Raw genomic sequence first — 72,089 nt, 5'->3', positions numbered from 1 at the left:
CTAGAATATACCTTTTTGCTTCTCTTCATCATATGAATTGAAATGCATTACTTTAAATTTTAAAATTGTTAACCTACTTGTGCCAAAACTTTTGTCAATTTTCTGCATTAGATTGTATTTTTACGACTCCTTCCACAATGACCGTAATGTTTGCCTTATGTGACAGTTCTGTTTCAAACATTTGTAATGTAAAATGAATTGTGTAGCTTATACTTTTAAAAGTTGTTCTGACTTTTCTGGAATTTACCTTTTTGCATCTCTTCATCATATGAATTGAAATGCATTACTTTAAATTTTAAAATTGTTAACCTTCTTGTGCCAAAACTTCTGTCAATTTTCTGCACATCCAGGGCTGGCTCCAAATAATTGAGCAGGGGTTCCAATTTTCACTTATAATTTTGTAACTTGGCATTAGATTTCATTTCTAGGAAAAATAAAATTATAAAGAATAGATAGATGAACTTTGAGATCCGAATCCCATGTCTAAGTGGCTTTTCATTGTGTGAAGAATAAGGGTGGGCACGGGAGGGTCAATCCGAACCTGACCCCGAAAAAGACCTGAAACCTCAAATTTGAGGGGTTTTCTATTCAGGTCGAGTTGGGTTCTCTATAAAACCCAACTCGTTGCCCACCCCTAGTGAAGAAATATTATTGTAAGACCTAAGGAAAAAAATGGGTTGTGTATTTGTAACAATTTGATTGTAGAAAAAAGAATTAAAAGAGAACAAGGAACAAAAAGCATTGTACACAAAGAGAAAAGAGAGAGAGAGAGAGAGAGAAGGAAGTTTTTTGGAAAAAAAAAGTTTTTGAACGTATTTCCTTAAATCGATAAAAGCTGTTTGTAGTCACACTTTGACACTACTCTTGAGCATGTTCCTCTCATGACTTATATCACGCACAATCAGTCTCCCTTGAGCTAAGCTTCATGCACTAAGTTTACCATGCCTATCATATAATCTTAAACTTGAAGGAAAAGTCATTCTTCAATGACTTCAGGAAAATGTCAACAACTTGCACTTATGTCTTGCAAAATTCAAACACAATTTCTTCATCATTCACTAGATCTTTGATATAATGATGTTTACTATCAACATGTTTACTTCTCCCATGAAAATGGCTGATTCTTTTGTCTCACCTCATTGGACTCGATCTGATTTGCTTGTGTTTAATTGCTATGAGCATTTGGTGCAACCACACAGCCTCTGTGGCACACTATAGGGCAACAATCTACTCGGTCTTTGAAGAAGGCAAAACAACTACCTGTTCCTACTTAGATGACCAAGGAAAAAAACCCTAAGTCACCAGCCCAATCACTATTAGTGTACCCCAACAATTGAGACACATCTCAGGAAGACTAGAAAATATCACCCCCTACTGTGCTTGTGACATACTGAAGTATATCCTCTTGGTTGCCTACAAGTTGGATTGACGTGGCTTCTCCATAAAATTACTCACCATCCCAATCCTATAGACAAACTCCCAACTATCTACTTATAGTACATGGGCTTTACCTCTGCACCACTCCCTTCTTGAGGCAACTTCAGCCTCTCCTCCATGGGTGTGCAAATAGGGTTTACATGTGGACATCTTAAAGCGAGCAAACATGCATAATATGTTGTGAAACAAAAATCCCTTCATCTGGAAGCTTCACCTCAAGTCCCCAAAAAATATGACATGAGACCCATATATGTCATAGCAAACTCATGCACCATCGCCTCCTTGAATCTATTGATCAACACTTACCTTGTAAAACCCACTTATTTCTATCTTCACATAAAGTTGTGCTCATGAGAACACCTCATAAAGCCACTCTACAAAAAAATGTGTCAATCCTGGTGTACCTCACCTTGGATGCATGATTCAACCCCTAGAGAGCCTTATTCGATTTGTAAACAAGGTACTTTTGACCAGCTTTGACATAACTATCAGATTGATCTTCCTATACTTCATCTCTAAGCGCACTTTGACCTTGTCAACATAGACATCTGGCTTATACTTTTAACTTGTACACCCACTTGACACTAATGAGTTCTTCCCGACAAGAAGAGTAGTTAGCTCACAAGTAGCACTTTTCTCTATTATAGCAATCTCTTTTTCTTCATTGCTGATATAATCCCCCATGTTACCCTGCTCTGATACCAAGTTGTTATGGTCCCGGGTCATGGATCGAGTAACACGGTGTGGGATTTGTGAATCCAGCACTGGTACTGAGTTGCTGGACTCGATAAGGAAGGTTAACGATCCCTTCTTTGGCTAATCTTCCACCAGTGATCAGTCTCCCTTTTTATGAACTCACTCTAGTGCTAAAGTTATAGCTAGAATGGAATTAATTCAGGTGGAGAGATAAAGGAAGAAATAACTGTTCTTGCTCATGTAAATTAGGGTTTCAACTCTGATTTGGTGCAGCTCGTGCTAGGATTGAAGGCCTAGCTTAGGGGGCAGCCTTGGCTCATGTTGATGGCTGTTCTTGCTATGTTTTCGTGATGATTCTCCAACAAGAGGAGTTGTTCTAGTTGTTCACGTGGAAGAACCAACAACTCTTCCGTTTTTGCTGCTCATCAAGAGGGGTTGCGCCCCTACTTGTTGTTGACGCTGAGGAGGAGGGAAGACCCTCTCTTTGGGCTCGGAAAAGGGGTAGGAAGCTCCTCTTCCAACTAAGGATGATGGTGGATGAAGTTGGGTGAAGATGGATGGCAATGGAGGGTGAAGGATAAGTTGGATTTTTGGAGTAAACCCTAAACTCGGGATCAAGAGGTGATCTCAGCCTGTTTACACTAGGTTATTCTAAAATCTCAAATCTTACCTATTTCATTCATTCCTTTCCCTTAAATAGATCACGTCATGGAGTTTTAGGGCTAGGGTTACAATAATTCTCCATAATGCCCCAACATATAAAAGTAATTAGAAATAACTCCTACTTAAAACAATATAAGAAATAAATCCTACTCAAAGTAATATAAGAAATAAATCCTATTGAGTGAGTTGTTGTTGCCTCCTTCGTTGTGTGACTCGGTGTGCTATTGAGTCCAACATCTGCCTCCCCATGGAGAAAGAACTTGTCCTCAAGCTCAAAAGCTGGGTAGACCTGTTGGAAGATGTCGACACGTTCCCATGTGGCAACGTCGGGGGTCAGTGTCCGTCCACTGAACGAGAATCTCCCAATGGTCATTGGTCAGCCGCGCGCGTAAGACCACAGCTGGGTTAAGAATAACCTCGCCATTATCAACCGGTGGTAGGAATGGAGCGGATGTAGGCTGTGCCCTGGAATGTGGCTTCAAAAGAGAGACATGAAAGACATCATGAATTTTGGCCGTGTTCGGTAATTTGAGTTGATAGGCTACTGGTCCCACGCATTGAAGAATGGGAAACGGCTCAAAAAATCAGGGAGAGAGCTTATGACATGGAGGTCCAGCAAGAGACTGCTAACGGTAGGGCTGAAGCCATAGCCACACATACTCCTCAACCTCAAAAGAGACCTCACGATGGCATTTGTCGTAGAGATCCTTCATCCGAGCTTGGGCGCGTCGTATCTGTTATGTGATATTCTTTAGCAACAGACCCCGGTCCATGAGTGCCTGATCAATCGTGTCCACGCGGGTGGACCCTGCGTTGTACGAGAGAAGGCGAGGTGGATCCCGACCATATATAACCCGGAAAGGAGTGGATTGCAACGCAGAGTGGAACGAAGTGCTGTAACAGTATTCGGCGCACAGAAGCCATTGAACCCATTGCCGCGGACGATCAACCAACAAGCACCTTAGATACATCTCGATGGTGTGGTTCACCACCTCTGTCTGTGAATGATAGGCGGAGGAGAACTTCAATTTAGTCCCGCTCAAGCAAAAAAGTTCCCGCCAAAAAGTGCTCGTGAAAACTGCATCTCTATCACTCACAATGGATTATGGAATGCCATGTAAGCGGACTATCTGCTCCAGGAAAGTCTGAGCAACCCATGTTGCTGTATAAGGATGAGCCAGCGGTATAAAATGTCCGTACTTGGAGAATCTATCAACCACCATGAAAAGTACGGATTTGCCAGAGGACAGGGGTAGACCTTCCACAAAATCCATCGAAATATCGGCCCAAACCTGCGTAGGAAGGGCCAGAGGCTGGAGAAGACCAGCTGGACTCAAGTGCTCAGCTTTGTTAGGTTGGCAGACCTGACAGTCGCCCACATAAGTCGCAATAGAGGGTTTCATGGCTTGCAAGTAAAAATCAGCTCGAATTCTATGCAACGTGTTCTGTATCCCCTCGTGTGTGCTGTCTTGGTAGGCCGAGAGAATAACTGGAATCAACTCAGACTCAGGTGGAAGGAAAAGCCGCTGCTTGTAATAAATAAGTGAATCCTAGATGGACCACTTCGAATTCATTGTCCCTTCCGAAATCTTCTGATGCAGTTCCTGCAGTGCAGGGTCAGTGGCATGTGCGTCTCTCACCAAGTCCAGAATGAGAAATCTCGGCTGGCTGATCAAATAGACCGACTGCTGATCCTCAAAACACCGTGACCAGGCATTTGCTACCTTATTTAATCTCCCTGCGCGATATTCCATCGAGAAGTCAAACCCCAACAATTTACTGATCTAGTGCTGCTGTGGCGACGTCGTCAAACACTGTTCTAGTAGGAATTTAGGGCTGTAGTAATCCGTCGTCAAATCCCAGCCCTAGAGATAAGGCCTTCAATGTTGGACCGCCTTGCCCAACCCAATCAATTCGCGCTCATAGGCTGTTAGCTTGTGATGACGGATTGCCAACTGTCTGCTAAAATACGCAATAGGATGGCCCAACTGCTGTAAAACGGCCCCAATGCCCACGCCCGAATCGTCACACTCTACCATGAACAATTCATCAAAGTTGGGAAGTTGTAATACTGGCGTGGATGCGAGGGCAGCTTTGAGTGCCACAAACAATTTGGTTATCTCCTCATTCCAAATAAAGGAATTTTCTTGAGTAGACTGGTCAATGGTGCTGCCACTGGCCCATAGTTCTGAATAAATTTGAGGTAGTAGCCCGCAAGACCCAAAAAACCCGTAATGCAGAACATGACTGTGACTACGGCCACTCGTGAATAGTTTGGATCTTCTCGGGATCCACCGTAACCCCCTCATGTGAGATAATGTGTCCCAGATACCCCACATGTGAAGCCGCAAAAGAACACTTAGAATGTTTCAAATAGAGCGATGTGCTCTTAACAAGTCGAAAACAATCCTCAAGTGTGCCAAGTGCTCCTCAACGACTTGCTATATATAAAAATATCATCGAAAAATACAAGAACAAATTTTCGAAGATAGGGGCTAAATACCTCGTTCATCAAAGCTTGAAAAGTGGATGGTGCATTGGATAACCCGAACGGCATGACGACGAACTCAAAGTGGCCATGGTGCGTGCGGAACGCCGTCTTTCGATATTAGAGGGGTGCATCCGGACCTGATGGTATCCCGAACGGAGGTCGAGTTTAGTGAATAACCACGACCCATGCAACTCATCCAGGAGCTCATCCACTACCGGAATCAGAAACTTGTCTTTTACTGTCTGCACGTTGAACTCCTGATAATCCACGCAGAACCTCCATGTCCCATCACGTTTCTTCACAAGTAAGACGGGTGAAGAGAACGGGGAGCGACTGGGATGAATAAGACCCTATTTCAAAATCTCCTGGCACTAACGCTCTATCTCATCCTTTTGAAGGTGTGGGTAATAGTACGGTCGCACGACCACTAGATCCTGGTTACAGACAGATCCTGTGGTCACAATGTCTCAAGGGAGGCAAACCCGAAGGCTCCTAGAAGAGGTCAGAGAACTCCTCAACCAGACCCTCACTAGTACTGTCAAGCTATTCCTATGTCTGCAAAGTGTGCATGCGGTGGGCCCTGTCCACCTGACAACCCTGTAAGAGCACCCGACTCCTGGCCAAATCAAAGCTCATGGTTAAAGCCGAAAAGTCCCACAGAATGGGCCCCAATGTTTGTAACCATTTAATGCCTAATACCATATCAAATCCCGCCAATGGAATAACAAAAAATTCAGCATTAAATGAAGTAGAGCCAATGGAAAAAGTTACCGCCTTACTAATCCCATAGCTAGGGACCTTCTCGCCATTGGCCACTGAGACGATGGCTGTCGGATGAGTGTGTATCTGGAGCCGGAGATGCTGTACGATTGTCAAACTCAAAAAATTGTGTGTACTCCCCGAGTGGACTAGTCCCACCAGTTCTCAGTCGATGACATGAGCTCGGACTTGCATTGTATTAGGCGATTTCTGCCCAGTAATAGCATACAAGGATATCTCCAGTGGTTCCTCCTCGATAATATCATCTGGCTCCTCTGGATCCTCTGAATCCTCCACCTCGAGCCAAAACAATCGTTTACATTGGTGTCCTACCCGATACTGCTCATCGTATTTATAACATAAATTTTTGGACCGCCTTTCTGCCATCTCCGCACTCGTTAATTTTTTTATAAAGCTCGGTAGGGGATTACTAGGGCGGGGATCAGCTACCCGAGTCGGAGTCGGAGTGTGTCTGGATAGGGCTACTGGAGATGCTCCCTGAGATGAAGTATAGTGGCACCTTGCCACGTGGAGGAAGTGTTCCTCTCACCCGACCAAACCGGCTTATGTTGCTGCAACTGTTGTAGTTGTTCCATTGCTTAGGCCATATTCATTGCATGAGCTAAATCTGTAGGCATAAGGAGGTCTACCTCTAGTCGTAAATACTCATTGAGACCCGCTTTGAATAGGGAGACTTGCTGGTCAACCAATACCCTCTCACCAGCACGAGCCCACTTTTCCTGGAACAGTTTTTGATATTGTTCCACCAAACCAGTTTGTCGCAATAGGACTAACTCTCCCAGGGGGTTGCTGTTGGCGGGAGGGCCAAATCTAACTGTGCATAGATTTTTAAATTCTCCCCAAGTCATCCCTGGTCTCTCTTTCTCTACTTGAGTAACCCATAACATGGCTTCATCTGTCATATGGAAAGAGCCTAGTTGCACCTTATCCCATTCAGTAGTCCCTTGGTTAAAAAAAAAAATCTCACATCTTTGCCACCAAATTAAGGGATCAACTGAACCATTGAAAGAGAGAAACTCTAACTTGGTGTACCTTGGAACTGTGCCTCCATGCTGGGGTCCTTGGACAGCAGTGCGCCCAGGCCACTGCTCCCCTCTTCTGTGATATGGTTGAACAACCTCTCTCACCTCTGGACTCTGATGTCTCTCTGCCCTCAACTTCGTTAGCATGCTGATGACTCGGCTCATCTCTTCTTCCAAACCACAAACCTTCCCCAACACTGGTTGTGCTATTTCAAGGCTATCTTCTATCTTTTGTATCCTGATTTGGATTTCTTCATTGCTGATATAATCCCCCATGTTACCCTGCTCTGATACCAAGTTGTTATGGTCCCGGGTCATGGATCGAGTAACACGGTGTGGGATTTGTGAATCCAGCACTGGTACTGAGTTGCTGGACTCGGTAATGAGGGTTAAAGATCCCTTCTTTGGCTAATCTTCCACCAGTGATCAGTCTCCCTTTTTATGAACTCACTTTAGTGCTAAAATTATAGCTAGAATGGAATTAATTCAGGTGGAAAGATAATGGAAGAAATAGCTGTTCTTGCTCACGTCAATCAGGGTTTCAACTCTGATTTGGTGCAGCTCGTGCTAGGATTGAAGGCCTAGCTTAGGGGGCAGCCTTGGCTCACGTTGATGGCTGTTCTTGCTCTGTTTCCATGATGATTCTCCAACAAGAGGAGTTGCTCTAGTCCTTCACGTGGAAGAACCAACAACTCTTCCTTTTTGCTGCTCGTCAAGAGGGATTGAACCCCTACTTGTTGTTGACGCTGAGGAGGAGGGAAGACCCTCTCTTTGGGCTTGGAAAAGGGACAGGAAACTCCTCTTCCAACTAGGGATGATGATGGATGAAGTTGGGTGAAGATGGATGGCAATGGAGGTGAAGGATAGGTTGGATTTTTGGAGTAAACCCAAAACTCGGGATCAAGAGGTGATCTCAGCCTGTTTACACTAGGTTATTCTAAAATCTCAAAGCTTACCTATTTCATTCATTCCTTTCCCTTAAATAGATTACATCATGGAGTTTTAGGGTTAGGGTTACAATAATTCCCCATAATGCCCCTACATATAAAAGTAATTAGAAATAACTCCTACTTAAAACAATATAAGAAATAAATCCTACTCAAAGTAATATAAGAAATAAATCCTATTGAGTGAGTTGTTGTTGCCTCCTTCATTGTGTGACTCGGTGTGCTATTGAGTCCACAACAAACCACCCATCATCTTTAATAGCATCTAGGAAGGTACATTGATCACACAAAATGCAAATCTGTAAATTGATGATTTACTTATCTAACTGGAAGACTTGTCTTCAAAATTGGACATCCAAATGCAAAAAATGGAAATGAACTTATGTAGGCAACTTATAGGTAAAAATTTGATTGAATGTGCGAAGTAGATGACTAATCAAGTTATATGACTGAAGATATAAGAGAAGAAGGTGCTTGAATAGATGAGCTAGGTGACTGGTCAAAGAGAAGTACTCATCCCAGACTTATACACTTTCTTTATTGGAAGTCACATCTCTGCCAGTAATCACCTTCTTTAACACATAGTTATACAACCTATAACCCTTAGTCACGACATTGTATCCCACAAAAATACACTTCTCACTTTTGTCATTTAATTTATTTCGATGCACTTTAGGAACATGTGCATATGCTATACTCCCATAAAGCCTAGGAGAGCAAATGGTAGGTAAACCATACACCATACATGTCCTAGGTAATTGTTCTAGGTTATCAAAATTTACATGTCCAAATCGCTAATGCCACAATCGTGTATCATCTCTAGTAAAACTACACAAGCATGCAAAATAGATAACATGCGAGTCTATTAGATCACATAGCTTACCTATGCGATAAGTCACTTCTAACCTTCTTTAATTGTGCAAAATCCTGTTATAGTCGCAATATATCCCTTTTTTGACAATTGTCCCATGTGGAGTAATTTTTTATGTACCCTAGGCACATAGTAAATGTCTGTGATGTCTTAGAGAGACCCATCATTGGCTGCCCATGACATGAATTCGGCTGTTGTTGCCAAATTTCACCTTAGTTTGAATTCTACTATCCAGTGATGCAAAGGATTCTTTCTGGCCACACTTGTGATTGCTGCATCTTGTATCTAAGAACCAAATGGTTTTTTGGTCCTCCATTGCGACATTGCAGATAAGTAGCAATGCCTTCTCTAAGTAAGAGTCGTCTATCACCGCCCTTGCCATCTTGGCCTATTGGTTTGAACCCTCACTCTTTTTGCTTGAACACTGAGAGTTTTATAGTGTTTGTATAATGCACTCAATGCGTGACTTGTGATTTACTTTCCCTTCTCTTTGTATGTGCATCTCATTCCCTTATTCTGGGCACCCTTTTTCTAGAGTTATTGGGTGACTTGACTTTGTTACCCTTTATAGTCAACTAACTCTACAAGGCCTATGAAAACTCATCTTCCTCGGCATCTTTCAATCGAATCTCATATGCTTGTAAGGACCAAGTAAAGAGTTTAGGGTCATCTCACTCATCTTCTTGAATTCTTCGATAACACTAATTTTAAGCTAAAACTTCTTGTTGACTAATCTGAGAGCTCTCTCCACTAACTTTTCATAGTAAATGGCCTCTCCATTGTCCTCCATTTGATTGACTAGAACGTTGAGCCACTCAAAATACTTTGACACACTCTCTATATTAGTCATCTCCATAATCTCAACTGAAGATGTAAAGGTTGCTATTATACTTTTTAATGGTTGTCTCTCCTCTATAAGTTGTATCAAGCATGTCCTAGGCCTCATTTTATGTTTTTACCCTGTGCACCTTGTACAAGATGGATTTCTTTACTGCCTTCGTGATGCAATAGAGAGCCTTCATATTTATTTTTTGTCACTTTCAAATTCTTTTGATCCTCTAAAGTGTGAGGTTTATCTCCACCACATCTAACCAACTCTTAGACATAAATAGAACTATTATCTATGTTGAAGAGCAGGTATGGAAGAGTCTTACATGACTCTCACAACAAGAAGTCTCATAGAACCATAATTAATCTGGTGGAGTCTTACAGAAGTCTCATAGGAAGAGGTCTCATAGAAGATTTTTAGTTAAAGGTGTTCTATTTATGTTAATCTTCTACTTATGTTTAGTTGTTCAATTATTTTAGGAATTATCTTTTAGTGTTTGAGTGTAATTGGGACAAAGGTAGTTTAATTGTAATTGGAGTCTACTTGGATCATTTATTATAAATAGAGGTTTTTTGTTCTCAAATTACAATAAGTCAATAACGTATTTAATTTTTCAAAAAATCCAACATGGTATCAAAGTGGGTTATGTAAGTTGCTTTATCAACCCACTAAGATATTGTGATCCTTTTCTGGTTTATTATCTCCAGTAGTTTTAAGTTTGTATTCTACTTTTTTTCTTTCTTTCGAGATAGTACTTGTTGTTTCCTGGTGTCATCACCTCCATGTTGAACTTTTTATATTAAAATTTATATATTTATGGAAATATATTTGAGTCTACTTTCCAATGCAAAAGTAATTTTGGCAACCAAAGTTTTTTAAAAATATAAATTGATATTTAAAGTAGAAAAGGTCAGACAACAAGATAGGTTCGAGCATTTGGAGAAAACTTCAATTTTTGTGCCATTTTATGGCATCAAGAACGATATTTTATATGGACAATTATATGTTCAAATAAATAACTCCCAATCTGATTTTTCTAGAGGGAGATATAGATATCAAAAGAGTCAATGGTCATGTTGGCCAAAGAAAAAAGAGTACTCATTTGGCAAGAGTATAGAGTCTGAAATCTATCAGATTCTTTATCTTAAAACAAATATATTTTGTGAAAAATATTATACTTGAATGAAATATATTGAAGCCTAGTTTCATATTCATGTCAATTTAATCTATATGGAAGGAGATATTCTCATTGAAGTCGGCAAGGGTCATACAATATAACGAAGAAAATCAAGTGGTCATAAAAATTCAAGAATGAAGTTTTTTTTATGTCAAATTAGATATCAAATTAAATCTCTTTGAGTCTAGTTTCTTGAATAGTAAACTATTTATGCTTTTGAGCTACATTTTGAGTGATATCAATATAAGCTCTCCTTTTTATTTTTTCTCTCCTATTATATCTCTCAATGCATTGACGAGAATTGAGTTTCCTTTTCTCTTATAATCCTAGTTTTTTTAATCTAAATTTCTTTTCTTATCAGAGATTTTTGTTAGACTTAAGCACTCCATGATGTGATCGTCCAAGGTATGCAATATCCTATGTCGATATTGTTTTCAAGTTTTGCATTTTGTTACTTGGTTGTGTATCTTCTACATTGTCAACTCCAAAAAACATGTGGTCACCCATAAAGAGTTATACTTGGTCAAATTTATTAAGTTCTGCCATTATCGTCTCCTCTAATTTTTCAAAAAAGGATGCACTTTAGATTCTTTTGGAAGTAAGAGTGTTGCATAGTCGTCTCTTTCTAGTTAAAGTTGTTTTTCTCTAGCTAGTATTTCTTCAGTTTATCTTCTTGTGTTTTCATCACTTTAGAGCAATCACTAGACCTACTACCTAAAAAGTATAAAAGCGTGCCCAACATCTAGCTCGATTCAAGTCTTTTGTTCTTCACCTAAGAGATGATTTATGTTTGAGCAACCCTTAAAAAATAAGCAAACTCTTTATTATGCCCTAAAGTTGGGCTATTATCTTTGAATATTTTGTCAGGCGTATGGGTTTTGTCATACGGCTAGGAGTGATTTTCTTCTCCCATATTGTGTTTTTTCCAAGTTGGGTCTCTATGTCCTTTTGTTGAGGGAGAGAAGTAGAAGAAGAAGTACAAGAAAAAGGTATTTTATTCCACAAGTTGTTGTAATTTTTATGTGACCAAAATATTCAAAAAAGAGGGAGAACATAAGATGAAGAATTAACATCTATGAAAAAAAATTAGCTAATGAAGATTGAAGATCAATTTTTTTTTATTATAAGCTGAAGTTAAAAACTCCAGCTTGAGGGGGGAGTGTTGAAGAACAGGTATGGAAGAGTCTTACAAGACTCCGACAACAAGAAGTCTCACAGAGCCATAATTAATATGGTGGAGTCTTATTGGAGTCTCACATGAGGAAGTCTCATGGAAGAGTCTCAGTTAAAGTTTTTCTACTTATGTTAGTCTTCTATTTATGTTCATTTGTTTAATTTTTCTAGAACTTATCTTTTAGTGTTTAACTTTGGGTGTAACTAGGACAAGGTATGATTGGACTCTACTTGTTTTCTCTATTATAAATAGGGACACACTGCACTCAAATTACAATAAGTCAGTAAAGTATTTTTCTATTGAGGAGCAAGTATGAGAGAGTCTCACATGACTCTCACAACAAGAAGTCTCATAGAGCCAAAATTAATATGGTGGAGTCTTATAGGAGTCCCACAGGAGGAGGTCTCACAGCAGAGTCTCAGTTAAAAGAGTTTTAATTATGTTAGTTTTCTATTTATGTTCAGTTGTTCAATTGTTCTAGGACTTATCTTTTAATGTTTAATTTTGGGTATAACTGAGACAAGGGTAGTTTAATTGTATTTTGGAATCTACTTATTGACTCTGTTATAAATAGACGTTTATGTGCTCAAATTAGAACAAGTTAGTGAAGTTTTTCCTTTTTTAAAAATTCAACATGGTATTAGAGCGGGTTTTGTGAATTGACTCAATCAACCCACTGAGATAATGTGATTTTTTTCTATCATCTCTAGTAGTTTAGGTTTGTATTCTATTTTATTCTTTCTTTCCTATCCTTGTACCTGTTGGTTTCTTAGCGTTCACACCTCCATACTAAACTCTTTATATTAAAAGTTATATTTTGACAAAAATATCTTTGAGTCTACTTTCTAATACAAAAATAAGTTTGGCTATTAGAGTATTCTACAAAGAGAAATCAATATTTAAAGTAGCAAAGGGACTACAAGAGAGGTTCGAGCAACAAGAAAAAGCTTCACTTTTGGAGCCACTTTAAACTATCAAGAACGAGACTTTATATAGAGATTTATATGTCAAAAAAATATTTGTAAGTCTATTTTTCTACCTTGTTAAACCAACTCTCAACCTGAGTTTTCTAGAGGGTGATATCAATTTCACAAGGGTCAAATAAGAAAGAGTACTTAGTTCGGCCAAATTACAAAGTCCCAAATCTATCAGATTTTTTTTCCTCAAAAATAAGTATATTTTATGAAGTAATATTATACTTGAATGAAATATATCGAAGTCTAGTTTTATAAGGAGAAATTTTCATGTCAATCTAATATATATTTAAGAAGGTATTCGCTTTGGATTCGACAAGGGTCAAGCAAAAGAATAAAAAAAATCAAGAGATCATAAAAGATTCAAGAACGAATATTTTTATATCAAATTAGGTATCAATTTAAATCACTTTGAGTCTAGTTTCTTGAAAAATAATTTTTTTTGTGATTTTGAGCACTATTTTTTGAAATATCAATATTAGAAGTACCCAAGGCCAGTTCTGTAAAAATTTCTCCTTTTTCCTATTTTCTCTCTTTTATCTCTCTATGCATTGACATGAATTGAGTTTCATTTTCTCCTAAAATCCGAGTTTTAAGGCCAAAATTTTATTTCAATTACAATGTTTTATTCATACTTAATCATTCCATGATGTGCTTATTCAAGGTATACAATATCTTGCTTCGATGTTGTTTTTAAGTTTTGTATTTTTGTTACTTAGTTGTATATCTTTCGCATAGTTATCTCCGAAAATTTTTGGTCACCCCCAAAAAAGTTATACTTGGTCAAATTTATTAAGTGCTATAGTTATATTCCCCCCTATTTTTTTTAAAGGTCTCTTTGTAATTATGAGTGTTGCATAGTCGCCTCCTTCCGGTTAAAGTTGTTTTACTCTAGTATTTCTTCCGTTTATTATCTTGTCTTTTTATGACTTCAAAGCAACACCTAGACGAACTACCTAAAAACTATAGGAGTGAGTCCAACATCCAGCTTGAGTCAAGTTTTTTGTTTTTCACCCAAGAAGTGATTTGTGTTTGAGGCATCCATAAAAACTGAGTAGTATCTTTGTAAATCCCTAAAGTTGGGCCATTTTTTTGCCTTTAAAATTGAGTGGTGTGTATCAGACTATGACCATTATGATTGGTGTATGGAGCTTTGTCGTATGGTTGGGAGTGATTTTCTTCTCCCACATTATTTTTTGTCCAACCTGGGTTTCTATGTCATCTGTCCCCAGCTTGAGGGGGAGAAATAGAAGAAAATGTACAAGAAAGATGTATTTTGTTCCACATGTTGTGGTAATTTTTATGTGACCAAAATATTCAAGAAAGGGGGGGGGGGGGGGGGGGGGGGCTGTTTAAAAATCATTAGTTTAATTAAAAAATAATAATTAAACAAAAATAATTGATCAAATGCTTACTTTAAACAATATTTTAATTACCACTCTTAAATCACTAATTTAATATAGTAATAAAAATAAAGAATATAATAACTGAATATAATAAATAAATAAATAAAAATAATATTTTATTAATAATATAAATTAATAATATATTTTCACAAAATTAAAAAGTATTAGTTTAGTTAATTATAAAAATAGTATAATTAAACAAAAATGCTTGATAATGAACCGAATTAATAATGAGCGAGGGGGAGAGGGAGATGGGAGGGCGAGAGCACCGAGAGGAGAGCGAGATCCACTTTCACGAGGCGAGACATAAGTTCAAGTAGATGAACCAAGATTTCAGTGGGAATCCTAATTCACCCACTTTACTCATTGGTGAGTTCAAGTCGATGAACCCATTCATCCACTTAAACTGGCGCCCAATGCTTGCACTAACGCATCCGGGCCAAGAGACATTGTAATCTAATTGACTTTCACTTGACCCAGAGGCGCACTAACATGCCCTTACATGAGAATCATTGTTGACCTACCATGAACAATGAAGGAATTTGTTTTAGTTTCCACGGGAGGAGAACTTACCTTAGAGAATTTCTCTTAACTCAAATAGATATAAATAGAACTCTCATATATAAATTAAAACTCACGATGTGGATAACTTCAGTCCATTCAGGAGAAAATAAATGAAGTTTTCCATTGGCAACAATATGTGATGTCGTTTTTCTGGGAAGTGCTTTACTTGGAAAGTGTGGAAGAAAAGGAGATCGATAAATAGTTTGAATGCATAAAGAAAATGTTTTCAATTTTGTTTTATAGATTAGATAGTAAAAGAGTACCCGACACTTGCTCTTCTTTGAGGGTTTCTTCATCTAATTGAAGATGAAATTTACACATTCTAGAACCCCAACCCACTTGCCTTTTAGTAGAGTTTTTGGAGGCTACATTGAAGGAGAGTGATAAACATGCTTGAACAAGAAATTGCAAGGACCAAAAATGAAAATTTAACAACAAACTATAGAAAAAGAGAAGATGCTTATACTCCTCCATGGTTTTGTAGCTAATATGAGGGGCTAAACATGATCAAACTCGTAAGAAAAGGAAATACAACTTGTACATAAGGAAGTTTTAGCTTGAATGAATGACAATTTATAGAAGGCAAAAAGAAACTGATTGCCGGCACAATTAGCATAAGATCTTAAAGATTTGTAAGAAAAAAATTAAAAATTATACAATACATTGACAAACTTTTCCAATATTATGATTCTTCATTTTCTATTTCTAGAACTATTGTATGATGATATTCCGACAAATGCCTTTATCCACTCTTACTTGAATCCATTTTAGTTTAAAAAAAGTTCTCGTACATTACAGTATACCCAACCATGTGACTCTCCTATGTCTTCTCTCATTTATAATCCCTATTTTCTTGGTTGTTGTTCTTTAACTCAAACTAACCCGAGTGAAACCCTATCTCCCGCCCATCGACTCTCTTCTCTCTCAAGATCCATCACAGTGCTTCTCCATTCTCATTCCCTACTCCCTATTTTCTTGTAAGCTTGCCATCTCTATCAACTCTCTTCTCTCTTGATCTCTATTTCATTTAGATCTTTAAGAAAGTTGTGTGAGATCTGACCAAGTGCTTTGCAAGATACATCTAATTTCTCCTTTCCATTCCTTTAACTTAAATTACCTTATGAAATATTTCTCTATCCTTCTGCCAAAGGTTTATCTTTCTACACTATTTTTGGCTAAGGGGAGAAAATTCTAGCCCATCATTCACAACTTTTTATATCAAATATGGCTCCATGGTTTTTTAATAGGTACAAAATGCTATAGTTTAATATAATGGGAGAGTTTTGACTGGTTTGTAAAGGTTAAATTTGGACCATGTTTCTCATGAATAACTTTATGTTATTTTTCAAAAACAACGTTTGGTGCCCCATACAATTAACCTTGCAAATGGGTTTTACCAATACATATTGAAAATATTTTAGTGGTTTGTGATGATTTTCAGGACTTCATGAATTTAGCTCATGGAGTAAATGAGAGAGACACCCATTGGGAGAAAATCGAAGGAAGAAGAGGTTATGGACTATTGTCAATTTATAGATTAATGATATTATAATATTACAATTATGCCCCTAAAACTTACACTAATCACATCAAAACCCTTCCCCTAGAATTTATAGATTCTTTATTTACCATCCTACCATCACTATATGGGCTTGTGGGCCTTGAACCCATCTTCCACATCTCTTGGATGTGTGGGCCTTCCTTGGTCGTGTGGGCTTGGGCCCCATCTTCTAATACTCGCCCTCAAGTTGGGGGTGAGAGAATATCATGAAGTCCCAACTTGCTTCAAATGGTGTATAGGATCTTCCCATATAAAATGACAATCCTCCATATCTTCCAACAATTTGTAAATTATTTATGAAACAAGAGCAAATTTTCCCCTAACACAAAAAATAAAAATATCAATTCCTTTTTAGCAATATCATTATTTTTTTTACTTACTACTAGTATTTTTTGTTAGGCCACTGCAATTTTAAGGGAGACTTAAGTAGTCTCATAATGCAATGAAACATTTCTAGTATGTTCTTTTGTATATCAATTAGTAATAATGAAGTGCTTAGTTTGTTGATAACATAGTATCTTTTGATAGTTGGACATAGTTTTCATTGAGAAGGTCATGTATGTCAATGAACATTAACGGAGTTATATGGAAAATAGTTTTAAGATATGTATTATTGGCTATATATTTTTATTACTTTACTTGGAATTGCACTTTGTAGTTGTTGGCGGACTCCAGTTAGGTGTATAATGCATCAAATGTAGGTGATGATTCAAATGTAAAGTACAAAAGACTCTCCATATTGTTTTATCAGTTAATAGTAACATGGTACCAATTCAATTGATAAAGTACCTAACGATAACTTAGTATGTTGTATATAACTAATGTGATAATGTATTTTACAGAGAAGGTCATTCACTCAGTAGTATATTTATGGAGGAGGTCATCAGCATAGTGCCATATTTTACGTCAATGAATTTTGAAAGTATTATCCAAAAATAGTTTATAGGAATATGTATCTTGGTATGTTTTCCATTAGTTTAGAAGACTATATTGTTTTGTGGAGGTATTATGATAGGTTTGATGGTATTAGTCAAATAGCTGAATTGCAATTGAAATAAAAATCGAATATCACAATTATGTAGAAAAATAACTTTTAGAATTAAGATTTCCTCACTTTGAAGTCAAATTTTGTATTAATGAGTAATATTAGTCAAAATCTAATAGACCTAACAGTAATATAAGTCGAAGTTAAATCATAACATAATAAATAATATTCGTGTAACCTAATTGTAACATTGATCTAGGGTATATTAAAAGAAAGTTCATTGTCACTCTTTAACATAGTATCCTATAAGTATAATAGTAGTATATCTATGTGATAAAAAAATGTTTTACATGAATTTACTATCTGCTACAATTTCCCTCAATTTACACAATAAAAATGAATGAAAATAATCAACTTGGCCCAAGAAAGGGAGACACAATAGATCTTATACCTAATATCATAGAGAGTGATCCTAAAACTCCAAAGTCTAAGAGTTGTCCAAAAAATAGTGTAAGAATTATATATAGCCTTGAAGAAGCTGAAATCAAGAAGAGATCAAGTGGTCAAAAGGGTCATTACATGACCACATGTTCAAAAGCAAATGTAGTTTCTATTTGTTATGTTACTTTGTGTTATTAGTGTAATACTTTAGTTGTTCCTAGATCCTTGTATTATAATTTATTTCTACCACTTGTAAGTCTTGGTGGTGAAAGATCTTACAAGGATAAGTGTGTATCTTTGAACAAATTGTTGTTCGAAAAGAAAATAAGAAAATGATGTGTTTTGTTGTCTAAATGAAGGGTACACCTCCATGAGTTTCACAACAAGTATATACATAAAAGTATTTTTTTGTATAGCCAAAGCTCTACCAAGATTTTTTTGTCAATAGATACACATCTACATCATACATTGTTATTTACAAAGATATTACTAGACATGATGAATAAAGTGTACGTAAAAGATGCAATTGCAATTGTAATAACAGTTGATGAAATATTTTGCATTTTTAGATTCCTATGTAATGAGTTGTTGAGTTTGTTGAATAATGTGTCCAACTAAAGAAAATAATTTCTTGAGTAGTATGTGTTTAACCATAATGAGATTTGGTGTTCTTATGTTGCTCCATCTTTTACCATTTTATTCCGTTCACTACTAGGTTGACAAAAAACAACAGAGAATAGTAAAAAATCAAACTCAAACTCAAAAGTTGAACTATAGAAAGAAAGGATGACTAAAATTCAATGTGAAACATGATTTTGTGCTCCTGCACAACTCAAAGGAAATTGAATGTAATCGGGAAAAAAAGAAATAAAAATACAACATCTTTATTAACTCTACTATGAGTTGAGCCCAAAGTCCCCAACTAATTTGTGACTTATCCATTAGGCTATAGACAGTTCAGTACGACTTTGGTATTAATTTAATATGAAAGAAACATAAAATTCAAGTAAAATTACAATAATAATTTTTAGGTCTGGGAACATCTAGATGAGGAAGCAATTTGATTCTTTAACCTCATTGGACACAACCAATCCTGAAACTTTTGCATTATAATAAGAATCTAGGTGTATCTAAGAAATAAATAAGCTCTTGCATACCTTTTTGCATCTAAAGGAGGAACCTCAACATAGGTTCTATTGACCATCACCAAGACCGTCACCAAAGCAAAAATATTCTATCAGTAAATAGAGTGGAAGCATTCTTACCTCAAATTTTCAATCAGACACGAATGAAACATCAATCCTTTTGACAACTCAATACAATGTCCATGAAATAAACCAATAGAACCAACACAATGTGCATTACATTAAAAGAGAGTCATGTATTGTCTATGATAGAATGTTAACCATGTCATAAAATCCAATAAAGGTGACCTCTATTTCAACAAGACAAATGCCTTTTTTTCTTGGTGCAACCAAAAGAAGAAAACAACTAATGTAAGAAGAAGTATTTAATAATGATCTACAAGTAGCAACAATAAAAATAGTATATAAAATACTTTATCATGGCATATTCCACAAAACCGACGCTTTCACCAAGTACTTCGGTAATCCTTGAAAGAGAGACCCTTCTATTTAACACCACCCACAAATCGAAGTTTGTATTTGGAATTGACATTTTCCCTCTCTTTCTACATGACCAAGGTGGAAAGAACAAATGTCAAAAGAGTTCCCTAAACTTAGTTGTATGTCAATTTTGTTTGATCTATTCACCTGAAGGGTTGCCAGGTGGCGTTCAATAAGAAACACTTGCAGGTTGAACATGGATAGTGATGTAAAAAATTATCAATCAGACCAACATCATTGTTGTAATGAAGATTTGTATGAATTCATCAATGAATAGTCCCATTCACCCACAACAATAGGGGTGTAAATGGATCAAATTTGGTTCAGATATTGGAATCCCAGGTGCTACCCATTTTTAGATATCCAGATATCGAAAATCCAAATATTCGGGAAACTATTCAAACTTGGATTTTGAATATGATCCGTCAGGATAGTATCTGAATATGGATAATATAAGGATTTGAAATCCTGTAATGAAAAAAAAAATTCAAAAATATCTAAAAATTAAAAATAGTAAAAATTTACTAAAACAAAAAAATTTGAAAGAAACATGAAAGCCAACCATTAATATGTCCCATAAAATTTCAAGATATAGTCTTCAAACATTCAAAATTTTCATCACAAAAAGCAAATAAACACCATTAATTTATAAAAAAAAGTTCCTAATATAATGTTAATCTTCAAAATTGCATTATTGTCTGTCTCATCTATCACTTCATTTTCCACTTCATCATCATCATATTAAATTTGAAAAATCAATAATCAACTTAGTATGAATATTATATAAAAAAATATTAAATTACAATACCTATTGCATCTAATTTACCTTTCCTCATAAAAAATAACATAACCAAACATCCTACACATGAACATGATTATGCAAAAAAAATCCTCTACAAATAACAAACATAAAAAATTAATAAATAATTATAAAATTAATTTAGTTAATATTAAAATAACTAAAGATCTTACTTTTTAATTTCAAAGATTGTACTTCAAATAGCTATACTCATTTTAATATTCCAAACTTTTAGCTATCAGCGCATTTGCCAATTGTCTAATATAATGATACTCATTGTTTACCCACTCTGTTACATGCATACTACAAACATCATAAAAATACAAATTTGTTGTCACATAATTTGTTCAAGAAACTTAAGAGTAGCATTCTAAAATAGTTTAAAACATTCAATTATGTGACTAGCAACCTCACATTCATCATCACGAGAGCAACCAATATATTAAAAATCAATATCAACAGATGAGAAAAAGCTTTTTTAAACTCCAATGCAGTTTGAAACATAAAAAAAGTTATAGAGTTCCATAGTAAACACCTTTATTGGAAGGTAAATATTCATAAAGTATAGTTTTCTTTACAATTTTCTTCCTCTTAAGTGTTTTCTTAAAAAATGCAACACTCTTTCTAACATTATTTGTAAACTTAGATATGACGCACAAACCATCCTACACAATTAAATTCAATATATATATATATATGATAGTGAATATGAAAAAAATGACCACCACATATCAACAAATTCTTATCACACAACTAAATTTTCAATTCTCTAACCATTGTATTATTTGTAGAGGCATTAACTAGAATGACAACATAAAAATTTTTTTATGAATATTTCAATTCAATTTTTTTTTTCAAAATTTGATAAAGAACTATAGTTGTATTTGGAGTTTTCATACGTTAAAAGCTCATTGTCAATGAGATAAATTGTCAAGCTTGCATAATCTGTAATGTGACTAGACATCCACATATCAATTATGAGGCTAACAGGAGTATCTAGCTTTTCCAAAATATTATACAACTTCTCTTTTTCCTCTTCATAAATATTCACAACCTCTTTTTTCAAGGTATTTCTAGAACAAAGTTTAAATTAAAGTTGCGTATTTTCAAAAAAAATACCAAAATATTCATACTCCACAAAATTAAAAAGGGTCATGTTTACAAACACACATAGTTAGATATTGACAAATGTTTTTGTTTAATATCACTAAAATTTTTCTGTGACCATGTCGATGCATGCTTTCTAAGGTGAGAGGTGCCCTTACTACTCGATCTATTAGTTTTGTGTTACAATGGAAACATGTAGCAGTCTCCTTTCCACTTATCCCTTTTTCTTTTCAAAATCCAACCACACATCTAACTTCAATTTCCTTTTATTAGGTAAATAAGGTTTTATCTTTATATTTGAATACTCTAGTCCTTCACCTATAATAGGATTAGGAGTAGGGTTACTAGTAGAAGTTAGACAATTGCCACTAGAAAGAGTGGTGACATTTAAAGGAATTGAAGCATCACTAGGAGCATAACGACTTATACCCTTTATCTATCATATTAACTGTGACTATTCAATAGGACCTATAACAACACAATTAAATAACTATAACACAATAATCACACAAATAAATTATTTAACACAAATTTTTATTACAAATAGGAAAAACATGTGGCAAATTATCAATGACCGCAAATTGGTAACAATCCCATGACACTCCGACAATAAGATGATAGCTAGAATATAAAAATTAAAATTTCCAATAACATCTCAATACATTAGTAAATAACAAGTGGCATATTGTAATGGAACCAAAACTCCTAGTCGTATGTAAACCACATCCAATGACCCATCGCACTCCACTAGGAAAGAATAAATAAATTAAAGTTTCTAATAACAAAAAAATGAAAGGCACCATACATGTGGGATCATAGCAAAGTAAAAAATCTTTGGATGCTAAGCAAACACTTTAGCTTTATTGGAGGAACTAAACAAGAAGAGCAATAAGAAATATCATAAAAATAAAATCAAACAAAGAATGCATTCCGACTCTAATGTGTTCAATGTATTTCTTCATGTAAAATGGCCAATATAACAATCATAAGTTTGCTTTGTTGTGTTATCTAATCTTTCTCTTCTCTAAAAGAAAACCATATCAAATGATTAAGTTTCATACATTTCAATGTTTGACATGTTCGTGCATAAAACCTTGGATTCAGTGGGTGTATGCTATTCCCCTCCAAACATAATCTTTAAATTATATGATTCCAAACAAGTCTACTAGCGAACTTAGCCAAACAATACAAGCAACAAGAAATCCTTCCAGCATAATGTAGATAAAATCAAAACTTTTGTTGCAAAAATTATTTAAAAGCCACCATGTCTATAACAAATCTCCGAGTTAATTGTTTTTCATTTATTATAAAAGGGGAATGAAACACAAGTCAATTCAAGAATGGTTATTTTACTTGGTGATCAACATGAGAGCTATCACAAAGGACTTTCAGTCTTTGCTACAAGTACTTCAATCTGTCTTCCTAAAAGATACCAAAAAGTACAAAACATAAATCACTACTTTGTCACTTCATATTAATTTCAACAAATCTCAGTAACGAAAAAAAGATTGATAGCAAAATTTTGACCATAAAATAAAGAGACAACCAAAGATACCTTCTACATAGGACTGAAGTTCTAACTTTTACATATAAAGGACTCAAAGAAATCTAAAAGTTCTTATCACGTACATTTTAATAGGTTGGAATGATGATGAGATTACAACAATGGCGAAATTGGAATGACAACAAGATGGATCAGTTTCGATTTTCCAGGAGGAAGAGAGAAGAGAGATTGGAGAGGCATTAGGGCTTTTTAAGGACATTTTTAGACGTTCGGGTTTCCCAAACTATAAACCTGAAATCTGAGCCTGAAAAAAACTGGAACGGATCGGGTTTCTCTCCAAAATTTGAAATTTTTAAATTTTCATTGCTCCAAGTTTTTTTGCCACAAAAACAACAACCTTAATTTGAGAGCAATGTGGTCTCAAACCCATCTGCCTGTTCTTGGGCCATCTACCCGCAGCCCAGATTCCAGCCCGTATCTCCTTTCACTCGCTGCGGCCTTATATATTTATTGGCGCATCCATGGTAAGCCGTTGAGCTCCGCGGCTGTCAAGCTCACATAACCAACACACATGAGGAAGCACAATGCCTTCTCCTCTCTGATTCTTTTCCTCCTCGTTTTCACAATCATGGTCCAAATTCTCGAGATCTTTCAATCTGTGGAAGCAAAGAGACGGGTCCACATCTCCGACGACCTCGACGATGTTGTCGACGAGGAGGAGGACGAAGGGTGGAAGGAATGGGGGAAGAAAAAAACTGGTTCTACGGAGTTCGATCCCCCGCCGGACTTTAAAGGTATGGATCCTTCTGAATTCCAGGATGAGATGTTGAAAAGGCAATTCGGCCCTGTCTTCGGTTTTGTCAAGCTTCGCTTGGGCGTCCCGCGCACAGAGGTGATATGATTGTCGGTTACCCAGTTTTTTATTTTTAAAATTTTTTGGTCTTTTGATGTGAATATGATAGATTGCGAAGCTTTATGTTTAAAGGGTTTGTAGGCAATGGTGCAATACTCGATCTTTTCAGTCCCCTGTTTCTCAATTCTTTATTGTTTAACCGAATCTTAAGCTTTTCTTTTGCCTTGCATTTTTTAGTTCAAATTTCAGAGGTTTAAGTTGCCTCTACTTTCTAATTTTACTTTTTCGTTCCGTTTACAGTTTGTAGAACTTAGTAATGGATTTCTAGAATTTTCTTCATGTGTATTGCTGAGCAGTGCATTGCTCTGTCACTGATTGCAACGGTCCTTCAATATGAATTTCGAGAACCCCTTCCATTGATCCTGATCTGGAAAACAGTAGTCGGCCGACTTTGAATATGCAAGTTCTCTCAGGACGTTTTAGCACCTGATTGGGGACTAAAATGTGTTTCTATTTTTCAATTCATTGTATGCTTTGTGGCTTCTCTTCATGTTCATGTTCATGTTCATGTGATGCGTTCTGGACTTCTATCTTAATTGAGTTTTCAGACAATGGTGCATTATTTTTTGCTTTTGATCGATCTTTTGAATCCCCTGGTTTGCATTTCTATTTATAGTTCAACTGAATTTTAAGCTTTTCTTTTTCCCTTGTGTTGGATTTAGTAGATAATGTAGTAGATAACCAGTGCAAGAGAGAGAGAGAGAGAGAAACTAAAGATGAAGTGGAGAGGGAGAAGAAGAACGGGAGAAGAAGAGTGAGGGAGAAAAGAAGAGAGAAACTGAGATTGAGAGATAAGGAAGGAAGGAGGATTAGGTTAAGTGACGTCCTAATCCTCCCCCTCAATGTATTTATATTAATTAGAGAAACATAATAACATCATTACCCTTTACCCTAAGAAGGGAGAAAAAGGAACAAAAAATCAAAAGGTTAATTGCATCATGCCACTATACTTCGATCTTAACTTCCAACACCTTGCATTGTTAAGTTCAAATTTCAGGGGTCAGGTGGCCTCTATTCTGTAATTTTTTTGTTTTTCTTTCCTGTTTATGATTTCTAGCTTTGTAATGAATTTGTAGAATTTTGTTCATGTGTATTGCGAAGCATTGCATTGCTCTTTATCTAGTCACAAAAGTCCTTAAATATGAATTTGTAGGTCCCTTTTTGTCGATGCCGATCCAGAATACAAGGCCGAACAAATATGCCAGGGCTTAATTGTGTCTTTTAGGATGTTTGAGCTCCTGAATTGGAGATAAATGTTTTTTTTTTAAAATCATTTTATGCTTTGTGCTTCTAGATATTTTTATTATCTAGCGATGTTGCACATAATGTATCGCATTTATTCAGAATATTTTTTTTTTATGCCTTAACATAGTGGAATAGTTTTATCTATTATCAGTGGCGTGCAATCTTTTTATTTAATTTTAGTATTTGTGTATTTATTTAATATGCCTTCAACATGAGCAGAAGGACATACCTGAGATAGCTTCAAGATGGGCAAAGGTTCTTAGGACTGCATCAATGGAGGCTCATTTTTCTGGTATTGATCTCTATACAATCATGTTCAACATGGAAAACGGACAGGACATAGAAGAGGTTTGACTCCATTCCATTTGTAGTATCATACAATTTTATAAAGATTGTCACTTTATTTAACTGGCTTTTAAATGACATATAGAAGCTGGAATTTGATTCATAAATTTACAAAGTGATTTTACATATTTTTTTCTCATTTTCTTCTCTGGAATGGGTTTCTTGTTCTCTTTTTACTTGTATCTGTAACTGATTTTGAATTATAAACAGTCAAAAATGAAAGAAAAGGAACCAAAATATATCTTTGGGTATGGTTGACCAGTGAAATCATGCAGTCTTTAGTTTATGTTCATAGAAAGCATAAAAGTGCAATTGAAGCCATCAAAGTTCTCATTCATTTTCTTGTTTTAGTTATCAATTCAAAACCTAGTTGTACTCATTTGTTGTGTTCTCCTTTCATTAGTTCAAAAACTTCATCTTGAGCCAACCTGAAGCTTATGAAATCAAGATAGGTGACCATATATTCCGTAGACCTGGAGATCCTCCACTGGAGGAGGTTATTGAAATGCTACAGAAACAGAAAAGTGAAGCTGATGATGAGGTAGAAACTGTGGAAGAGCCAAAGCGTCAAAATGATGAGCTCTGAAGTTCTGGTAATGCTGGTAATGCTCTCCCTTATCCTTCAGCATTAACAGTTTGGTACTCTGGATACTGTGGAAGTGGTTGAATGTAATGTGTAGGTTTCCATTTTCACATGTATTTGGTAATTTCGATGTGGTCTTGGATACGGCTAAGAGTGCTTCCTGCACTTTTAATTCTATGTCGTGATTCTATGTACACACATATTTGCAATTGTTTATTTATGGTTCCCGAATAGGTCATTATTGGATTATCTGGGAGTGATTAGTTGAGTAAATCTCTTTTGAAAATTGAAGCAGATTAAGCATAGAAATTATTAACGTTTTCTAATCTGTCTGGTCGGTATGCAGCTGGAAGATTGGGGGAAAAGAAATATGAGTATGTGAGTTACCAGCTGAAGTCACCTTGTCTTACTCTGTAGTTGACATTAGGTAGACAATCTCTAATTTCCTGTTGTATGTTTAGCATTTTTCTGTTCCCTGGAGACTGTAGAACTGCAGCATGTAATAGTGCAGTACTTTCTGGAAGGTTTACTCTTTGCATGAAGAAGGTGTGGTGTAAATCTCATGGATATGCTCCTTAAATTTATGCTCATTCAAATGTCTTTCATAGAATTATAGTTTGCATTCAATATTACCAATTTATGCTTCTAATTTTGCAACTGACAGGCATTCATTATGTAAGATGGAAAATTTTATGCTTGAATACTCTTTTATTTAATCTTGGAGCGAGTGGGAAGTTTTTTGATTGAGCTGCATGCTCAGAATGATAATTCTTTCTGTACCTTGGTTCAGTACTTGAACTAAATATTCTCAAAAGAGTTTAAGCTCATTGTTTTCACTACCCCTGAATATTCTCCAGCTTTCTCAGACATCCTTTGTGTTTCTCTATGTAGAAACACAAATAATTGGACAAATCACATTGCAATGTATGGTACTTTTTTAAAATTATTTGTAATGGATACATAGGATCACTGAATGGAATGAGTATCTTCCTTGTGCTAGTGGCAGTGGCATTTCTTTTCTATCTAGTCAAACAGCTGAACTCCTAGATATTTCTGTTTCAGGAGAGTGAAAGATTTTGAGAGTAAGGTAGCTCCAAATGAAAGTACAAGTGACCACAATCCATAAAAAAATGGAGAGCTCTTGGACAAGAATCACCTTGTAAATGTAAATCCATCCAAATTGGAAGAATTGTGACTTAAAATTAACTCCAGTACTTGATGAACTTTACAGAACTAAAAAGCGATTGTGGAAGACTACTTCAGTTTACTGCTGAAATCAGAAAGCTCTAGCAGGTGAATCCTGTGAGTGTGGTATCCCCACTTTCCTGCCCAAACGATATGGCTCACAGTTTTAAAGAAGAAGAGCATTGGGATTGAAAAAGGAACTGTCACAAATTCTTTAGCCATACAAAAGGGAAAGAGATTAAGAAAGAAAAGTTTACCAAGATACAAATTCGATCCATTTAATTCAGACTCTTTGAAGACATTCTTTAATGTTGCTAGTCGATCTTCAACAAAGATGCTCATAAAACAAGTCCAAATAGGGTTTTCTGACAATCTCGTACATCATCTTCATGGGTGCATCTCTAAAATCAGTGAGAAAATCAAACATCTCTTAAGGAAGTTAATACCCTAACCTAATTAATCCCAACCAAGACTTGGTGAAGCACTTGAAGGAATACACTGTAAGGCATGAACGGAAACCTGGAAGAAACTACAGAAGACTGTCGAATAGATGGTATCTGAATCTTCAGCAGCAGTCTCACGAGAAATATATTTTCGTAACCAGTTCCTACCACAGGCAGGACCTGTCATAGAAAAAGACTGACACTACCTCTTAACCATTTGGCTTTTTTTTTTTTTTTTTTTTTATCATAATGAACCAAATCAGAATATCCAGTATTACTGGCTAATTCATATTCTCTATGACTACTTCCGGAGAGAGCATCTTACTAAGCCAAAGTCATTTGCATGGGGTATTAAGTCTCGGCATCACCAGAGATTAGAGAAAGAGTTAGGATTTGAAAATGATATGGATGAAGATGAAGCTGAAAGACTTAAAAAAGCATAACAATGGAGTCGGCAAAAGATAGAGAGAGATAAAGAGGATAAATTATAAAAGAGAGCCTTAGTCAACGTACAGCCTAAAAAAGTTTTATCTTTTTACTTTAATTTGATAAATATCTTTAAATTGTGTTGATTACTTGAAATTTGAATGGAAAAAAAAAAAAAAAAAAACTCCAGGGATCGGTCTACCCCCTTAATACTTGCTTGACAAATAGAAAGACAATTGAGCCGTCATTTCATTCTTGAGTTTTTTATCTTTCGCTTTGCTTTTTGGAATATATGATATAATTAGAGTGTCATTGATGTAATTAGTTTATATTTTTTGTATATTCTTCACTCTTAATAGGGTGAAGGGTATAAATATAATATTGATATTTTTATCATTTATAAATAGAATTTAAGGGGAAAAGTTTGGACTAAGTTCATTATCCTATTCTTCCTCTTCTATTCTCCAAATTTATCGCTCTTCCTCTTGTTCACCTAAAACTTTCTCCCCACAACTCTTCTTCTTCTTCTCACCCCTTAATCCTCTTTTATAAATAATAAAAGTACCAACATGACAAATATACCCTTCACCCTAGTAAGAGAGAAAAGAGACAAAAAACATGAAATAATCACATCAATGACACTAATTACATCATATATTCCAACAAATGCTCACTAACTTCTCTATGTGAAGTTTGGTGGGGTATTTATAACTTTCCCAAGCCAAACTAGTAATTTTTTACCAATTTGAAAAAAAGTTATTGTTGGTCCAAAAAAGTTAAGTTGATAGATACCAAGGGATAATCGAAAAATCTGAATTCTCTTTGGCTATGCTATACAAGTATGATCGATTAGTGAACTTCCTATGATTGATCATGCTTTTATATCCTTCACTGGCAAAATTTTGTTTGATCGATCAATCTAGTAAGAAGATTGATCATTGCATTTAAATTCTGCTTGTTGGAGAGTATTGACCGATCAATCCAAATAGGATGATCGATCATGCTTTATAGTCTTGGCATGTACATTTTTGGATGATCGATCATTGGAAGAGATTGATCAATCATTCTAATGCCAATTCAACTAAATTGACTTTTAATGACTAAATCTAAGTGCTCTAACATGTTTGAAAAGATATTTATGATGTTTCAAAACATGTGTAGATGCAATGTATATCCTAAACTTCCATGTACACAATTGTACTTTAAAGAAAGGAGTTAGGATATCTCTCTTATATTTTGACTGAGTTTTGACATACGTCAATGACACTTAAAATCTAGTCTTCTCATCATATTTTTTTCATGGGTACTTCTTCAAGAGATGTCCTTCTATGTTTCTTGAGGTCTTGTATAAGTTTGATCATTTTGAAGTTTTAGACCTTGAGATGCATTGTCTCTTAAAGGTAGAATATCTAAAATACTTTAGTTTGTAAATTGTCATCTCTAATAACGTTTGTTATCTTCAAAATCAATAAGGGAGTCAACCTAAGGTCAACAAAGTATACACGATTTTTAGGTGGTTCACAATCTTTTTATGAATTGCTTGTCCAACTCCAAGATGTTTTAGTACCTTCAGGCTTCACTAAGTTTCGATTGACTTACGACATCTACAACAAGTTACCTCTAAGACCAATAATAATGTTGCTCTCATAGAGACTTATACCACTCAATTGACCAAATAACCAATTAAGAATAACACACCCTCACTTAGATTATAACAACTAACTAGGCACACTAACTTAGACCCACAAAGTAATTTTCTAGCAAATCACTAGGCTACACAAATCAAGACCCACACAAGGATTTTCAACAAATCACTAGGCACAGTAGTCCAGACCTACAAAGGTATTTTTAGCTTCACTTGCCTACACAAGGTCTTACAGTTCACACAATAGAAAATTCAATTTACCAACCCCCTATACCTCAACCATTACAACTTTTGTCAAATTCTTTGGCGAGTAAACAATCTTGCCTACTCAAGGCTTGACCCAAATTATAAGGAATTACTTGCTTAAAATATAATCCAATGTAAATTGCCTCTTAATAGGCTGATTTTACTATAAAAAAACAAACAAATAGGTATACCGATTCTAAGTACCTACTAATGTAATCAACAACTTAAAATAAAATTTGCGTTAAAGTTTTAACTTAAAATATTAATTCACCTCCCGTCTTGAGATGCTATCTGGGCCAACAATTGGTATCAAAACATGCCAAACTTTAAAATCAAATTTTCAATTGATCTTCTTAATTGAGTTTAGTCGCATCGCAAGTAGCCATTATGTTCTAACAAGGGGCATACTCTACCAAATATAATTAGTCTATCTCAAAGTATGAGCATATAAATACTTGGATTTTTAATCTTATCCCCAAAAGTCAATGTTTTGTAAGAACCCCTTCAAATGCCCCAATAAAACATCATATGAATATGTGAGATATGATATGAAAAATGAAGAAGGCAACAACACGGATTTGAGTGGTAGTTAATCACATAAATACTCACAATGCTGAATCAAGTTTGATCATAAAAACTCTTGATCCATGCTCAAAAAATAAAGATCTAATTATTAAATCAATATTTTAAAGGATAAACACCGAAATACCTAAGTTAATGAAGAAAACCTTCAAACTTGGCTGCCTTTAAAAACTTGAAGGGGGCTAATACTTCTCAAAATGAGTGTGAGGCCAGGGAGTCTTGTTTTTCATTGTGGCAAGGAGAGAGTTTCGTTTGGGTGAATGTTGGTTAAATAGCATGATTTCCAATGTTCAATAAGCTAGCCATTATGAATAGATAAGACAATTTTTGCACTTTTATAAAAGAAGAAAAAATCAGGTCCAAAAATTATGAAAAATAATTAATTAATCATATTTTTAGCATTGAACATTTGGTAGGTTACTTACAATATTTTGAGACATACAACTTCTAGATCTAGGTGTGACATTTTGAAAATTTGAATTTTTGTAGAGAATGCTCAACTTATTTCCATGTGGTTGACTCCTTTTGGTTTACATAGCATGTTTCTATGAGCAAATGTAGTCAGCTTCACTCATGTGGCCGACTGGTTTTCTTTTTTTTGCCAACTTTAGCTAGTAATTGTGGTCAATTGCTTTTCTTTTTCTGCCAGATTCAGCTAGTAATTGTGGTCGATTGCTTTAGAGTGGTCGACTACTTCTCATCTACTATTTCTTCATGTAGTTGAATATCTTTCTTTATTTTTTCTTTATGCCATCGACTACTTTTCTTCCTTGTATCTCATATAGTAGACTATTTTTCAAAATGTAGTCAACTACTTTCCTTGTGGTCGACTGTTTTTCTTCTTTGTATCTCATGTAGTAGACTACTTTTCAAAATATAGTGGAATACTTTCCTAGTGTTCAACTACTTGTCTTCTACGTATTTTAAGTAGTTGATTCCTCTTTTCTTTATCCTATAACATGGGATCGACTCCATCCTTGGGGTTTGATTCCTTTTACTGTTCTTACTTCTTTGGGCTGGCTATTTGTTTCTTTTTCTTGTTGGGTCAAACGGTGTTATTAGACTGCTTACATGGTGTGCTTTTTGACGTGAGCTACTTGTTTCCTTCTTGTGTCGAGTACAATAAATTTCATTTTGGGGCTTTTTGAGCTGCACAATATACTTTAATACATATTCTTAATAACTTAAGTATTTGTTATCATCAAAACTATCTCAATGGGAGTCTTAAGACCGACATCTCAACAGAATGAGGACCCAACAATGTGAATTTTTGTTTCTTCAACTAGAGTAAGGAATCTTTAAACCAGAATTGGTATCAGGTGTGGTATTACTGTTCAATCTGCTCAATAATATTTAAAAAATTCATTTATGCATTCAAAATATTTTTCTGCCTAGTACTTATAGGCACTTCCTTATACTTGTATCATGTTTTACTGCAATGGAAAAACCTTTTACTTATTTTTTCTTAAAATTTTTAAAGGTTATATTGTGGTCTTATTTATATTGGGCAATTTCTCCTTTAGTCAAAACTAATATAAATCCTCTTATTAGTCACGAGAGGTTTCAATCTGCCCACAATTTTTAAGGAAGTGAGTTGAAGCGAAGAGCATGTAAAAGCAACCAATATAGTGATTATACCAACTAGATTTTTATCCCTGAATTTGGAAGGTCCATGCTTGGGTCAACATTTCCAAACCCATAAAATAAATTGATCAAGTTTGAATCAATCTGTTCAAGAACTAGTTTAAATCGACCTTACTAGAATCCGACCCATTGCATCATACGTCATGTAAACTATAGAGTATAGATCAAAATTAGACATCATTATATTAGTTACAAAAAATTATTGTGGGTAATTATATTTATTTTCTTTCAAAAAATTATAATATTCTTTTATAATGCTATTATTTGTATTTTTATTATTGCCATTTTTGAATTATTTTTTCACAATTGATAAGCACTCTTGAAAAATGCAAATCATTTCTTACATTCCTTGGCTTATATTGCCTAATTGGAAAGAGAAAATTTTTGTGCTTAAGGAACAAGAAAAAAAATTATAGATTACATTACAAATAATTCTCTCAAGAAAATGGAAAATGATAGACAACAAAAAAATTTCATTTATGGGTAACCATGGAATGTTCGTAGAAAATAAAAATATACAAATCTCCTATTAAAAAGATGTGATTTATTTTTAATTAATCACTCTTGAGTCTAAATTAAAATCAAATTAAAAAATAAGAAAATATTTCGATTGATGTTTGTTAATTTGGCTGTTGAGTAGTTCACGAAGCTCAAAGACGGTTTAGCCCTTGCTTGCGCATTCAACCACGTGATTGTAGACGGAAAGGGCATGTGGCACTTCTTGACCGCATGGGCGGTGATCTGCCATGGGGCCGACAAAATCTCTCTTCTGCCCTTCCATGATTGTACGCTAGCACGTGACACGCGCGTGATGCTGGATGTCCCGGACGCCCTCATTATAGGCGATGACTCGGTTTCACTGGAGCCGCCGCTGCCAGAACGTATATTTTGATTCTCCGACGTGGCGGTTGACTCCATCAAGTCAGCGGTGAACATTAATCGGCCGGAGGGAACCCCACAGTTCTCCTCCTTCTAGTGTCTCAGTGCCCACATATGGCGGGCCATTACCCGCGCTTGTGGCCTCAAGCCTGATGAATTCACTGTCTTTACCGTCATCATCGACTATCGAAAACGGGTCTCCCCGCCCATGCCCGAAACCTACTTCGGCAACCTCATCCAGAGTATAGTCACCGTGTGGTGGTTTTTATCAAATCCTCTAATGGTATCAGAGCATGCGTTTTACCCTGTCTCTGCTGCCCTTGAGCAATTTTAGATTCTTTTTGCTCTCGGAAATCTTGCCGAAGTTATCTCTTGCCGTTCACCGAGCTTTGTTGCTCAATTTTTTTCTTTGCTGTAGTGCTGCTGATCGTTACATCGTTCGCTGCTTGATGACATCGTTGTTTGCTGTCGATCGCTGTTCACCATTTACTATCGCCGTTTGCCGTCGTTAGTCCTTCGTTTGCCGTCGCCTTCAAGAATCAGCACCATTTGCCATTGCAGTCTGCTGTCGATCGTTGTTCATTACATCGTTCACCGTTTGTGGGTTTCTTCTCCACTGGCTTCTTCTCGGCCTTCGGCGCTATCCTACCGTCTTCTCGCTTTAGTCTTTACAAAAGACTTCCATTGCACCTCCTGGTGAGTCATCTGCTCCATCGAGCAAACAGAGAAAAGTCAAAAGTAAAAAAAAAATTGCTCTGCGTTTCCTGTGGCTTCTGAATCTTCTTCTCATCTTCTTGTTTTAACACTTTAATCCACATGATCACCATCAAGCTTTCTTCCTCTAATTATCTTCTCTGGAAAAGCCAATTTCTTCCTCTCCTTAAGAGTCAAGAACTGTTAGCCTACGTCGATGGTACTCTTGTCCCGCCACCTCATTTTGAACCAGCCACCTCTACCACACTCAACCCCAAATTTCTGGCATGGAAATCAGCCGATCAACGACTTCTTAGTTTACTTGTCTTCTCTCTCACCGAGGAAGCCATGGCTGCTGTTGTTGGCCTCTTCACTGCCCGCGATGTCAGGGTTGTGTTGGAGAATACCTTCAGCCATCATTTGAAAGCCCGTAAATTGCGACTCAAGGATGATTTGCAACTAATGAAACGCGGCACCAAACCAGTTGCTGAGTACGCTCGTACCTTTAAAGCCCTTTGTGACCAGCTTCATGCCATTGGTAGACCTATCGAGGACATTGACAAAGTGCATTGGTTCCTTCGTGGTCTTGGCGCCGATTTTTCCAGTTTTTCTACCGCTCAGATGGTTCTCACCACTCTCCCTTGTTTTGTAGATTTAGTTTCTAAAGCAGAAAGTTTTGAGTTGTTCCAGCACTCCCTTGAGCCTTGTGCCACCACTGCGGCGTTCACAACCACTAATCGCAGACATACCAATACCCATGGAACTTCCTCTACTTCCCGTGGTAATCAGCGAGTCGTTCTCATTCCCACGGCCACAACTCTTCCAACCGAGGGCGCACCCACTCTGGTCAGGGTCGTCGTCCACCCTACCGCCAAATTTGTCGCATGGAGGGCCATTATGTTGACCGCTGCAATCAGCGGTATGCTCGGACTGATTCCTCGGCTAATCTTGTCGAAGCCTTCAGAACATCTTGTTCTCTCTCTGGATTCGAGGTTGTTGACTGGTTTTTGGACACAAGGGCTTCGACCCATATGACCACTGATCCATCTACTTTGGATCAGTCCAAAAATTACATGGGTAGGGACTCTGTGATCGTAGGAAATGGTGCATATCTACTTATTACCCACACTGGTACTTTTTCTCCTGTTCCAAATATTCACTTATTAGATGTCTTGGTTGTCCCTCATCTCACTAAAAAATTTCTTTCAATTAGTAAATTAACGTATGATTTCCCTCTCTCCATTTCATTTACTAATACTTTTTTCACTATCTAAAATCATCAAACAAGAAGAGTGGTGGCAACCGGTAAAAGATATGGAGGGTTTTATGTGTTGGAGCGCGACAACTCTGCTTTTCTTTCTGTCCTTATAAATAAATCTCTATGTGCTTCATATGATTTATAGCATGCTCGTCCTGGTCATGTGAATCACTATGTTATTTCATTTTTAAATAAAAAAGGACATCTTTGTCTTACGTCTTTATTGTCTTCTCCCTCACTATGTAGGACTTGCCAACTTGCTAAAAATCATCATTTGCCTTATTCTCGAAATGAACACAGGTCGTCTCATGTGTTAGATCTTATTCATTGCGATCTTTGGGGTCCTTCCCTTGTCAAATCAAATTCGGGTTTTCTCTATTATGTAATTTTTATTGATGATTATTCCCGATTCACTTGGCTTGATCCTATGAAATTTAAATTTGATTTCTTTGATATTTTTCTTCAATTTCAAAAATTTAAATCCTCTGAGGGTGGATGCAACAACAAGTTCGATGGGATGGTTTATTTGTATATAGGGAGGGAAGGAGGGAAGAGCGTGGACGTGGATGTGAGCTTGGTGACGGAAGCGATGGAGAAGCTGGAGAAGGATACTGGGTTTCTGGTGATCTAGTTAAACGCACTTGGTGGAGACGTAATAAAATGCAAATAAGAGAAGTGTTTTGTATATGATTACCCAAATAAGAGAAATATAACTTTATAATTTTAAACTCCACCATATGTAAGTGCAAGAAACAAAATCTCTCTTTATATAAAGGATAATGGATGACTTAATTTAAGGAATGATTAGGCAAAAAATAATTATATAGTTTAATAATACTATTCACATTTTTATGATTTTTATATTATATTTTTAAATTTTTTTATTTTCCCATTTATTTACTACTTTACCAAGTTGTTTATGAATAATGAGGTAAATGAATTAAAACTGAAAACCACATCACCCATTTTGAAATATATTAAATGAGTGATATAATAGATTCTAAACAGCTGGAATAGGTAACAAAATGTCCCTTTCTTAGATCAAATCTGTAACCCAATCATCCTGATGCTACATCTTTTTTTTTTTACATGTGTAGTAAGAATCAAATAAATTCAACAAATATTAACTCCAATTGTTATTAGTAAACAAGGTAGCATTTAGAGGACTCCTACATGGAACTCAGTTTTCCAAACATTCAAACTATTTTTGGATAATAAATGGAAATAAAGTTTTTTTAATACTTTGGGCAATTTAGACTTAGGGTTATATTATTTTGACAATTTTCCCAAACTTTCCCCTTCCTTTCCTTCTACTTTATTGGTGGACATCACTAATTTAAAAAAGGATAGAAGGAAGGTCCCTTCACTTGCCTCACCTCTCATTGCCCTTATGAACAAGAGGTAGGTTTAGTGCATCCCCTTCCCGATTACTATGTACCCTTACCTCCTTCTTAACAAGAGAGAGAAAAAAAGAATTAGAGCATCCCCTTCCTCACCACCACCTTGTTTATACTAGGACACTCACATTAAGCTAACTTGACTTGAACTTGCAAGTTAAGTCCAAATGATGACCTGAAGTGGTAGTGCCAAATGCTCATATACATTGCATAAAAGAGTCTTTTTTTGGAAGAGAAGTCAAATTGAGTTTCTTTAGAAGAAGTGGAGAGGCAATGTCTTTCATCTAAGTTAATGACAAAGGGTTCTTTGTGAGAGAGCTCTATATAGGATGTGGAGTTACAATATTTATATTATAATGTCACTACAATGAATACAACTTTTGCCAACAATTTTTTTCGTAGGCGAAAGTTCAAATTTCATTGGCAAAACTTATGCCAGCGAAAAATTCATTGGGACAGTTCTATGTCTTGTTTATGCTATAGACTTTTTTCTAGCGAAATAAGAAAATTTTCTAGATAGTTTGAATACTAAGATGTCGAATTTGTAAAAGCACTAGCATAGAATTTGAACTATGCTAGAGTAGTTCTTGTTCGCCGGCATAGAGTTTGAGCTTTGCCAATGAAATGGGGATATTCATTGGCATAGATTGTGAATTATGTCTGTAAAATAGGAACTTCACTAGCATAGATTTTGAACTATGCCAACGAATTGCTAATCTTGCTTGTATAGGGTTCGAATTATGCCAACGAATTTCCCTATTTGTTGCCATGTTTAATTCTTCTTCCAACAATTTAGAATTTGGATGGTAGAAGGTATTAATTAATTCTTTTAATTTTAATAATTTTAATAATGTTTCCATGTTTTGCTGTATTTAGATGAAAAATAATAATAATATGAAAAAATACAAAAAATTATTATAATCAAATTTATTATAATACATTAAAATTGTAAAAATTACAAAAAATACAACTAAAAACTAATGCAAAAACTGTATAAAAAGTTTCAAAATTTGAGGGCGGGTCTGGGGAGTATCCAAAAAGAGTTCAATCACTCTTTAGTTACACGGTGAGACTCTTGATTCTCACGATGTACATCCTTCAACTTCTCTAGAGTTTGCTTCAACTCCTCTTCATTCTAACTCAAAGTTGCCCAAGTCTAACACCACTCGTCCTCGAGATGCATGCAAGAAGAAGATGGTTGAGGTATCTTGGGTATAGGTGGTTGACCAACCTCCTGTGCTTCTAGCACTATCCGTTGCATGTCTTCTTGTTGTCAATAACAAGACAAATTTATAATAATGCATTTTGAATTGAATAAAGTATGTAAAAGATACAAAATTTTTAAATTTTTGTAGTTATATACTGCACTTTGGACCCTTTAGTCCACCTATACTGTGCTTGATGGGTGATCCTAAATTGCTCGATCTCAAAGTAGTTTTCACTCTATAAATTTGAAAAGACAGGCATAAATTTATTAGATTAATTAGATTAATTATAAAATTTTTAAAAACGTCAATCTCCTTTAGGATGCGTTAAAAGACTTTGATCTCATGATATGTCAAACATTTTTTTTCTAACATTTTCCTCATTCACATGGGAATGTCTCTGCAATAGAATTAAACATTATAAAAATAAAAAAAACCATTAAAACTTCTAAGAAATTTTTTACAAATCCAATTACTTGGAACCTAGCTTCCTCAAATATATTGAGACACAACCACCGACAATCCTTTAGGGAAAGTGCTATCAAATGACCCCTCATTTTCTTATATCAAGTGTGTTAAAAAAATTAATTGAGGAATTTAGGATATTTACCTTGATAAATAGGTATCCAGCCAATAACTGATCATCAGTGTAGGCTTGAACTTCTCAACCCTCACATCCATGTGGTTGCTATGAATGTGATCTAACCAATAATGAAAGAAGGGAGGATGGAACTAATGTGGACGTGGATGGATATGATGTGAATGGATGTGTCATGGATGGAGAAGATGTGGAGGCATCTATATTGTACCGAAAGTTATATGCAAAATAAATAAACTACAAAAAATGTGATAAATATAAAACAACTTTCAAGTTGTCTTATGTATGTTGGGTCTCACAGACTTGATAGTCCTCAAGTGGATTAACTTCATGCATCTCCAAAGCTATCACACTATCCTTGGATGGTGCAAGATGGGGGAGTAGTAGCCTAAGTGGATGAGATGAGGAGGCATCATATGAGATGATATGCAAATTATTTTATATAATATCAACAATGCTAAATGACATGGAAGACTTTAATTTAAAGATTGCACTATTGTCATTTCCTTCGTTCATCTTCTCCTTTTTCTTGTTCTTCTTCCTCATACTCGTCTTCTTCCTTGTCTTCATTGTCTTCATTCTCTACCATGTGAATTGGCACACTTGAACAATCAGGTGGAACGTCTAACCTTGCCAAGTGCCCAACTTCGTTGTCTACCTCAACAACATGAAGATTATCACTTAATACCTCTTGTTGGAAAACTTTTGCTTCATTAGATGTGATTAACGGTTTCTTTAATACACCATACACTTTTCTTATACAGATTTCTAGGCTACACGACAAGAACCAATATGTTTTGGATCATCCACGAAACAAATCTGTTTGACTTAAAAAGCCAATGTGAAAGGCTCATTATTGCACTATGTTTGTGATGTGTTAATATTGGTAATTGAATTACATGTTTAATACCTTGTCTACTATTGCGTACAACAAACCACTTGCACTTGAGCACATAAACTAAATTATTTTCTAGGGACTATAGTTCGATTATATCAGTTACAACCCCACAATAGTCAAAATAATTGTCCTTGTAGGATTCTTTTATAATGATACTACTATTTTGGGTCCTACAATATGCCTCAAGTTGATCGGTGTGGATATGCATGTCATTAAGAATACAACTTGAGTAGCTGTTGTTTGATAAGGGACCAATACCAAGACAATAGATATCATTGTTTAATTCGAGCTGGTCACAAACCACTAAATTTGGACATATAATCAATTAGATGACATTAGTGAGGTTACATAATAAAATAGTTATGTTGGAAGATGGACCCAAACCCAAAAGACTAAGGAAGGACCACATGTCCAAGTATGTTAGAAGATAGGTGTTTGGAATTAGACGCCCTAATTCCAAATCAACAAGAGCAACAATAATAATAATAGAAGAAGAAAAGAGAAAACATGAAAATACAACAAGATTTATACAGGTTCACCTCAAGGTGAGACTATGTCCTATCTTTCGCCATTACTGTAATCTACTATGAAGATGAAATAGTTTACAAGAGAAACCGCATACACTTACAGGTGTTTTTCTATAACCTCTCTTGGGCTGCAACTCAATATCCTTCTCCTATAGTAAAACCCTAATAGCAGCGTCCCAAATATAAAGAGAAAACTAGGGCAACCACAATACAAGAGTGAAATCCCCAAACTGCCCTTAATGAAACAACAATCAATATATCATGGACCTTCTCAAGTTTTGGCTTCATCCCATGATTGAGACCTAATTCCGACTCCCTTGAATCTTCTCAAGTGCTAATATTCCATCCTCAAGAACCGATCTAGTGAAGTGATAATGCACCTGTATGTGCTTTATCCTGGCATGATACACAAGGTTCTTTGCTAAATGAATAGCACTCTGACTGTCACAATACAACACATTCTTCCCATGCTTGAGACCTAATGTTCCAAGAAAGACTACAACCATACCATCTCTTTGCAGGCTTCGATCATGTCAACATTTTCTACCTCAATAGTGGAAAGAACAACTATCTTTTGCAACTTAGAGACCCAGTTAACTGCTATGCCACCCAATGTGTATAAATATCCAGTGGTACTCTTCCTGCCATCAATGTCTCCAACCATGTCAGCATCTATATAACCCTGTAATCCTATGTCTAACTTTCTAAAACATAAGGTTGAGTTTGCAGTGCCTCTCAAATACCTAAGAATCCACTTCATTACTTCCCAATATTGTTTACCATGATTACTCATATATCTACTCATAACTCTCATTGCATGAGCTAGTCTGGTCTAGTGCCCACCATGGCATACATGAGACTGCCAATAGCAGAAGCATAAGGCACAATAGCCATGTTGGCACACTCCTACTCCGTAGAAGGTGATTGCTCCTTAGATAGCCTAAAGTGACTAGACAAAGGAGTACTCAGTGGCTTTGCATCATTCATGTTAAATCTGCTTAACACCTTCTTCACGTATTCTTCTTGTAATAGTTTCAAGACATCAGTATCCCAAGTAATCCTCATCCCAAGGATTTATTTTACAACACTCAAATCCTTCATTGCAAACTTCTTGGACAACTCCCTTTTCAACTTATCTATTTCCTCTTTGCAAGCACCTGCTACCAACATGTCATCAACATATATAGTAGAAGGATGTAAGAGTCATCAAATTTCTTCACATAAAAATAATGATCCACCTGACACCTCAAAAAACAATTACTACTCATAAAAGTGTCAAACTTCTTATACCATTGTCTTGGAGCCTGTTGAAGACCATACGAGCTTTTTTGAAGTTTGCACACCATTTTCTCCTTTCCCTGTGCTTTGAAACCCTGTGGCTGCATCATATAAATTTCTTCCTCCAAATCACCATGAAGAAAGCCTATCTTTACATCCAAATGCTCTAAGTGCAAGTCTTCATTTGCCACTAGTTCAAATATTATTCTAATAGTAGTCAGTTTCACTATTGGAGAAAAAATCTCAACGAGTCAATGCATTCTTTTTTATTGAAAGCCCTTTACAACCAGTCTTGCTTTGTACCACTTGCTGCCATTATGTTCGTCTTTGATTTGGTAAACCCATTTATTCTGCAAGGCCTTCTTCCTCTTTGGTAACTTGGTCAATGGCCATATCTGATTGGATAATAGTGAATCCATCTCATCCCTCTTGGCCAACTCCTATTTGATTGATTCATCAACTTGCACGACTTCCTCATAACTCTCTGGTTCACCTTTATCAGTCAACGAAATATAATTTAGTGCATGGGAGTACCTCTGTAGTGGTCTGCTAGTTCTGACAGATCTTCTGAGTTCAGTCACAGGAATGTTCTGATTTACTTTTGGGTGTGTGTGTTAAGCACCTAGCCAATACTACCCAAAAGACCGGCCTGTTAGGAGCGGAAGACATAGGTACTTAACCCAGGACCATAACATCACACCCCGCCCGCCCGAGCCGACGAGCACGGCGGCATTAACACAGCAACGCGACCGGGTCAGGGGTCACGCCAGGGGCTTGCGGTCCACCTACGCACGCGGCCGCTGGGACTCGAAGTCAGGACGTAGCGCCTGCTCTGATACCAAATGTTAAGCACCTAGCCAATACTACCCAACAGACCGGCCTGTTAGGAGCGGAAGACATAGGTACTTAACCCAGGACCATAACAGTGTGTTTTCCTGGTCTTCTTAAGCAATATTCTCCATCTTAATAAATGGAAGATCTCTCAAGTGAATCACTTCAAACTTCTTGGCTTCATCACTTATGCTCTCAGACTCTATTCTCAGCCTGCCTTTATATAAGGCACCTTCATTGAAGATCATGTCCTTGCTCCTGATAACCTTAGACTTTCGTCATTCCAGAAGCAACAACCAAACTCGGTGCCACGATAGCCAATAAAGAAACATATCTTAGATTTAGTATCAAGTTTACTTCTAACAAAAAAATTAGTGTGAATATAAGAAACACAACCAAAAAACTTTTAAGAAGGAAAGGTTTACCTCTTTGCCGCTTCAAACCTCTTCTGGCATTTTGCAATCCAGTGGTGTTGAAGGACCTCTGTGATCAAATACACAGCGGTGCTAATAGCCTCAGACCAGAACATCTTTGGCAATCTCGCATGTAATCTCATGCTCCTAGCATGCTCATTCAAAGTCCCGTTCATCCTTTCAGCCACACCATTCTATTGAGGTTTCCAGGAATGGTCTTCTTCATCTTGATTCCATTGTTAGCTCAATACCACTTGAAATTATCATCTATATATTCTCCCCAATTATTTGACTGCAAGAACTTCACCTTCAAACCTGTCTCATTTTCAACCATTGCTCTCCATCTCTTGAAGGTATCAAAGACATCAAATTGTGGTTTTAGGAAATAAACCCATACCTTTTTGCTTACATCATCAATAAATGTGAAATAGTAATTTGAACCACCAAGGGAGGTAACAGTTGAAGGCCTCCACACATTAGTGTGAACCAACTCCAATTTTGGTGTCTTTTGCTCCTTTCTAGCCATATAAAAGCTAACTCTTTTTTGCTTGCCAAAAATACAGCCTTCACACAAACTGTTGTTTACAGTTTTCAACCCTACTAGTTTCCCTTTGGATTGAAACACTTTCATTCCCTTCTCACTCATGTGACCAAGCCTATAATGCCACAAATCAGAATCAGTAATAGCATCAACAACTACAACCGTGTCTTTGTAACTGGAAATGATGTAAAGAGTTCTAGTTTTAACTTCTTGTGCAATAACCATGGCTTTCTTAGTGACTTTCTAGGCAACACAATTAAAAATCACATTATGACCTTCATCATCAAGCTGTCATACTGAGATTAGATTACGCATCAGTTTTGGCACATGTCTCACTTGGTGAATTTTTGACATTGGCATGTTTGATATCCTCAAACTAACATCACCAATACCGACAATATCCAAATGTTCTCCATCAATAAGATACACCTTCTCGTGATCTCCAACAACACAATTCTCCATGATCTCAAGGTGTGAAGTGGTGTGAAAAGAAGCTTCTGAATCTAACACCTAAGAGTCAATAGGGCTATCAACTGACAAGAGTAAAACATCTTGTACTTCTTCAATCTCAGCATTTGCAACATCATTTTTCTTTTCATCATTCTTTGGTGCTCTACAGTTCTTCTTTATGTGTCCAGACTTGCTACAATTCTAGCATTTCACATTCTTTCCAAATTTGGACTTGCTTCTTCCATTCCTTGACTTCCCTCTACCGTTGCCTTTATGGAATTGCTCTTGAAGTTCCTGCCCCTAGTATCGACATTTAGGACAGAATTAGATGTCGATGATTCTTTGGAGTCCTTTCTATGAACTTTCTCAATAAGAATAATACCCCGAACATCAATAAAGATTAAATTCTCATTGCATAAAGAATTGCTGACTGCAACCCTCATGGGCTCCCAACAATTTGGTAGAGATGCCAAAAGAATTAAAGCACGAACCTCAACATCAAATTTAATTTGAACGGAGGTCAATTGATTGACAATCGTGCTAAACTCATTCAAATGCGTTGCCATTGATATATTTTCTGTCATCTTTAAATTGAAGAGTTTTTTCATGAGATGTACCTTATTATTTACGGAAGGCGTCTCATACATATCAAACAGAATCTTCATCATTGCCGCTGTGGTTTTCTTCGATGTCACGTTATGAATGACGTTCTTCAACAGTGTCAATTGGACCACTCCCAATACCTATCTAATAAGGAAATTCCACTCCTCATCTTTCATATTTACTAGTTTCATATCTAGAAATGGTGAGTGTAGCTTTTAAAGTATATATAATTTTTTATCTGCATCCTCCAGAATACAAAATCCATGCCATCAAACTTGTTGATTCCAAGTGTCGATCCTTCTTCGCTAGCTATTGCTCTCAATCATAAACCAAAACTTTAATACCACTTGTTAGGAATTAGACACCCTAATTCCAAACTAGTGAGAGTAATAATAATCGCAGAAGAAGAAAAAAGCTAGCACGAAGAACACAAGATTTATAGAGGTTTGCCTCAAGGTGGGACTACGTCATGTCTTCCACAATTGCAATAATCCACTATGACGATGAAATAGTTTACAAGATAAATATCACACACATGTTTTTCTCTAAACTCCTAGCCACAACTGATAATTCTTCTCCGAATGATAAAATTCTAATAATGGCGCCCCCAAATATAAAGAGAAAATTAGATCAACTGAATTACCATTGTGAAATCTCTAAACTACCCTTAATTAAACAGCAGTCAATATATCGATCTGTGTAAGGTCGATCCGTATAAGACGTAAGGTGTTAATTAGGCTCCACAACTTAACAAGTAAAATGTCCACTAGTCAAGGAGTGTTGGCAAAAAGATACTTTAATCAGACCTCTTATCTTCCTTTTAGATTAAGAGGAAAAAATTAATCAAGAACAAATCATCAAGGACTCAATTTCCTCTTTCTTTTTGATAGACTATGATCTTCCAAGATCTTTCCAAAAATAATTGTAGATGCCAACTTATAAAAACTAGTCTAGATTCAATCCTTTTTTATTTAGGCAAGATATGATTGATTGAATAAATCAGGCCTAATCAAGGAGATCTTGAGGTGGTTTGCGATCTCTAAAAAAAGAGAAACTTTAATATGTTGGCGACACCTTGATTTTTTCAAAAAACATATTTTTAATTCTTTTTTCCTTGTTTCTTCTTTTGTAAAAGAATCTTTCAACCTTGATTTCAAGTGGAAATTCATGCAAGAAGAAGGACCCAACTTGTGGCTTTGAATCAAAACAAGAGTTTTGGTCTCTTATAAAAACCTCTTCTATAAGTTCTTAAAAAGACTTCTTCTTTCAACTTATTCTCTTATCAAAAGAACCGATGAATCTTGGCATGTTAAATCATTCATGAATGAGATTATTAATAGCTCTATAAACTCATAAGAAATCCGAGACCATGAAGGAAAATAATCTCCTTCAAAACTTAAGTCAATTTTCTTTTATAGGAAAATATGATTTCAAGGATTTGTTTTTAGTTGAAAACTAGACTCAAACATCTTTCTAATGGTATATAAGTTTTTTTATATGAAACATATGGTAAGAGAGTGAAAAATCTAATGAAAAACATGAATTGGGAAAGAAGACTTAAGGAAAAGTGAGAAACGTTTTTTTTTTTTTTTGTTCTTTTTCATCTTCTTCCTCCATTTCTTTGTAAAATATAGGAATGAAGAATAATATTGTCATGATTATTATTGATCAGGTGTACACTATTTATAGAGTTACAATAGAGACAGTAGATGATTACAACTCTATAATTTGACTTTGTCTCTAATTCAATCACTAGTTATCTTTATCTCTATCATTATTTTTATCATTATTTTTATCTTTATGTTTATCTCTATCCTGCCTCTGCAAGATGGAGCTGAGAGAGGGTGGTCCAATGTTGATATTCAAAAAGAGGAAGTGTGTTATCGGAAGTGGAGAGAACAGCGCCACTAGTAGCGGCTGAGAAGAGCAGCGGCACTGGTAGCGGCTGAGAAGAGCAGCGGCACTGGAGGTGGTTTGGACGAACGGAATCGCATCATCCGATGGAAGGGCAACGGTTGGAGCAGACGAAATCGCATCGTCTGGTGGAAGATCAGCTGCTGGGGCGGACAGAATCACATCTTCCGGTGGAAGGGCAGCAGTTGGGGCATATGAAATCTCATCGTCCGGTGGAAGATCAGCGGTTGGGGCGAACAAAATCGCATTGTTTGGAGGAAGAGCGGTGACACTGGAGGCGGCTAGGGCGGACGGTATCACATCATCCGGTGGAAGGGCAACGGCTGGAGTGGACGGAATCGCATCGTCCGATGGAAGATGAACGACTGGGGTAGACAGAATCCCATCGTCCGGTGAAGAGAGCTAGAAGAGCAACGACACTGGTAATGGCTGGGGTAGACATAATTGCATTGTCTAGTGGGAAGAAAAAGTTCTGCATATTTTTTTTTTTTGCACGTGCAAGTTCGCAAGTTGTGCGGGACGGGGTGTTGAGGGGGGAAAATAATTTTCTCCCTCAAGTTAGGTATTGGTGAGACAGGAGCGGGGGGGGGGGGGGGGGGGGGGGGGGGGGGGAGGCACTATGTGGCGGCACCGGCTGGTTGGGGGCTGTCGACGGTGTGGCGGAGGGGAGAATGACGGTGATGACAGCGGTGAGAGGAGAGCAAATGAAGCACGAGGGGTTCTGTATTGCGGCGCCGACGAGGGTGGTTTCTAGTAGAGTGGACGATGATGGCTGCGACGAGACAGAACGACGGTGGTGGCGCCGATGAGACTGAGTGGGAAGTTGCATGCGACAGGTGGTAGGGCAACATTGACGATGATGATGGAGGTGCAAGTCGATGGAAATGGACAGCAGAGCGAAGGAAGGGGGGGGGGGGGGGGGGGGGGGGGCTGGAGCTGCGTCGGTCGATAGGGCGTGCTCTACTTTGAAGGCTTGGGATTTTTTTTTTTTTTTTGAGAATATCTTCGGCGAGATTGCATGAAGAAGAGGAAGAGAAAAAGTACCATGATGCGGCAGTGACCTGTGGCGACATATGCTGCTTTCGATAAAGATTTCTAGCGATGACAGATTGGTTCTAATTAATAGATCGAAAGCTCTGATACAATGTAGAATATAGGAATGAAGAATAATATTGCTGTAATTATCTTTTATCAGGTGTACACTCTTTATAGAGTTACAACAAAGACATCTCTGTAGATGATTACAACTCTACAATTTGAGTTTGTCTCTAATTCAATCACTAGTTATCTTTATCTCTATCCTTCTTCTCCACCTTTTTCTCCTTTTCCATCTCAGATCTTCCTCGATCAAGAAAATAATCACAGCTTCTCTACATTTTCTCAATTTCAGCAAATTTCAACTCAATATATACACCTTGCAGTTTCCTTTTGTGAAGCGGTAACGTCTTCCCTGCTCATATTTCAGGCGCTTACCAGTATCACATTCTAGATAGGAGCTTCCTCTGCAACCACTTCCACCGCTCCGACGCATTCAAAGCAAGAAAGATCTTCGCTCTGTTCTCATTCTCCAGTATATCGCAGCCATGAAAGAACTCTTCCTCCATTTTTGACATTTTCCTGAGAGCTGCTATCCATTTCCCGATCAATTCAAGGCCTTCATCCCTGTGTTTCTTTTCCCCTGTAACTTCAGTCTGTAAGCTGTAGTTACCATCCTCTGCACTGTCGGCACCAGTGATCTGCCTCTTCGCCGGACGTGTTTGGCTTAGTGGATCATCTACTGGTTTACCCCTTCGATCAGATTGTGACGGGTGCTCTGTGTTATCAACAGTAACAATAGGCTTCTGCGGATCAACCAGGTGTTCCGGAGCGAGCATTAGGTTTAAAAAATGATGGGTCACAATGATCCCGGCTTCATCTAGACTAAGCCCACTTCGATCGAGAATAGCCTTGATGCGATCGTGAAGAGTTTTCAACGTATGGTACCGATCTTTCAAATCATTGATGCTACATGGGACCGAGAACTTTGTACTTACCGTATCCGCCAGAGCCTTCCATACGCCTTCCGTGAATGCAGCGTATCCAGACTGGGGCGAGAACTTCCTTCCTTGGGTCTGGTTCTTCAAGAGATTGATGAAGCACTCGTCCATGGAAGGCGTCCAAGTAACATCGTTGCCTGGTTTCCCATCAACAGAACTCGGACCGGTCAAAAGTGCCCACTGGTGTGAAGAGCAGTGGTGGAAGGCGAAGGGGTGCCAGGGGATGAGATGGAAGAGGACGTGTAACCAGTGGAGGAAGGCGATGGGGTGCCGGGGGAAGAGATGGAGGTGACGAGAGAGGTTGAAGATGAAGGGAAGGTGAGGAATACGCTGAGGCATTGGGGGGTGTCTGAGGGGGTTTGGGTGCTTGTCTTGCCGAGACTACTGGGCCAACGCCGGTCATCTCCACTGACCTCCCTCTAAAGAGGTAAAAGTTATATTCTCCCCAGTAGTTACTGAGACGCAGAGGCAGACAGATATCTGGAGACGGTGAATAAGCATCAAACGTTACCATCAGATGAGGCCTACACAGGGAATCCACCTAGCTGGTCATCAAAACTGGGAAGGTTCTTTCCAATCTGATGAAGGTTCTACTCCACTGTCAACTAAGCAAATGGGTGTCAACCTCCTTCCCCCCTTTGTTTTCATTTGGACAAAGGAGATTCCCCAGTCGAGCAAGAAGATTAAGAAGAAGGGGCCATCTCGACAACCCCTTTTGTGCCTTCTTTCTACTCTCTCCCAGCCAGCTTGCTGGAGAGGGGAAGGAGGGGCCTCCTGCTTGCAATTTTTTTAGTATATATTATCATATTAAATTATACATATGATGAATATTGGTATATTTTAACATTTTATATCTATTAATATTTTTAGAGAGTAAAATTGGAATTTATGGTTTAGTATAAAATACTCATATAAATAATAAACTCACCGCCATATATCATATAATTTTTTTTCTTCTAAAAGGGGCTATCCAATGAGTGGGAGTCCCAAGCCAGACCATGTTCCCCTCTATCACAATTTTAATGATTTACTCATGATAATTACTTCATCAATATTATGTAATTTAAAATTTATCTTGTTTTGGACCCTCAACATCCAACTTGACTTTATATTATTATAATTTTTTTAAATTTTTTTATATTTCTTGAAATTATAGCTTTTATATATTTAAAATAAATATTATAAAATATATTATTTCTTAAAATTTATACTATTCCAAATACTTAAAATTATATAATTTAATAAATAATATTAAAGTATTTAAATATATGTGAAATATAATATTTATCATATAATAACTAAAATAAACATAAAAATATTATTGCTGTGAGTCCTAAAAATCAATCACTACTCTTATACTATGTTGATTTTTCAGGATTCCATAGATTACAATCTTCAATAAAATAGAGGAAGAAGAAGAAAGAGAAAAGAAGAGAAGAAGAGAGAAGAAAGGAGAGAGGGCGTGTAGGAGAGGAAGATGAGAGAATACACGTTGATCTTTATTTATTGATGAAAAAAATAAATATTATAAGTATACCCTTCATTCTAGAAAGAGTGAATAAGGGACAAAGTGTTAAGGTCCCTAACCATGGATCGAGTCACTCGACGATCTCCTATTGATTCCAGATTGGAATTCGTCCATGAGTGAGGTTTGGGATTTTTAGAACGCCTTATGGTTGAGAAGACTCAAGCTTTCGAAGGAAGCTTGCACCTTGGACCTCCTTGGAAGAGAGTATCCGATCTCTGATTTAAGACTAATGATCAAGCTTAATTCCATTCAAGTATTCATCCCCCTGATAAGAGAGGACTAGGGTTTGAGTAAAAAGCAAAGGCCACTAACAAGGCCCATGAAAAGAAAGGAAATTACATCTAAACTAACAAAGTGCTTAAACTAGAAAATTACATGATTTACCCATGGCGTCTACTAATCACTCAACCTGCTATGGAGTCCATAACATCACCCCCTCCTGGAGAAAGAGCTTGTCCTCAAGCTCAAAGTTGGGATAGACAGCATGGAAGGCTTCTAACAGTTCCCATGAGGCTTCAGCAGGGTTAGTCTCCACCCACTGGACTAAAATCTCCCACGAACCATATACACGTCGAGCCTGCAAAACAAAAGCTGGAGTTGGCAGCACACAACCATCCTCCAACGGTGGCAAGGGTGATGCAACAGAGGTGAGTCCTCCCTTGAATGGCTTCAAAAGGGAGATATGGAAAACATCATGAATCTTGGCATCCTGAGGAAGTTGCAGCCTATAAGCAATGCTGCCAACACGATCCACAATATGAAATAGACCATAGAATTTCGGGGAAAGTTTATGATGCTTGGAGGCTGAAAGAGAGAGCTGGCGGTAGGGTTGAAGACAAAGCCAAACATAGTCCCTAGGTGCATAATAGAGGTCCCGTTGGCCCTTGTCATATATCTGCTTCATTCGAGACTGGGCTTGCTACAAATTAGCTTTGACTAGGTCAAGCATACGATCACGTTCGCACAAAGCTTGATCGAAAGCTGCCACGCGAGAAGACCCAGCCACATAAGATAAGAGGCGGAGGGGGGGTCACGACCATAAACCACTCTGAAAGGTATAGTCTGGAGGGCTGTGTGGAAGGAGGTTTTGTAACAAAATTCTGCCCATGCTAGCCAATGGACCCAACTCTTTGGATGATCCCCCACGAAGCAGTGTAAATACATCTTAATGGGCTGATTGACCACTTCCGTTTGTCCATCTGTCTGAGGGTGGTAGGTAGAAGAGAAGGCCAATTTGGTGCCATGTAAATGGAAAAGCTCCTTCCAAAATGTACTAGTGAAAACAGCGTCGCGGTAACTCGTAATGGATTCAGGTAAGCCATGGAGGTGAACAATCTAGTCCATAAAAATCCGAGCCACGTGGGTCACCGTGTAAGGATATGATAGAGGAAGGAAGTGACCATATTTTGAGAATCGATCCACCACAACCAAGATAATAGATTTGTTGGACGACTTAGGTAGGCCATCATAAAATCCATGAAAACATCCGCCCATACCAGAGAAGGGAGTTGGAGAGGTTGAAGCAACCCAGCTGGGCTTAAGGTCTCGGCTTTGTTCATTTGGCAGACCTGACAAGCAGACACATAATCAGACACCATGTGTTTCATACCTGACCAGTAGAAGTCACGACTAAGCCTGAAGTATGTCTTTTGCTGGCCTCCATGAGTGCTATCGTGATAGGCGGATACGATGGTGTTGAGCAATGCTGAGGTAGGCCGTAAATAAATACGATTCTTGTAGAGAATGAGGCGGTCTTGGATTGTCCACTTGCTGTCCATGGCCTGCTGTTCAATTCGTCCATACTGGTTAGTGAGCTCAGGAGTTTGTTGAATTTCGTCCCAAAGGGAATCCAGTAAAAGGAACTTTGGTTGACTGATGGCATGGAGTTGTGGCTCGGAGACCTCCTGGCGAGATAAGGCATCGACCACCTTGTTGAGTTTCCCCGGTTTCTATTCAACCGTAAAATCGAAGCCCATCAATTTACTAAGCCAATGCTATTGGCGGGAAGTCGTGATGTGTTGCTCCAATAAATACTTCAAGCTGAAGTGGTCTGTGCGGATAATGAAGTGTCAACCCCAAAGATAGGGCCACCAATGCTGAATTGCTTTAGCTAGGCCGATAAGCTCTTGTTCATAGGCGGCAAACTTGTGGTGGCGTGTGGTAAAGTGCCTGCTGAAATATGCAATAGGATGGCCCTGCTGTTGTAAGACCGCGCCAATGCCGCCTCCGAAAGCATCACATTCTACAATAAATTGCTATTCAAAATTTGGAAGTTGAAGCACAAGGGCGGTGGCTAAGGTGTGCTTCAACTGGGCAAAGGAGGAGGCAGCGGCTTCAGACCAAGCGAAGGAGTTACACTTCAGTAAACTCGTGAGAGGAGCAACCAGTTGGCCATAGTCTCGAATGAACTTCCGATAGTACCCAGCCGGGCCTAAGAATTCCTGTAAGGCGGTGATTGAATGTGGAGGAGGCTAGTCGACGATCGCCTGGATCTTGCTGTTCTCTGCCTTAACCCCGGAGGCAGATATGACATGCCCGAGATAAGCCACCTCGGTGGTGCCAAAGGAGCACTTGGATTGCTTGAGAGATAGATGCTGTGAACGCAACAATTGGAAGACATGGCACAAATGAAAAATGTGGTCGTCCCATTGACAACGCTTCAGCATCGCGAGGTGCTGGATCACTCCCATCAATATGACCCCATAAATCTTTTCCCATGATAAATAACCGGAACTGAAATTCCCAAGCACTGTAGTTCTTACCCGTGAATTGAATAGGAATGAAATCTAACTTGTTTGTTGACATGATAAGATCAAAATTTTGTTGAGATTTTAGAAATACCACCCTGCTGAAAAATCCAGATTTGCCTCTACTGCTGCCAAAAAAATCCAGATCTACCCCCGCAATTTCAAAAATTCCAAATCTACCCCACGTTTTCAAAATTTCTAGATCTACCCCCATGCTTTTCAAATTACCAGATCTGCCCCCATATTTTCAAAAATTCCAAATCTGCCCCCTTATTTTCAAAAATTCCAAATCTGCCCCCTTATTTTCAAAAATTCCAACTTGGCCACTCATAGTTTCTGAAAATTACAAAACTACCTTATGCAAATAATTTCATTCCAAACTTAGGCAGTACCGACCAACGTCGAAAAAAAAAAAAAACCTATACGTTGTCCTTTCCGGCGAGAGACACTGTTGGGAGCTCGGACAGAGAATTCCGACCACTCCTTTATGCTCGGACGGTGTTTTTCGTTCACCCCCGAGAGGTCAGCCGAACTCTGAGTCATCGGACAGCAGCTCGTCGGATAAAGGTTCGTTGGGCGGAAACTCTTCAGATTGAGATGATTTGATCACTCCTGATACCATGTCAGTATGATTCCTGACAGTGAAGCAAAACCACTGATTAGCTACAGCTAGAGTTTACTCTCAGGTCTTCACGGGAGCGTAAACGAAGTGCATTGGACGATAGCTGACGGCACAGCGAGAGCTCTCAGCTCTTACGGTGGTGGACGGAACCATCACCATCTCACGGGACTGACGGGACAGTCCAGACGGAGAGTGTCGCGCTCTCTGGTCTCTCGGCGAAGACGACGACACTGGAGAAGATGAACAATCTCTCTGAAATGCTCTCGTGACTTCCTCTCTCTTCATTAGGTATTTAGGCTTAGGTTTTAGAGATTATTAAAAATTGGCCCATGGGCCTAATACAATAGCCCCAACCCATTAAGCCTACTCCAAATACCCTATTTACATAACCCAAATTGTACAAAAATTATAATCAGAAATTCTATCTAAAATACAATGCAAGATATCATAACACTGATCCCCATTTGCACAACCCCATCCCTTCTCCATCCTCGTGAACCTCACCCATCCCTGACCTATCCCCACCCCTGTTATGTTCCTTCGCCATAGATCGAGTCACCCGACGATCACTCCTTCCTTCCAGGTTGACGTTCGATGTTTAAGGATACTTGGAGTTCTTTGATTGAGCAATAGTGAGAATACAAAATTAACAAGAGGAGGAATAACTGAGCTTGTGAAGGGAAGCTCACCCTAGACCTCAAAGGGAAAATCCGACCTTGCACTAATTTAATTGACCAAAGCTTGCTTTCCTTCTTACATACTTCGTTCTTATAACAAGAAGGACCATGACGTCTAGCAATGACTCTAGATGTTATGGAGTCCATAACATCACTCCCCTCCAGGAGAAAGAGCTTGTTCTCACGTGCAAAGGTGGGGTAGAGGGCCTGAAATTCCCACCAATGGTTCCCACGAGTCTTCCACTGGATCCGTCTCCGCCCACTGAACTAAGATTTCCCAAGAATCATTGATGCGGCGAGCCTGGAAGATGCGAGCAGGAGTGGGCAAGACGCGTCCATCATGCAGGGCCGGTAGAGGAGTGTGTAACATTGGTGAGTCACCCTTGAAAGGTTTTAGTAGTGATACATGGAAGACATCATGAATTTGGACGTCGGGAGGAAGCTGGAGACGGTAAGCCACACTGTCGATGCGCTCCAAGACCTGGGATGACCCATAGTACTTGGGAGAGAGTTTGTTGCATTGGGATGTAGTGAGTGACAACTAGTGATACTTATGAAGATGCAGCCACACATAGTCTTCTGGAGCATAAGATTGGTCATAGTGGCCCTTGTCATAAGTATTTTTCATGAGCGCCTGAGCCTGTTGTAAGTTGGCTCGAACCTGGGCTAACATGCTGTGTCTTTTCGCCAATGGCTGATCAATAGCAGCAACCTGAGCAGAACCAACAATATAAGAGACAAGGCGAGGGGGTTCTCGACCATAAACCACCTGGAAGGGAGTGGTCTTGAGAGCGGTGTGGTAGGGAGTATTGTAGCAAAATTCGGCCCACGCCAGCCAACTGACCCAAGTTTTGCGATGATCATCTGCCAAGCAACGCAAATAAATTTCTAGAGTACAGTTGACTACCTCATTTTCCCCATCTGTCTGGGGGTGGTAAGCTAAGGAGAAAGCCAACTTGGTGCCTTGTAGCTTGAAAAAAGCTCCTTGCAGAAGTTACTCGTAAATATGGCATCTCTATCCCTGGTGATGGATTCTGGAAGACCGTGAAGGCGGACAATGTCATCTATGAAAATTTGAGTTGTATGAGAAGTTGTATAAGGATGTGATAAGGGAAGAAAATGCCCATACTAGGAGAAATGATCCACCACCACCAATATGATAGATTTACCCGAAGATTTTGGAAGACCGGACGGAATGCAAGTGTTGTAGGTGGCCTTCCCAAATAGGGACGTAGATCAAAATATCATCGAAGAAAACAAGTACAAATTTTCATAAGAGGGGCCGAAATACTTCGTTCATGAGCACCTGGAAAGTGGAGGGGGCGTTGGAATGCCCAAATGGCATGACTAGAAACTAGAAATGGCCATGATAGGTATGGAAGGCGGTCTTTTCCACTTCTTCAGGGTATACATGTATCTGATGGTACCTGGAGCACTAATCTAGCTTTGTGAAGAATTTGGAGCCATGTAGTTCATCCAAAAGCTCATCGACCACTGGAATGGAAAATTTATCCTTGATGATGTGTGCATTTAATTCTCTGTAATCAACACAAAAACACCAAGTAGGATCTTTTTTCTTCACTAAGAGTACTGGTGACGCAAAGGGAGATCTGCTGGCTTGAATGAGGCCTTGCTCAAGCATTTGTTGGCATTGGCATTCTATTTCATCTTTTTTAAAATGTGGGTAACGATATGGTCTTACCACTATCGGTTCCATTCCCGTTTTCAGACGAATCTGATGGTCACGGTGACAGATAGGAGGCAGAGATTGCGGCTCCAGAAATAAATCCCCAAATTTTGCAATGAGAGAGTGTAAGTGACTGCAGTCGGAGTCCGCCACTTGAAGTTGCTGGAGTGCACACAACAAAGGTGCCTGAGTCCCATGAAGGGTGATGTGGTGCTGGCCCGAAATGAAACTCATAGTCAGTGAATTGAAATCCCACAATATCGGACCCAACTATTGGAGCCACTTAAAGCCCAATACGAGATCAAACCCTGCCAATGGAATAACCAAGAATTCTGATGCAAAGTGGTGGCTCTCAATAAAAAACTGCATTGCTGAATAGAGACCCACGCTGGTGAGCTTTTCCCCCTTAGCTACTGAGACTGAGAGTCCAAAATTCGGCTAGATTGCTAATCCCAATTGAGTGACTGCTGTTTGGCTTAGAAAATTGTGGGCACTTTCCGAATCAACCAAGGCGAGTAACCGAAAATTTTGAATGCCCACGTGAACTTGTATAGTGTTGGTAATCCTCAACCATATAGCCAGTGAGGACGTTTCAAAACATGCTACAAACTCTGCTTCTGTGGTAGAAGGAAGATTGTTTTGCACTTCTCCACGAAATGACTCCATCTAATAAGAATACGTATCCTGATGTCGACTTTTTCGAATCAAAGAACCTGGAAAAATTAGAGTCTGAGTATCTAATCACTTCCAGATGATCAGATCATCTATACGTAAGCTTGTAGTTTTTAGTCCCTTGTAGGTATCACATGACTTTATTTGCAACTTTCCAATGGTCCAAACCAAGATTACTTTGATATCTGCCTAATATTCCCACTGCATATGCTATGTCAGATCTTGTGAAAACATGAACATACATTAAACTGCTAACTACGGAAGCATATGGAATATTTTTCATTTGTTCCATCTCTAAATTATTTTGTGGACTTTGTTCCAAACTGAATTTGTCACCTTTCACAATACGTGCAACACTAGATGAGCAATTATTCATACGATATCTCTCTAGAATTTTGTTGATATAGGTTTCTTGAGACAATCCTAATGTCCTTTGGGATCTATCTCTATCAATCTTTATGCCTATGACATAAGAAGCTTCACCCATATCTCTCATATCAAATTTCATCGAGAGAAATTGTTTGACCTTATGAAGTAATCCTAACTTGAAGCAAGTAGAATATCAACATATAGGACTAAGAAAATTATTTTGTTCCCATTGAACTTATGGTATATACATTGATCCATGGTATTATTCGTAAAACTAAATGAAGAAATAACATCATGAAATGTTAAATACCACTGACGGGAGGCTTGTTTTAGTCCATATATAGATTTATTAACTCTACAAACCAAGTGATCATTCCCATCTAAAATGAAATCGTCAGGTTGTTTCATGAAAACTTCTTCTTCTAGGTCTCCATTGAGGAAAACTGTTTTCAATCCATTTGATGTAACTCTATATCATAATGAGCTACTAATGCCATGATTATCCGAAATGAATCCTTTTTTGAAACATGGGAGAAGGTATCCTGATCTTGTTGAGTAAATCCTTTAGCTACAAGTCTTGCCTTATATCTTTTAATATTGCCTAAAGAGTTTCTTTTGGATTTAAAAAACCTATTTACAGCCAATGGTCTTCCCCCTTTAGGCAATTTAACAAGATCCTAGACTTGGTTTTTAGCCATTGAATCCAACTCTTCCTTCATGGCATCATTCCATAATGTGGATTTATATCCACGCATGACCTATGAAAACTGTTGGAAGATAGGGCCCAAGCCCACACGACCAAGGAAGGTCTACATATCCAAGTGTGTTGAAAGATGGGCCCAAGCCCATAAGACCAAGGAAGACCCATGCATCCAAGAGATATAGAAGACGGGCTCAAGGCCAACATATCAAGGAGAAGGCCCATAGGCCCACATAAAATGATGGCAAGATGGTAAATAAAGAGTTATCTCATAGAGATGGCATCGATGTAATTAGATTAAAGTTACAGGGTTAAAACCCTAAACCCTAAGTTCATGGGTATTATTATAATACACTAGTTTCATTAATCTATAAATAGAGCTTCAGGGGAAGGGTTAGGACATCAAGTCCATAACCTCTTCTTCCTCTTGTTTTCTCTCCATGAGTCCCTTTCCATGAGCTAAATCCATGGAGTCATGAAAATCAACATGGTATTTGAGCTTTGATTTTTAGGATTTTGATTATGGTTTTTTTTTTTCAGGTTTCATTCTCCTTTGTTTTTTCCCCATAGTTTCTGAATATTAGTTTTTTAATGTTGTGTTGATTAGTTTCTCTTATTGCTCGGGGTTACTTTGTCATTACCAAGCCTCTCTGCCATCACTATACCGAGAATTATTCAGACTCTGCTCAGATTAAGTATCTGCTCTTTATTCTTTATAGCCCAATAGGACATCATACCTCCATACAACAGCTGCATTTATTTTTCTGAGACGTGTATCTAGTCTCTAGTAGTTACAACAACTATTTTCTCTGAAATAACGGTCTCCAGCTCTTTATTATAGCAGCAGGATATTACTTATCTTGCATTCATCTCACAAGCCCAGTATATGATATGACTGTTGGTATATTCATGGAAGGAATAGTGGTTTGGATCATTGCATATAATGATCTTCTTAGCAGTTTGAGATTAGCCTCTGTTGTCGCCCGGTTGCTGCTTAATTCACCGTTGTCATGTCTTTATTGCCACCAGTTCATGGGAATCATTGAACTTATTCAACTATATTGTTGTTGTTGATTCTTGGATAATGTTGCACTTGCTGGTACCAAGTTCGAGGTTCTGCCTGTTCAAGTGAACCAAAAAATCAAGGTTTGTGATCTTCCGTCTTCCGTTTCTGATTCTTGTAGACTGAAAACAACACCAATCTCTTTGATTCGGAATATCATCTGAGATCAGTTTCCTGCTGGCATCTTCCAAAAACAGCAATGCCAAACAAAGCATGTCAGTCATAAAATAATCAGATTTCAGAAATTTCCTTTTTGGAAAGTTTCAGTTTTTGTCTTCACAATCTTTCTGCTAGATTTATCTTCCTTTATTTGGAAGGCTCTCTCAGGATTTATCTCTATTCAGAAAGTTTCTGGCTCATCTTCATTGCCAACTTGGTTGCTGGTTGTTTGTGGACAATGAATCAATCTGTTGTTAATCCAAAAAATATATCTAGCTTTTTTTTCTTTCTGGAAATATAAGGCTCGACTATCTGCTTCTATTCTATTTTCGGGAAGATAACATTTCTATTCACTGCACCAGCTGGGTTGCCACTTTGGAGGGCAAGATTCTTGATCTCTAGCTCTATTTGGTGTCGTGGGGAAGAAGACGAGACTATTGAAAAATTTAATGTTTCCTAAATTAGGAAAGCTATTAAATCCGGGCCGCTCTTGTTCTGTCGAGACCCGGACTCGCCCGAGTCAAGCCAACGAACCAGCAACCCGAGGGTGTTGGTTCTGTTCCGACTGAGCCAACTTGGACCAAGTCAAACCGGTTTGGGTCAACCCAGTGAGTAAACTCAGACATGGCCCACTCCTTTTCTGCCTCAGTATATGTATCCAAGTTTATACATATTTCGATGCGGCTTGTTATTTTTTCTATGGCTAGATTATTATTTTGAAGTATTGACAAATTATTCATTGGTCAACATATTATTTGGTACAAATACTTTCATTAAATTATTTCATGAGTCAATTTTACAAGGATTATTTTGGTTCGTGTTATATGGGCCCGAGCCCATTCCAGCTGCTACTATTGTGTCTATTTGGATGAGACATTATTATTAAAGAAGAGGTGACCTCAATACCTTTTCTCAAACCATAATTTATTTGACTCTAAAAAATATCAAGGTTGGGGCACCATGAGAGTCGGTGCCTAGATTGGGACACCATCATTTATTTAATTCTCAAAAATATCACGGTTGGGACACCATGAAAGTCGGTGTCTTGATTGGGATACCATGATAAATAAGTTCACTACCCCCCTATAATGGCTTTTATTACTCCTACCACTTGAGAGTCATTCTGCTATGGAGGGAAACGGTGGTGGAGAAGTTTTACACTTTTGAGCAATGTCGATAGACGCACTACCTATAAAAGACGGAGTGTGCCTTACATCTAGCAAGTTAAGACTGGATTATGGAGCAATGTCTTAGCGGCTAGGAGAGATTTTTACTCTCACTTATCTTATGCCAACAGGGCCTCATGGAAGGACACACCAGTGTGAGGGGGAGTGTTGGAAGATGAAGCCATATTGAAAGATTTGCCATTTTATACAAAAAAATTCTATGCATTATTTGCAACAAGCTAGGAGTTCATATTGTTCTCTCACCCCCGGCTTGAGGAGGTGTGTTGGAAGATGGTCCCAAGCCCATAAGACCAAAGAAGACCCATGCATCCAAGAGATATAGAAGACAAACTCAAGGCCCACAGATCAAAGAGAAGGCCCATAGGCCCACATACAATGATGGCAGGATGGTAAATAAAGAGTCATCTCATAGAGATGACATTGATGTAATTAGATTAAAGTTCCAGGGTTAAAACCCAAATCCTATGTTTAAGGTTATTATTGTAATACAGTAGTTTCATTAATCTATAAATAGAGCTTCAAGGGAAAGGTTAGGACATCAAGTCCATAACCTCTTCTTCCTCTTGTTTTCTCTCAATGAGTGCTCTTCTCTTTTTCTCCGTGAGCTAAATCCATGGAGTCCTAAAAATTAATAAAAACGTAATAGGATCATCTTCAGCACAAATATCCATGTCAAACTCTTGAAGGTAAACTTCATACTTTGAAGAGATTGTAGGTTTTCTAACTCTTGAAGATCTTCTTAATGGCACTTCAATATTTTCAGGTTGAGAATGTTGAGTAACCAAATCTCTAAGAGTATCCTCATGATGAGATGGTTATTCAACTATTGGTTGTAATTGAATAATCGGATCCTGATGATTATCACGAACAACAACTAATCTATGAAAAATTGTAAGGAGCAGGTTGAGAACTTGTATGCTCCTCAAAAACTAAGTTTTGAGGTTGGGTACTCCCACTAATCACATCATTTTCAAAGAACCATGCATTCTTAGATTCGAAAATTCTTGTCGAACGAGATGGACAATAAAATCTATATCCCATATACTTTTCTGCATAGCCAATGAAATGTCTACTGACTGTTCTAGAGTCTAACTTTGTCTCATGTGGATTGTAGATCTGAACTTCAGTTGGACAACCTAAACATGTACATGCCTTAAACTAGGTTTCCACCCTTTCCATAACTCGAATGGCATTTTATGAACCGCCTTGGTTGGAACCCTATTGAGTACATAGACCGCATTTTTGAGAGCTTCACTCCACAAAGACAATGGGAGATCGGAGTTACTGATCATACTCCTCACCATGTCCATTAATGTTTGGTTTCTTCTTTTAGCCACACTATTTTGAGACAGTGAACCAGGCATTGTGTATTGTGGCACAACACCTTGTTCCTCAAGAAACCTTGCAAAAGGACCAGGCAATTATCCTCTTCTAGTGTACCTTCCATAATATTCACCATTTAGGGGAATAATAGAGGAAACAAAGTTTGGGACGGACAAAGTTTGAAGAGTTGCGAAAAATAGATAACAAGCGTACTTAACATGTAATGAAGCTAATTTTTTTTTTTGAATATTTACCCATGTAAATAATCCAAACAAATAAATCAGTGTATCATTATAATCTTTCCTGTATGCTTAGATTATAACACATGCGATTTATGTCTCTTTATGATGGGACCCAGAAATTTGTTTGTAAAGGAATATTCTAGGCTTGAAGGCAATTGGGTTTTTTTTCTTTCCCATCCTGATTAATAACTTAAATATAACATTTACCCTGTAGGGTTAAATAATTATATCTCCATGATTAATCACAATTTTTTATGTCGTTAACTTTATGTGACTAAACTTAATATCACTAGACATTTGCATAATTAAGAATGTTGTATCAATTACTATATTATTCAAATTTATACAAAAAATATGACATAAAAATAATTTATTAAAATTAAGGCCAGTTATTAATTCTTTATATTTAGGTCAACTTAAAATATGCATAAAAAATGAATTATGCATAAAACCTAAATAAAATTTTCACAATTGAAAAATTAACATAATATGCCCAAGATACAACTATATGTGCATGCACAATTATTTCATTCATATGAATTGAAATTGCAAAAAAAATAGATACTGCAATTTTAAATATGTATCAAATATGTATCCAACGATAACACTTAACGGCAGATAGCCTAATGGTCATTGGCGCTAGTGTTATTTCCAGCGTGCGGATTTGAATCCATGTTGGCACAAAAAAAAAAATGATTTTGAGAACCGAGTCGCCTCGGTCCTCTCTCAGGCGAGTTGATACAACGAATTGGAGCGGGCGAGCCAACTCAACCCGTCCTAGTCGACCCTAAATGTCCAAATCGCTTCAACCCATTCGACTCATCTCAACCAGTCTGAGATGACTCAACGGGTGCAAGTTGCCTCAACCCATCCGAGTTGACTCGTTATTTAAATGAAACTTTAACCTAAGTTTCAATTTTTTTTTTTTAATTTTTGGGCGTTGGAGGTTGTTTTCATCCTCCAGCCCTGCACTGAGGGGGCGCTCGATGGCTTTCACTTTCGCCCCCTGCCGAATGGCAGCCGCTGTCGTCTGATGGCTACGTCGGCCGACGCACATTGTTGAGGCGAAATGCCGATTGGCTTCATAGGGCCGGTACTCGTAGCGTAAGCACAGAGCATTGCTCTCCACAAAAATGAGGCCATATAAGAGAGGGATGCTTTGATACCAAATGTCGGATTAACCATATCATGAACTTCTAAATAACATAGATGAAATTCATGAACTCAAAATTGTACCTCCTGACATGGCATCAATTTCCAGTGAAGAGAGTTTCGACAAATAGAGTGTCTCGTCTATCACAGAGGCTTGTCAATAGCAATGTTCAGGCAGGCCTCTGCTAGACCAGACCCATTCTTATAGTCCTCCTTTCCATCAAAGGAGACCACCAACCGACGGGAAGGTGAGAGGTTGTAACTATTGGTAGTTAAAAATCCCATCATTCCTTTCTTGATTTTCTCTGATCAATAGAGGAGAATTTTGAGCCTGGTTTCGTCAACTTGGTATTTCTAGCGTTGTGAGATATTTCTTGCTCTGTTGTCGATGACGGCTTAATATTTTTATCCTGGTATCAACTGATTGGTTGCTTCTCTTCATTGTATCTCTATTGTTGCTAACATATTTCTTGCTTTGCTATTGTCGACTGCTTGCAGAGAGATTATCCAAGTTTGGTATCTATGATTATCAATTTTTTTTATTGGTAGCATATGCATATATGATTGGTATAAATAGAACATTATAAGACTTGCTAAGTATAGAGAAAATATTGAGTTGCTGATTCTTCATAACTCAGACTGGTAAACCAGTGCTTGGATCAGGTTCACTTGGATTGGATTAACTCAGACCAACAAGTTCTGCCTCGGGCCTGGTCAACTCAGTCCTCTCCACCCAGTCTCTTGACTCGGGTTCTTGGCTCCAACATGATATTATCTTGAATTAATTGATAGCTTATTCCCCGGTCAACATATTGGGGGGGTTAGTCAACTTGAAGGATGAGATGATCTTCAACTGCATAACACCCTTCAACACTTGAAGTCGTTAGTGGAGCGCAGATGAAGCTTCATCTCGATGTAGGGGATGAAGGGGTCCTTCATCTCCATGGTTTAATTTTGATCATCTGGAATAAGGCCTTGTTTGATCTTATTTGAATTGAAGGACGGGCGATGTTGGCTTTTTCCCCTCTCTCTCCACGCACCCCCCCCCCCCCCCCCCCCCCCCCTTGCGCGTCATCATTTCTCATTTTTTCTTCCTCTCTCCCGCACTCCCTCTCTCGTTTTCCTGCGCCCCCAACATCGCTGCTGCCATAAAATCGATCTCGTCCTTTGTCTCCGGCCACCATCTCAGTTCCCTCTCGTCTCCGACCTCATCTCTCGGTCTTCTCTCGGCCTCGCCCTCTCTCTCGCACCCCCTCTCTCGTCTCCGTGACTCCCTCTCTTCTCTCGGACTCGCTCTCTCTCGCTTCTCTCTCTCTATTCCCTCCCGACCTCCCTTTCTTCTCTGTCTTCTCCCTTTCGGCCTCCCACTCCCTTCTCTCTCTGGCTAGTCTCCTTTCCCTCGAAAATACCTTCCGATTTCATTCGATTTCCCCATCTCCATTTCGGTTTTCTTCTATTTTGGACATTTGGGCATCGATTGCTTAATATCTAGTTCGATTAGGCATCAATTTCACCCTTCGGCTTCGGTTTTCCCCAAATTTCAGAAGGTATGCTTAAACCCTAATTTGTTTTCATTAAATTAGTGTTTTATTTGATTTAAATTTATTTTTGGTGCGTAATTGGGGGTTATTTGTGCATTATTTTGGGATTTAGGATTACGGTTTATAGTCTAAATTCTTGATTCGTGTATGGATTATTTTTAGGGTTTGCTGCTCGATATTTAAGGGTCCAGTAATTAGGGTTTAGGGTTTATGGTTAAGGATTTAGGGTATTTTAGGGATTAGGGTTTTTAAGGTTTAGGGGGTTTAGGGTTTTTAAGGTTTTGGGGGTTTTGTGTTTTTAAGGTATAAGGTTTTTTGGGTTTAGGGTTTGGAATTAGGGTGTATAGGGTTTAGGGTTTAGGGCTTTTAATGTATTAAGTTTTGGAATTAGTTTTTAGGGTTTAGAGTTTAGTAGGTGAGAGGGTTTAGGGTTTGATGGTTTAGGTTTTTTTTTATGGTTTGTGTTTCAGGTTTAGGGTTTAGGGTTTAGGTTAAGGATTTAGGGTATTTTAGGGATTAGGGTTTTTAAGGTTTAGGGGGTTTATGGTGTTTAAGGTTTTGGGGGTTTTGTGTTTTTAAGCTCTAGGTTTTTTTTGGTTTAGGGTTTGGAATTAGGGTGTAGGGTTTAGGGTTTAGGGCTTTTAAGGTATTAAGTTATGAAATTAGTGTTTAGGAGTTTTTAGTCCAATTCAAACAAGGTTGAGTCACCTACACGGGCATCCATTAGCCAATGAAACCCGACCCCCATCACTGACGAGGTACTGTTCATAGTGACTGCGAAGTTATATGGGGCTCTACCAGGGGTCTTCGGTGAATTTGGACTTGATGTGTGTGTGTTTTCATTGTTTAGTGTATATGCATTAGTGAAAATAATTTAATTAATTTTCATTGGAATTAATGTTGTTGAGAATTTTTGAAGTGCAATGGAATATTTTTTCAATGTGGTGAGAAGATTCGGGTATTATACATATCCACCACATGGTATTTTTTTATGGTTTGAGTTTCCTTGACGAGTAAAGGTTGTCTGATAAAGTTTTTTTCGTGAGGACCGTCTCGGATTTAGATTATACATGGCTGCAAGAAGACAACCAAGTGGTCGAACATATGATATTTGGACATTTGACGATGATAGCAAAATGCTCGATCTCTTGGTCGAGCAGGTCAATCTAGGGAACAAGTTGCCTAGCGGGGTGTGGAAGCATGAGGTATACATGGACTGTGTAAATAAGTTTAATGAAGACGCAAGTCATGAAAAAAACTGTTGAGCAAGTGAAGAGTTGAACAAGAGCATGGAATAAAACATACCAAACGGTAACGAGCTGTATCAACACTTGTGGGTTTGGTTGGGATGCAACCACACAACGAGTTACTGCATGTAATTCTGTATGGCTTGACTACATAAAGGTCAGTAAATCTGTATGGCTTGACTACATGGTGTACTGTAAAATATTTTTTATGTTTTCCGCATTAGTATAACTCTATTCCAAGACGTCTAAATGATGTTTTATTCTTGTAGGAGCATAAAGATGCTGAGAAGTAAAGACGTGAATGCTGCCCCCTATACGAAAAATTAGTTGTGGTGGTGGGAAACACACTAGCGGTAGGGTCAGGAGGTGCAACCTTTGTAGATCAGGGCGATGAGGTGATGCGTGAATCGGAACATGTCCCGATGGATGAGCCAGAGGATGTTGATATAGTTAGGGATACTCTATCACCATTATTAAGCATGGATGAGCCTCTAGGTAATCAATCTGAAAGAAGTAAACGGTCATCTTCAAGTCGTCGTAGAAAGAGAACCGAAATGCCCGATGATGACACTAGTAGAAGAATCTTTGATGCAATAGATCGAATTGCTAACACATTTGAGAATTTCATGATGAAAGACGATATTGTAAGAGATTGGGTGAAAGCCCTCAGAGAAATCCCGGACTTGCCTACAGAATTGAAGTTTCGCGCTCCTTCATGGTTGGATACGCCAAGTAAGAAGGTCATGTTTATGGAGATGACAGTGGAAGAGCGGGTTGAGTGGCTTAAATTTTGTTTTGAAAACTAATTGTAAGGCGTTATAAATACACTATTCTTTTGGAATATTGTTATGTATTAGCTATGATATTTGAATTATGACGTTGCAAGACTTATTAGTATGGTTTGTATTTAAATTTGATATGTTGTTGTGTTTATATATTGATGATGAAAGACGATATTGTAAGAGATTGGGTCAAAGCCCTCAGGGAAATCCCGGACTTGCCTATAGAATTGAAGTTTCGCGCTCCTTCATGGTTGGATACGCCAAGTAAGAAGGTCATGTTTATGGAGATGACAGTGGAAGAGCGGGTCGAGTGGCTTAAATTTTGTTTTGAAAACTAATTGTAAGGCGTTATAAATACACTATTCTTTTGGAATATTGTTATGTATTAGGTATGATATTTGAATTATGACGTTGCAAGGCTTATTAGTATGGTTTGTATTTAAATTTGATATGTTGTTGTGTTTATATATTAGTGATGAAAGACGATATTGTAAGAGATTGGCTCAAAGCCCTCAGGAAAATCCCGGACTTGCCTACAAAATTGAAGTTTCGTGCTCCTTCATGGTTGGATACGCCAAGTAAGAAGGTCATGTTTATGGAGATGACAGTGGAAGAGCGGGTCGAGTGGCTTAAATTGGCTTAAATTTTTTTTTGAAAGTTAATTGTAATGCGTTATAAATACACTATTCTTTTGGAATATTGTTATGTATTAGGTATGATATTTGAATTATGACGTTGCAAGACTTATTAATATGGTTTTTATTTAAATTTGATATGTTGTTGTGTTTATATATTGCATGGATGAATATGGTGCTTTGAGTATGGATAACGAATGTGGATGAATGTAGGATGTGGAATGTGGATGAATGTAGGATGTGATTGAATGTAGGATGTCGGAATGTGGATGAATGTAGGATGTGATTGAATGTATGATGTGGAAATGTGGATGAATATGGTTGTTTATAGGTGTGATTGCGAATAGGTTATGATTGAAGATTGATGTTTACTTGTGTTTATGAATTTTAGGCGATTGAATTTGTGGATTTCCATGGATACTATGACAGACAATGAAAAGGTTACAACTATGGTTGCATTCACAACTTTGTTGATCGCCATGGAAAGATACTATCTGTACCATTGCAACAGACGTGTACCACGTTCTTATGGGATGAATGGTCCATTGTATTTGCAAAAGGCACTAGACAAATCACCAGTTAAATTTCAGAAAGTTTACAGGATGAACCAACTGGTATTTCACAAATTGGCAGATATACTTACTAGTAAAGGGTTTTTATCAGCCACAAAGACCATCTCAGTTAAAGAACAACTTGCATATTTCCTCCTAACTGTTGGTCAAGAACAACTGTATATTGTCACAGCATAGATGTTTGATAGATCAAACTGGACTATAAGTAAATATTTCAACAAGGTGTTGGATGCAATCCTCAAACTTCACTCTGATTACGTCAAATGGCCTTTGGAATGCACACACTCGAAGATTTTAACCAATTCAATGTTTTATCCCTACTTCAAGGTAACATCACTTCCTATAACTAAATAATTTTAGATTAATATACAAAGTTAGTAAATATTAATTGAAAATGTATAATTAGGATTGTATTGGAGCTATTGATGGAACTCATATCAAAGCCAACATTCCACTTGAAGATCAACCAAGGTTTTGGAATAGAAAAGGCTATCTCTCACAAAATGTGATGGCAACATGTTCATTTGGTATGCAATTCACTTATGTACTTGTTGGATGGGAGGGGTCAGTAGCCGATTCCCGTGTACTGAATGACACATTGACTCGTAGAGATAAAATCTTTGTACCTGAAGGTAAGTAATATATTTTTATGCAGTCATTTTTTATCTATTTTATCTTCAATTAATTTATGTGGTATATAATTTCTATTATAGGAAAATATTATCTAGTCGATGCTGGTTATACAAATCTTCCGGGATTTTTGGCTCCATATCGAGGAATCGATATCATCTACAAGAATTTGGAGATAATATTCCTAGAAATGAAAAATAATTATTCAACCGAAGACATTCATCTTTATGAAATATTATTGAGCGAACTTTTGGTGCTTTAAAAGCTCGATTTCAAATGTTAAAAGACACTCCTCCATTTTCTTTTAAGATCCAGGTGAAAATTGTACATGCTTGTTGCATATTGCACAATTATATACGTGCAGAAGATTATGATGATATATTTGAAGATAAAGATGATGATTCGGGTGGCGAGCTTGGTGGAGGAGGTGATGCAGTCCAATTAGGTGCAATGGATGATACAAATAGATACGATTGTGATGATATTGAGGATGTGGGTAGCCAAGTAACAAGCATTCGGAGGCAGAGTGCATTAGAATCCACAAGAGCCACACAATTTCGAGATGCCATATCGACTTCCATGTGGAACGATAAATGATGGTTTACTCTTATTACTTTTGAACATGTGTCATTTATATGTACTAAACTTGTAACTTTTTGATTTTAATATTAAAGGCACGAACTCGTTATTTGAATAATTTTTTTAGGTTAATTTCAAAGTTGTATATGTATTTATTTATTATTTTTTTCAATTTTATTACTATATTAAACTTCATATTTAAGTCTGTGGTAAATAAAATATAATTAAAGTATGCATTTGATTAATTAATTACTTTTAATTTTGTAAAAATATATTATTAATTAATACCATGCAAATCTATCTTATGTTATTAATATAATACTTTTTATTGATTAATCATAATTTTTTTTATTTATTCTATTGTATTAGTGATTTAATAGTGGTAATTAAAATATTGTTAACTCAAACACTTGGTTTAATTAACTTATTTTTATAATTAATAAAATCAATGGTGTTAAATTTCGAAGATGAAGATGAAGATGAAGTTGTCCACACTAATACCCTATTTCGAAGATTTCGAAGATGAAGTTGTCCACACTAACACCCATTTCGAAGATGAAGATCATGTAGATGCATAAGATGAAGATGAAGATGAAGATCAAATTTTCATTTTGTTGACTAACCCCCCATTATTTGGTGGACAACCTTCTGATGGACTTGTAGCGGATTATCTTATGGGTCATTTTTAAGTTTTTTCATTATTTGGGCCTAGCCCCATTTCAGCTGCTTCTATTTTCCTCTCTCATTGAGACATTATTATTGAAGAAAGACTTCTCAGTTGTTGATTGTTATCAGTATTGGTTATTTTGATAAATAAGAAAGCAGATGGAGGCCCCAAAATATTATCTTCCAATAATTACCCTTTTACCCCCGTTATTTGACATTTTTACTCTTACCGTTTGAGAGTCAGTGCCCTGTGGAGGAACATCGTGATGGAGGAGTTTATTAGTACACTTGTGAATAATGCCTAAGACCCACAACCTACAAAGGATAGGAGTGTGCCCAACATCCAGGGTGAGTCAAGTCTATTATTCACCCAAGAGGTATTTTTTCAACTACCCTAAGAAAGTGGGTAGACTTTGTGTCCGACATTAGGGCAACTTTCTCGCCTGTGAAATTGAGCGAAAAGTATTTTTGACTATGACCATTTTACTGGAGTATGGAGTGATGTCTTACGGCTAGGAGTGATTTTACTCTCACTTATATTATCTAGCTAGGTCTCTTGGAAGAGACCACCAGCTTGAGGCGGAGTTTTGGAAGATATGGTGGACTGCCATTTTATATAGGAAGATATTATACACCATTTGCAGCAAGCTGGGTGTTCATGATGTTCTCTCACCCCAGGTTGAGGGGGAGTGTTGGAAGATAGGCTCAAAGCCACACGACCAAGGAAGACCCACAAGTCCAAGTGTGATAGAAGATGGGCTCAAGCCCATCAACCAAGGAAGACCCACACATCTAAGAGAGGTAGAAGATGGACCCAAGCCCACAGACCAAGGAAAAGGCCCACATACCCACACAGTGATGACAGGATGGTAAATAAAAAATTATTTTATAGAGATGACATTGATGTAATTATTTAATTCTCAAGGGCATTATTATAATATTGTGACTTTATTCATCTATAAATTGAGCCTCGGGGGGAGGGTTAGGACATAAGTCCATAACTCTTTTTTCTCCTCTTGTTTTCTCCCAATATGGGTCTCTTTTTTTTTTCTCCATGAACTAAATTCATGCAGTTTTGATAATCAACATCTGATAACAGGCCTATTGCTCTTCGAAAAAAACTTAGGCATGCACCCGAACTTCTACCTCTCACCCTATTGTCCATTTTTTATCTACCCATTGGTTATCACCATCTTGTTGTCAGTTTTTGGCCTCCATTTCTTTTGTTTCTATTCCTCAATCTTATCAGGAGGCCCTTTAGAATCTTGGATGGAAAGCAACAATGGATGAAGAAATGACAGCTATTTATGAGAATCAAACATGGTGCCTTGTTTTATTACATTTGATAAAAATCCGGTAGGCAGTAAATGGGTCTCCACTGTAAAAACAAAAAATGGATGGCACGATGGCCCGCCTTAAAGCCCGACTTGTGGCTAAAGGTTATATCCAATGTTATAGGATTGATTATGAGGAAACATTTTATCCCGTTGCCAAGCTCAACTCGATGCGTCTCTTATTATCTCTGGTTATTAATTCTTGATGGCTTGTCTATCAGTTAGATGTAAAAAATGCCTTTCTCAATGGCGATTTTAAGGAAGAAATTTATATGTACCAATCACCTAGATATGTGGTTGAGGGGAAATTGGTTTGCCGCCTTAAAAAATCATTAAATGATTTGAAACAATTTCTGCGGGCCTGGTTTGTCAAGTTTAGTCAAGAAATTATTCGATTTGGTTTCGCAGGGTGCTTTGTGGACCATTCTGTATGTGTCAAGCATATTGAGAAAGGAGATATATTACTTGATGTATATGTAGATGATATTATTTTGACGAGTAGTAATTCCGATAGCATTAGTCAAGTAAAAAATAAGATATGCAATGAATTTAAGACGAAAGACTTGGGACTTCTTAAGTATTTTCATGGAATTGAGATTATTCAGTCCAAGAATGGTATTATCTTATCACGGGGGAAATATGTTCTAGACTTGCTTGAAGAAACATGAATTTTGGGATGTTGCATTGAAGAAGTTGATGTTGGCAAGTACTAGAGGCCAGTTGGCAATCTTATTTATCTCACTATGACTAGACCAGATATTTCTTTTGCAATCAGTGTGTTTAGTCGGTATATGCATAAACCTCAAATGTTGATGTTGGCAAGTACTAGAGGCAAGTTGACAATCTTATTTGTTTCACTATGACTAGACCAGATATTTCTTTTGCAGCTAGTGTGGTCAGTCAGTATATGCATAAACCTCAAATGTCTCATCGGCATGCATTGGAGAGGATTCTCATGTACTTAAAAAAGGCACCAGGACAAAGGCTCTTATATAAGTGTCATGACCATCTCAATATTGAAAGCTTTGCCAATATGGATTGGGCTGGATTACCAGATGATAGAAAATTTACTTCAAGATATTGCATTCTAGTTTGAGGCGACCTTGTTAATAGAGGAGTAAAAAAGGAAATGTGGTTGCAAGGTCCAGTGCAGAAGAAAAATACAAAGCCATGGCACATGTGGTAAGTCAGCTTCTACATATTAAATCTCTTCTAAACAAATTAAAATTCCACAAATAAGGCCTTATGGAACTCTATTATGATAATCAAGTACCAATCCACATTGCCTCCAACCCAGTGTTTCATGAGAGAATTAAGCATTTTGAGACGGATTGCCACATTGTAAGAGAAAAATTGCAAGCATAAATCATAAGCCTTAAACATGTCTCAACTCATAGACAACTTGCTGATATGTTCTTGAAGTTGATCAGCTCCAAAATTCACTCCACTGCATGTACCAAACAGGGGTTATTCAATATTTTTCTTGAGGGGGAGTGTTGAAATTCATAGACAAGCTTCTATAAATATCTTATGTTTTTTATCTTTTCTTCACTCTCGCTACGGTGAATGGTATACTTGTAATTTATGTACTTTTGACTTCTATAAATAAAGGTTAAGGGGGAGGGTTTGGATATCTTCCACAACCCTTACTCTCCCCTCTTCTCTCCTCTATGGTCCATCTCTTTCTCTATCTCTCTCGCTCACTCACTCATTCGTTCTCACCTCTCTCTTCATTCACCTCACCTCACTTCATCTCCTCTTCTCCTACCTTCTTCTTTCCTATACTCTAAGTTGAAGATCTCAGTATTATGGAATCCTAAAATCAACAATATTCAAATGAATCTTTTCATTCCACTTGATATTGTCATACAACTGATAAATACCTGATTCTAACATGAGAACTAGGTTAATTATAATTGAATAACCCTTATAATTGTGTTATAGGTGGTTATTTATCGGTTTTCAAATGAAACGTGCATTTATTGAATTTGACATTACTCACTGTCTATATTACATATTTTTCTCTCCTGATTTATATTTCATTGCTTTTAGGGTTTATTTCTTCCTGAAATGATTTTTATGGATTCAATCATGGAATTTCAGGAGAATTTTGGTGGAGAAGGAAATATTTACCAAAATGCCAT

The 72,089-nt window shown here is 37.4% G+C and overlaps 4 protein-coding genes across 5 annotated transcripts; 1 reads left to right on the top strand and 3 right to left on the bottom strand.

The window, feature by feature from the left end:
• Positions 1–23,604: 23,604 nt before the first annotated feature.
• Positions 23,605–27,499, top strand: LOC137938952 (uncharacterized). 2 transcript variants are annotated; one of them, XM_068784078.1, is made up of 4 exons: positions 23,605–23,945; positions 25,431–25,559; positions 25,960–26,158; positions 27,202–27,499. In XM_068784078.1, the coding sequence occupies exons 1-3, from the start codon at positions 23,625–23,627 to the stop codon at positions 26,140–26,142; spliced, it is 633 nt and encodes a 210-aa protein (XP_068640179.1). In that variant the 5' UTR covers positions 23,605–23,624; the 3' UTR covers positions 26,143–26,158; positions 27,202–27,499. The 2 variants fall into 2 exon arrangements, with proteins under 2 accessions (XP_068640179.1, XP_068640178.1); XM_068784077.1 differs by lacking the exon at positions 27,202–27,499 and adding an exon at positions 26,486–26,749.
• Positions 27,500–47,273: 19,774 nt separating this feature from the next.
• LOC137938447 (uncharacterized) lies at positions 47,274–47,942 on the bottom strand. The gene has a single exon (XM_068783407.1). It carries the CDS (start codon positions 47,940–47,942, stop codon positions 47,274–47,276), a length of 669 nt encoding a protein of 222 aa, XP_068639508.1.
• Positions 47,943–49,517: 1,575 nt separating this feature from the next.
• On the bottom strand, positions 49,518–50,263 carry LOC137938446 (uncharacterized). The gene is made up of 2 exons (XM_068783405.1): positions 49,793–50,263; positions 49,518–49,574 (listed from the first exon to the last, which is right to left on the bottom strand). Exons 1-2 carry the CDS (start codon positions 50,261–50,263, stop codon positions 49,518–49,520), a joined length of 528 nt encoding a protein of 175 aa, XP_068639506.1.
• Positions 50,264–53,294: 3,031 nt separating this feature from the next.
• Positions 53,295–54,750, bottom strand: LOC137938445 (uncharacterized). Its single transcript, XM_068783404.1, has 6 exons — positions 54,712–54,750; positions 54,575–54,620; positions 54,362–54,469; positions 53,977–54,269; positions 53,591–53,886; positions 53,295–53,532 (listed from the first exon to the last, which is right to left on the bottom strand). The coding sequence occupies exons 1-6, from the start codon at positions 54,748–54,750 to the stop codon at positions 53,295–53,297; spliced, it is 1,020 nt and encodes a 339-aa protein (XP_068639505.1).
• Between the last annotated feature and the right edge of the window lie 17,339 nt (positions 54,751–72,089).

This window comes from Aristolochia californica, unplaced genomic scaffold, assembly GCF_029961685.1.
Source record: "Aristolochia californica isolate CCGP_79_NKW_82.1479 unplaced genomic scaffold, dmAriCali1.0.hap1 SCAF_8, whole genome shotgun sequence".
NCBI lineage: Eukaryota > Viridiplantae > Streptophyta > Magnoliopsida > Piperales > Aristolochiaceae > Aristolochia > Aristolochia californica.
This window is presented reverse-complemented; position numbering and strand designations above follow the sequence as displayed.

Coding starts and splice junctions, on each gene's coding strand:
- LOC137938447 (XM_068783407.1), bottom strand. CDS start 47,942: ATGGACGAGTGCTTCATCAATCTCTTGAAGAACCAGACCCAAGGAAGG.
- LOC137938952 (XM_068784078.1), top strand. CDS start 23,625: ATGAGGAAGCACAATGCCTTCTCCTCTCTGATTCTTTTCCTCCTCGTT. Junction 23,946..25,430: donor TGGGCGTCCCGCGCACAGAG/GTGATATGATTG, acceptor CAACATGAGCAG/AAGGACATACCTGAGATAGC. Junction 25,560..25,959: donor ACGGACAGGACATAGAAGAG/GTTTGACTCCAT, acceptor TCCTTTCATTAG/TTCAAAAACTTCATCTTGAG.
- LOC137938445 (XM_068783404.1), bottom strand. CDS start 54,750: ATGCCATTTGGGCATTCCAACGCCCCCTCCACTTTCCAG. Junction 54,270..54,361: donor TTCAAGCTACAAGGCACCAA/GTTGGCTTTCTC, acceptor GTTGCTTGGCAG/ATGATCATCGCAAAACTTGG. Junction 53,887..53,976: donor CTTATGCTCCAGAAGACTAT/GTGTGGCTGCAT, acceptor GGGTCATCCCAG/GTCTTGGAGCGCATCGACAG.
- LOC137938446 (XM_068783405.1), bottom strand. CDS start 50,263: ATGAAGCAGATATATGACAAGGGCCAACGGGACCTCTATTATGCACCT. Junction 49,575..49,792: donor AGCTCTTTCTCCAGGAGGGG/GTGATGTTATGG, acceptor GTCTTAAATCAG/AGATCGGATACTCTCTTCCA.